Source organism: Corapipo altera, unplaced genomic scaffold (genome assembly GCF_003945725.1).
Source record: "Corapipo altera isolate COAL_440 unplaced genomic scaffold, ASM394572v1 55, whole genome shotgun sequence".
Taxonomy (NCBI): Eukaryota; Metazoa; Chordata; class Aves; order Passeriformes; family Pipridae; genus Corapipo; species Corapipo altera.
The window spans coordinates 3,152,114-3,210,169 of record NW_020884882.1 but is presented as its reverse complement, the minus strand read 5'-3'; the positions used below and the strand labels follow the sequence as shown (position 1 = coordinate 3,210,169).

At 56.8% G+C, this 58,056-nt stretch overlaps 2 protein-coding genes across 3 annotated transcripts; both read right to left on the bottom strand.

Annotated features, from left to right (window-relative positions):
* Nucleotides 1-1,819: 1,819 nt before the first annotated feature.
* SEMA3F (semaphorin 3F) lies at nucleotides 1,820-23,623 on the bottom strand. Of its 2 annotated transcripts, XM_027640127.1 has the most exons (19): nucleotides 23,583-23,623; nucleotides 20,468-20,631; nucleotides 11,914-12,074; nucleotides 11,671-11,733; nucleotides 11,090-11,209; nucleotides 9,676-9,756; nucleotides 7,518-7,611; nucleotides 7,008-7,127; nucleotides 5,900-6,039; nucleotides 5,692-5,806; nucleotides 5,430-5,499; nucleotides 5,157-5,301; nucleotides 4,840-5,062; nucleotides 3,935-4,023; nucleotides 3,599-3,640; nucleotides 3,278-3,435; nucleotides 3,131-3,198; nucleotides 2,379-2,512; nucleotides 1,820-2,302 (listed from the first exon to the last, which is right to left on the bottom strand). In XM_027640127.1, the coding sequence occupies exons 2-19, from the start codon at nucleotides 20,577-20,579 to the stop codon at nucleotides 1,892-1,894; spliced, it is 2,346 nt and encodes a 781-aa protein (XP_027495928.1). In that variant the 5' UTR covers nucleotides 20,580-20,631; nucleotides 23,583-23,623; the 3' UTR covers nucleotides 1,820-1,891. The 2 variants fall into 2 exon arrangements, with proteins under 2 accessions (XP_027495928.1, XP_027495929.1); XM_027640128.1 differs by lacking the exon at nucleotides 9,676-9,756.
* Nucleotides 23,624-42,547: 18,924 nt separating this feature from the next.
* RBM5 (RNA binding motif protein 5) lies at nucleotides 42,548-57,834 on the bottom strand. Its single transcript, XM_027640195.1, has 24 exons — nucleotides 57,687-57,834; nucleotides 57,125-57,569; nucleotides 56,755-56,910; nucleotides 54,813-54,882; nucleotides 54,243-54,316; nucleotides 51,842-51,925; nucleotides 51,075-51,135; nucleotides 50,852-50,917; nucleotides 50,534-50,694; nucleotides 49,499-49,596; nucleotides 48,924-49,011; nucleotides 48,653-48,730; nucleotides 48,495-48,564; nucleotides 47,894-47,979; nucleotides 47,485-47,563; nucleotides 47,131-47,222; nucleotides 46,423-46,587; nucleotides 45,803-45,949; nucleotides 45,651-45,722; nucleotides 44,727-44,906; nucleotides 44,458-44,532; nucleotides 43,922-44,019; nucleotides 43,715-43,844; nucleotides 42,548-43,206 (listed from the first exon to the last, which is right to left on the bottom strand). Exons 1-24 carry the CDS (start codon nucleotides 57,701-57,703, stop codon nucleotides 43,081-43,083), a joined length of 2,718 nt encoding a protein of 905 aa, XP_027495996.1. The 5' UTR covers nucleotides 57,704-57,834; the 3' UTR covers nucleotides 42,548-43,080.
* Nucleotides 57,835-58,056: the final 222 nt, after the last annotated feature.

Below are 58,056 nucleotides of genomic sequence, written 5' to 3'. Positions count from 1 at the left end.
CAGCGCCCCCGGTGCGGTCCTGCACGCCCCTAGTACAGCCCAGCGCCCCCGGTGCGGTCCTGCACGCCCCCAGTACGGCCCTGCACCACTCCTAGTACAGCCCTGCACCACCGCTAGTACAGCCCAGTGCCCCAGTACAGCCCTGCACCCAGTCACTGTGCCCAGTGCTGCCCCCAGCAGAGCCCCAGCCCACTCCAGCACTCACACCAAGGCTGCCCAGAGGAGCCCAGTACTGCCTCCATTACCCCAGTACTGAACAGTGCCCTACTATGGCCCAGTATCACCCACTCCAGCCCCCAGTGACCCCTATACAGCCGACTACCACTGCTCAAACAGTGGTTGCAGTACCACCAAGCACCAGCTCCCAGTGCCAAATCCTAATGCCCCAGTATTTCTCCTGGTGCTCCCATTACTGACTCTGAGTGTCCCTAGTGCTTCCAGTATCAACTTCCAGTGTCCACATTACTACCCCCAGTACAGCCCAGGACCCTCCAGCACTGACCCCAGTGGCTCCTGGCACAGCTCAGAGGAGCCTGGTACCACCCCAATTGCCTGTCCATACTGATCAAAGTGCTCCCACTACAGTCCAGTGTCACCAACTACCACCCACACAATCCTGCAAAGTCTCCATCCTGCCCCATGGCCCCATGACCACCAAATACCAGCTCCCATTACCAAATCCTCCAGTACTTTCCTCAGTGTCCCCAGTACTAACTGTGAGTGCTCCCAGTGCCTTCAGCAAGACCCAGTACTGGTGCCAGCCAACAGCCCAGCCCAGTGTACTCCAACACTCAGAAGTACCGCCCAGTACTGCCACCTCTCAGTGACCCCTGTGCTGCCCCCCCAGCACTCAGTGCCCCAGTGCTCCCCCAGGGAGCTGCAGCCCAGCCCTCTGCACCCCAGCAGGGCTCAGGGGATTACGTGGCAGGGGCCAGGCCTGTCCCCAACAGAGCACATGGAGGCACCCACATCTGTCCCAAAGCCACTGTTTATTTGGGGGTGCCCCCAGCTGCAGCACGGGGCACTTGCTCAGCCCTGGCTGCCCCTGTGCTTCCCATGTACAGCTATTTACAACTCCTCACACCCACTGGGATGCCCCAAGGGGGTGGCTAATGGGCCAGGTGTCCCAAAAACCACTGGGTGCCACTGTCACCGAGCGCCAGCAACTCAAGGTTTTACCCCAGCACGCCCCCTTCGCCTTCCCCTCTCTACCCAATGACCCTGGCAAGACCCCACCATGGCCTGAACTCCTCAGTCTTGTCTTGAGGGTCCCATCTCCTCCCTGCCAAGCCCCCAGGGAGGGGACAGGGTCTAGTACCCTTGTCCCACAGCCCCCTTCTCCTCAGTTTGCCTGGTGATCTGCAGCATCCCCATGGAAAGCACTTGTTCCTCAGTAATCACGTGAGGAAATTGAGGCACAAAGCTACGACAGCCATGTGCAGGTTGTGCCTGGGCAGACCTTGTCTGGGCTGCCTCTCCCTCTGCCTCACCTTCCCTGGTTGGGATTTGTCCCCCCTCCCACACCTGGACCTCCATCCCCCAGCACAATGCTGTGCCCCAGCTGCAGGGAGAAAGTGGTTGTGGTGACCAGTGGTCCCTGCACAATAACAGGGGTCCTGGGCAGGGGGAAGACAGCAATGCTGGCTGTGGGCACCGCAAGGGTCCCTGCTCCTCCCTGGGGCCAGGAGGCAGGGATCTCATTGCCCCAGTGATTATGTACAACCTACAAATAAATATCACCTCCCGTGGGAGGGGGGAGTGCATGTGTCTGTGCGTGTGTGTGTGCGTGAATGTATATATATATATATATATTTATTTATTTATAGATATTTTTAATATTAAAAGGGGGGAAAAATAGACCACTGTGCTAGCAAAGTCCCTGATGATGGTTTCATGTATGCCCATAGGCCTCTGGCTGGTGATTCCGGCGGTTTCGAGGCTTCTTCTGGTCCTGCTGCTCCTTGGCTTTGAGGCCAGCCAGCGGTTGCGGGGGGCTGGCAGCCGTGTGCCGCCAGTAGCCCTGGCAGTACTGGTCCAGGAGTCCCATTTCGGGCTGGGTGAGGAGCTGCAGCAGATCCTGGTAGCGGGGAGTGGGGGCACCCGGCAGGCCAGGAGGGGTCTCTGCCTGGACCAGCACGGCGTGGACGGCGCGGCTGCTGAGGACGCGGAGCTGCACCTTGGTCACCGTGTGCTTGAAGTTGTTCTCGGTGGCGGTGCAGGAGTAGAGGCCGCTGTCGCCGAGCTGGAGGGCGCGCAGCAGCAAGCCCTGCTCCGTCCGCAGCACCCGGCCCTCCACCCGCAGCTGGGGGACAGGGGGCATGGCTCAGCTGGTTGGCACATGGCACCCCCCGCGCCCCCGGAGCAGTGCCCTGCCCTACCTCTTTCCGCCGGTCGCTGTTGTCCTTCTGCAGCAGCCACTTGACGCTGGCCTGGGGCGAGCGGGGTTGGCACTCCAGGAAGGCAGTGCTGCCCTCCACCCCGTACTGCACGGCCTCCACTGCATTCTTGTTGGCTGCAGGGGGCAGCCAGGTTATGCGTCTCCAGACCCACACCACTCTACACTCCTGCCCTGCCCACTGATCCTCCAAGGGAGAGCTCCCATCCACCTCCAGCCACACACCTGCTGGGTGTCCATCCATCCATCCATCCATCCATCCATCCATCCCCCCTCATGTTCATCTTCCTCTGAAGTATCCATACACCCATGCATTCATTTATGCACCCATCATTTGCAGTCATCCTTCTCTCCACTGTATCCATTCATCCATCCATCCACCCATTCAAATCTGTTCAATCTCCTCCCCAACATATCCATCTATCCATGCATGTTCCACCCCCAATGTATTAATTTATCCATCTATGTTCATTCTACTCCCTAATGTATCCCATCCATCCATCCACCAACACCATCTGTGTTCATCCTCATCCCAACATATCCCATGTTTGCCTTCCTCCCCAATATATCTATCCACTCATCCACCCGCCCACCCAACCATCCCTGTATCTTCCCATATATCCACCCACAAAATCACCAACCCACCCCTGTGTCCCCCGCCTCCTGCCCTCTGCCCTCAGCCTCCCCTCCCAGCTGCCCCTCATGCTGTGGGGCCGTGCCCCACACCTCCCTCACCATTGGAGTTGTAGCCACGGCACTGCCGGATGGGGTTGCCGTGCCTGACATCCTGCCGCCGGCTCCGCCTGTGGGGAGGCAGGAAGTGAGAGGGGGAGCCTGTGGATGGGGGGGTCCCTCCTGCTGCTGTCCCCCGGTCCCCCGCACCTCTTGGAGGAGGCGGAGTAGCGGGTGCAGGCACTGCCGTCCCAGGCGCAGTAGGGGTCCCGTGCCAGGCAGCAGTCGGCACAGGCCTCCCCGTACACGTCGCAGCGGTGCAGGGCCAGGTGGGTCACGCCTACGGCCGAGGACACATACAGCTGTTGCTGTTGGGGACAGAGAGCACAGGGTGAGATGCTACCTCATCCCCACCCTGCAAGGACCCCTGTGAGTCTCCTGCTCCAGCACAGTGGTGATGCTGGGCAGTGCCGTGGCTGGGCCCGTGATGGGATCTGCCCACCCAGCCCCCTGCTATGTGCTGTGACTCACCCTCTTGGAGGAGATGGTCATCGTCTTGATGGGTGCTGGCACCTGGACAGGGCAGGAGTGAAGAAGATGGAGGGGTGACAGCTTGGACTGAAGCTGCAGCCCTGGGGTGGGTACCTCTGACCCACCACAGGCAGCTGGAGCAGGGGCAGGTAGGAGGAGATGTGAGGGGGCAGCAGGCAGGAGGGTCAATGCTTGGAGTCCCTCCAGAGCTGGCCAAGGGGTGGTTGGTGTCCCATGGGGCTTACTCATGTCCCAAAGGGCTGGCTGGTGTCCCAAGGGGCTGGTTGGCTGGGTCAAAAACACTCATCAGAGGGTGCCAGACAGGTAAACCCTTACCTTGAACACCTCAATCTCTTCCAGCATTAGCTCCTCTGTCTCCATGTCATCCCGGGGGAGCACGATGACCTTCTGCACGGTGCCCCGATCTGCAAGACACCATGGTGCCCAAGGGCTCAGTGCCACCTCTGGGCACCTGTGTCCCCCCTGCCTGGGAGGGGGGTCCCTGCTGAGACTGGGGGTGGGAAGGATCCCCCAAGCCCATCCCCATCTCTCTCCTGCTGTGGCAGGTGACTGTGCCTGGGGTGCAGTGTACCAGCTCAGGTCACCACCTGTGGCTAGGGACTGCCACCACCCAGGGCAGCATGGGGACAGCAGCCAGGGAAGGACTACGATGGATCATAGGGGCTCTGGGACATGCGTTAAGAGAGGGGGAAGCACTGGGCTAGATGATGATGTGCCCAGGATGGGCATTAGGGTCTGGGAAGGACAGGGCTGGATGCCAGTGCTTCTAGGATGGGCAAATAGGCAGGGGAGGCACAAGGCTAGATGATGGTGGGGTTAGCATGGACAACAGGAAGCATGTAGGATAGGTGCTGGCATCAGGAATAGGGTTAGGCTAGATGATGAGGCCCCTGGGATGGGCACCAGGGTAGGTAGAGGATCAAGTTGGATCCCTAGAATGGGAGGTATCATGCTGGATCATTGACTTCAAGGATGGGAACTGGGCTAAAGGAAGGACCAGACTGGGTGGTTCGGTCCATAGGATGGGCACCGGGGTAGGGGAAGGACCAGGCTGGAGCCTTGAGGAGGGGCAGGGATCTCGGGGGGGAGGGTGGTCTCAGCCCCTCACCCCACTCTATCGTGGTGGAGGGCACCGTGCTCTGGCCAGCCCTGGTGGTGCCCGTGCCCTCCGGGGCCGCGCCGGAGCATGCTGCGTTCCCCGCGGTGCGCGGCGTGGGTACCTGTGCCCAGGAAAAGCACCTCATAGCGCCCGTCTGCCGCGTCCACCTGGTCCACGGCCACGGTGGTGAAGCGGTAGTTGACGTTGGTGCGGACCACCAGCGGCTGGCGGTGCGTGGGGTACACGGCGTGGTACATCAGCGGGTGTGAGCGCATGAAGTTGATCACTTCATCAGGGTAGTCCTTGGTCGACTTCATGGATGGGGTGAAGGTCCCCCCAGGGCACTGTGGCACAACCATATTCAGGTACGGGTCCGAGGGTTCCAGCTGCCTGTCAGGCGCCAGCTCACCTCCCCATGGGTGCCCAGTGAGTACTTACAGTGCCCGGACGGGGATAGGGCATTTTGCCTGTGTAGGGCATCCACTGGTAGTTGGGTCCCTCCTTGTGTGCAAAGGGCCCGTTGAAGACCATGCGGATATCAGCCATGGAGTAGACACACACAGCAGAGCCCTTGAAGACTGACCTGGGAGGAAGGATCTGCTGCCACCCTTCGGCTTGGTGCTGCCTGCCAGTTTGGCATCGCTGGGACGCCTGCCCACCCAGCTGGGACCCCTTCCTCTGCTGCACTGTGCCAGGAGGGTCAGCACTCACCCCGAAGCAGAGAACACGGCGTAGATAACAGGGTTCTTGGTGTCCTGAGTCTGCTGGATGAAGACGTCCTCTTGGGACAGAAAGATGGAGGTGTCACCATGGGGAAGGTGGGCAGGGGCGCCAGGGCATAGGGACAGCAGCTACCCATGGGAAAATATGGTGAGGGGCATCAAGGGTGTCCCCAGTGTCCCCAGCCCTCCCCACGGTGATCCCAAGCCTGCAGGGTTAGAGATGACTCCTGTCTCCCTTCTTGCCCACTCACGGAGCTCGTCGAAGTGTGTTTCAATTCCATCAGGTCCCGGTACGGAGCAGACAAGCCGGGCCTTCAGGAAGGTGCTCCACTTGTTCACAAGGCAGCAGTGGCCCCCATCATCATTCTGCAACAGAGACACCCCTGCGGTCAGCCCTGTGCATTCCCCTTCCCCCTTCCCTGCCTGCTCCCCTGCCTGCCTGTTGTTTGCTCTACTTACCAGGCAGATGCGCCCGATGCGGGAATAGACCCCAGGGCTCAGCGGGGCATCGGCTGACTTCTCTCGGAAGAAGAAGTAGAGCTTGTCATCGTTCCTCTCGCTGCTGTCAGGGATGAGCTGGGCACGAACAAAGGCTGGGTCTGGAAAGGTACGACACACCATCAACCCAGCAGCACTCCTGCACCATACCAAGGTAGGATGTTGAGCCTCCCTCTTCTCCAGCATCATCCTGTTCCTGGCAAAGCACTGCTGTGGTTACAGGGTGAGAGCTGAAGAACTGGGTCTCTCTGGTGATCATCAGTGCACCAGGAGGGGCTCAGAGCATCCCTGAGGACCTGGGAGCATTCCCAAGGAACACAGGTTGAAGAGATCCATCAGCTCTACGAGCAGGGTGGTGGGAACCAGTCTTCCCCCCAGAAGGAAACACACAGCATGGAAGCTTCTCAGGAAGCTTCTCCCTGCCATCCATCAGCCAGTGCCCAGCCTGTGCTGACAGCTCCCCCTCTTCGGGTTACCGCCCCGCCGGCTCCCCGGCCTGGCAGGATCATCCCATCTGCTCTGCTCTGTTTACTCAGCTGCCGTCCTGGGGGCAGGGGTGCTCCGAGAGGGGCAGGATGAGCGTTTGGGGTCACCGACTGCAGGCGACATGGTTGACATCTCAGCCCTGCAGAAATCCCTGCATGGACACCGGCAGAGCCAGCCCCACCGGCTGCTACCCAGCAAAGCTCCAGGCATGTCTGTCATTGCCCCACACAGCTATCCCTCTGCTCTTTTGCATCCATCCATCCATCCATCCATCCATCCATCCATCCATCCACCATCTATTTATCCATCATCCACCCATCATCATCCACCCATCCATCATCCACCCATCCATCATCCACCCATACATCGTCTGTCCATCCATCCGTCCACCTATCCATCAGTCATCAACTGTCAACCATCCATCCACCCATCCATCCATCCATCCACCCACCCATCCACCAGCCCATGTTGGTTGCTGTCTCTGTCTTGGCAGAAGGATGCAGTATGACACGACAGGTGTCATCTCTAGGGCTGAAGCCATGGGGTCCCCAGGGCACCAAGGTCAGCTGACACCTGAACTCACCGTTGAGCCAGCGGGAATTGTACTGGTCTGTCCTCATGGCCGTTTGCTTGCCCATGGTGCGGAAGATGGCTGCGTCTGTGCCCATGAAGTCAATGTACACACCAGCATAGAGCTCTTCATCTGCAGAGGGCAGAGATCAGCCGGGAATGCCCCCCAGTCCCATCCACCCACCTTTTCCAACTGCCCCAGGCTTCATCCAGCCCCAGACCCAGCTGGTAGTCACCGGGCAACCAAGAGCCGCTGCCTGTGGCCATCCCAGAGAGCTCTGGAGGTTGGTACTGGCCTGTAACCAGGAATCCCACCTCTGCTGGGCCAGGTGCCCAAGGACTGGGCATCCTGGGTGCCCAGTCATCACTGCTGGGGCAGTAAGGGGTGGTAGGGGCAGGAATCTGACTACTGGAGGATATTTGGACAATGCAGAAAGATGGTGGAAGCAGCTGTTCCATCTTGCCTGCATGTTCCCTCTGCCCAGGGCTGGCAGCACTGGCCCCAGGGAGCCACAGGACTCACTTATTAACGCAGAGACGGTGTCTACTTTGGGGTCGTAGGAACACTTCCCCTTGCCTGACTCCAGCCTGTCTGGCTCCAGGTAGAAGATATAATCCTGGAGAGGTAAGCAAATAGAGGAGCTGATTAGACTTTCACCCCTCCATCCCCGTGGCACCTTCCAAAGCCCACGAGGAGAGGCAGCCTCCTTTGGGATGGTGCCCAGCAGTGAGGATGGATGTGGATGGACCACAGAAGGGGTCTGCAGGTCTCCTGGGAAGCTGAAGCCCCTGTGAGCGACTCCTCCAACAATGCTGGGTGCTTCTCCATGCCCTCCACCACTTGGAGACTTGGCTGAGCCACCAGGCTGAAACAGGACATCCATTCCCCAGATCTGGAAAAACATTCCCCTTTGGCTGCCTCTTCACTCCAGCTGGCTGTGCTGCACATCACTGCTTGGCCAGATCCAGGTCACACAGTTCCAACAGCTTCAGCAAGCAGGGTTTGGCCTGTGGCATAGCTCAGCTGCCAGACCCACCATGCTCCTCTTGCCAGGACCCATTTTCCAGCGGTTTTCTTCACAGGGTGAGATGTTGTGTCTGCTCCATGGGATGTCTCCCCACTGTCACCTTTGCCATGGCCAGCCCTGGCACCATCACACATCCACAGCCAGGGGCAAGACTGACGCTGTCCCCAGAGACACACACAGAATCCTCCATCAGTGCCAGCTGCGAGCAGGCAGGGCCAGGTTGGCCAGTCAGGTCACCCCTCACCCTGGCATAGGGACCACCTTAAGCTGAGATAAAGCAGCATCACAGGAGCATCCATGGGAAGCCTGGGCATGGGGGGGACCTTCAGCAACCAAATCGGGCTGGTGGAGCTGCCTGCTGGCCCTGTGCCCTGACTCTGGTGCAGGGGTGATGGACACAGTGACAGCTGCCCTCCATCGAGAGGCCAGCAGAGCCCTGGCAAAGCCCCAGCTCTGGGAAGGGCAGGAGGGGGTGAGGAGCCAGGATCTCACCATGAGCATCTCCCACTGGAGGGTGCGCTCACACCAGCTCCTCCTCCTGGGACACCCAGCACTGGAGATGGACACAGCCATGTTTCTGCCATCCCCATCACTGCACTGTGCAGGCTGTGCCACTGTCACCATCACAAATGCCTCTGTCCAGTGCTGGCCCCGCTCCTGAGCTGGGCAAACCCCTCACAGGGACAACCTGTCTCTCTCCAGTGCAGCCCTTGCCATGGTTGCACCATGTCACCCTCCCAGCTGGGCAACCCATGAGCCATCATAGTGCCAGCACTGCTGTTTGGCTTAACATGCCTTGAAATGCACTGGAGTTGCCGGGACGGAGGTGCTGGCAGTCCCCAGGGAGTTCCTGCTGGGGCACACACCCTGTCCCCAGCACGGAGGGAGGAACTGTGGTGACCTGAGGGGGCTGAAATGGCAACAGTGCTTCCCCGAGCTGGCAGCAGGAGCTGTTCACAGTCAGGCAGATGCTCACTGCCAACATCACCCTCTGCCCCCCTGATCACCCCAGGGGTAGGGGAGCCCCAGGCTGCCGTGGGGTGCCCATGCCCCATGTGCTCCCTGGCCCATGCACTGACCCGTGTTAGTCCGGAGGGGAGAGGCTTGGGGGTGACACTGTCAGGGTGGGCTGGACGCTGGGGTGTTCCCAAAAGCCAGGATGCTGTCACCTCCCTGAGCCCACTTGCCTGTGAGGATGACATGAGTCCCTCACAGGGCAAGACAAAGCAGCTGTGATGTTTCTGTAGACCCTACCCAAACACCTTCTCCACATCACACTGGCATCCTCCCCTGAATCATACTGAGCCCAGTGGCTCTGCCAACACATGGTCCCACTTCTAAAGGGACATAGTAAGCTGGAAGCTGGGCAAAGCTGGCGGTGGGCAGAGAGCCACCATCCCTGACAGTGTCCCCCATGGGGGGGATCCTATATGGACTGGGAGAAAGGAGTTAGTGAGAGAAGGAGAGCCGACGCCAGGCCGGTGGCCGGGAGATGCTGTGCTGAGAAGGAAGGGGATGGCAGGGCTGCCCATGGCACAGGGCACCTGGACCGGGGGTTGGAAGCATGCCAGTGGGACGAAGGAGCCCGCAGCTCTGGCGTGCCCGTGGGGACAGGTGGGCACAGCTGCGGCGGGCTCCCAGACCGGTTCCCACCTTGCTTTGTGCTGGTCTCGGGCTGAGGGGGCTGTCGGTGGATCTGCTTTCCCGGCCTCCCGGCTGGCTCGGCGGAAACCCCTGGGGAAAAGGAGCAGGGCAGACAGTTAGCGCTGGCAGGGGGAAGGACCCCCCAGGGCAGGGGCGAGCAAGGGACCCCAAGAGCTGGGGTGATGGATACCCATGGAGCAGCAGCACTGCAGTCCCCCCGGGTGATGCTTGTGGGGGTCCCTGAATGCTTCAGGCTGGAGTGGCCTCTGCTCTCTCCTGAAGAACTGGGGTGCCCTGGCATGGGGCAGGAGAGAGAAGAGAGGCAACTGCCCACAGGCAGCTAGGCTGGGCTCACACCTGGGGACGCAAAAATGGCACCTGCCACCCAGCTGGCAGCACCCTGTGCCAAGGAGCAATGCCCCAGTACCAAAGGTACTGGTACCACATGGTCACTGGAACCCCCAGTCCCTGCCGCTGGCTCTGCTGAAGGGACACATACACCAGCACCCTTGGTCCTCCTCAAATGCTGCCACTGCCCAGCCTGGTCCCAGTCCAGTCCCAGTCCAATACCAGTTTGGAGTGGCCTGAGTAGCATCCACCTCTCTCAGTGCCCATGCCAGGCTTGGGAGCACTGAGGCAGATATCCATCCTTCACATCCAGCGCCGTGATCCTCCCTCGGCTTGGGCTGGTGGCCCTCTCTCCAACCACAGGAAAGGACACAGCCTGAGACCTACCACCCCAGCACAGAGGTGACAGATACCTCACAGGGCTTGGGACTCCTGGGACACCTGTGTTGCTACTTGCAGAGACTGGCTCCTTCCTGGGGTTGAACTGAAAGTGCTCCTCTGTCTGCTGTGCATTCGGTCTGGTGGCACTTAGCTTCAATGCCACCCTCTCACTGCATGTTGTGGTCCTTGGGGCTGGATGACATTCATCAAGGACAACTCTGATATGGTCACATGTGCTGGCACAGCCCCTGCCATGATTCTTCCTGTACAGTGCCAGTGTCATGATGTCGGGCATCCTTGGAATCTGCGGTGAGGGGCTCAGCAGTCTGGTAGTGGGTGGCACAGTGGGTTGACATGTTCCTCGTCCCGGTGGAGATTCAGCAGCGGTTTCAGCCAGCAGGGTGGGAGGGCATGTCACAAGGAAGCTGCCATCAGGTTCCAGACAGGGGGGCACAGTTCCAGTGCGAACAGAAGTCCTTGGTCTTCAGAGGTGGCTCGGCCCCACTCAGCAGCACGACACTGTTAGCCACGGTCACTCCCAGCCTGCCACTGCCCACCCAAGCCTCTGCCCCCCTCACCCCAGCACAAGCCAGCAGAGCTGAGCCCTCATGCACCCTGCTGCAGGCCCATGGTGGTTGTGCCAGCACCACCCTGCCCAGCACCAGCTCAGCACCCCATCCCTCCCACCCCTCACCTGGGCTTTGCGCCCGCGATTGACGAAGGCGCAGATGGGGTTGTAGGCACCGGTGCCACACACGTAGAGGTGTGTCCGGTTCCAGGGCTGGATCAGGCGGATGAAGTTGCCACACTCCCCCTGAGAAGCAGAGTAGAGGGTATCAACCCCAGCAAGGGGCCACAGGTTGGGGTGCGGCCATGGTTGGTGTGGGCGTGTGATGGGGTGATGTGGGCCACGGGTTGGAATGTCATTGGATGGCATGTGACATGGGATAGCATGGATCAAGGGTTAGCATGGGCCACAAGGTGTCAAACCAGAGAGCCCAGCCCCGGCTGGAGGGAGGAAGCAGCATAGGGAGCTCAGCCTCCTACTCCCCCGAGAAGCTCTCCATGACTTGCATGGCTGGGACAGAGGGGGTGGCAGGACACTGTGACACTCTGGAATGCCAATCCATTCCAGCACAGCTGCAGATGCTGTCACACTACAGGGGACCCAGGGGATGGCTTTTCCAGGGTAGGACACAAGGACAAGAATCCCCCCCCAGTGCCCTCCACCAGCCCTCCTCAGCTACCAGAAGGGGGTTCATGGTGGTCACTCACGTTGCTGTTTTTGCCTGACAGGATGCACTCCTCAATCCTCTGCTGGGACGCGGGCCAGTGGATCTGCAGAGACACTAACTCAGGGGAGACCAGGGCTCCCACCCATCAGCACCCACCACTTCCCCATCAGCACCAGTCGAGCCCATCATGCCCATCAAGCTCTTGCCCTGGCATCGAAAACGCCCCTCAGGTGCCTGGTTGTCCCTCTTCCACCTGCCCCCCCGCCCTGCGACAGCAGCTTACGATGAGGGGCTCGCGGTTGATGTCGTGCAGGTCCAGCGACAGGACGTAGTCCTTGCTGCCCACGTACATGCGGTCGTGGTCCTCGTCCTTCAGCAGGATGCGGTAGTCGCTGGAGTTGAGGAGGAAGTTGAAGAAGTGTGCTGTGCCCGTCGCCTTCAGCTCTAGAAGGGGAAAGCACCTCAGGGTCACCACCCCAGGGACTCCCGTCTTCCCCAGTGCCATCTCTGCCCCTGAGTCCAAGCCTGGTCCCAGCTGCAGGAAGCTGAGTCCCGTGACGAGAAGTACCCACCTCCCAGGCCGTGGTGCCCACCTTCCAGTCTCATGGTGCCTTCTTTCCCCTCCGTGAGCACCATGATGCTGTCACCTCTGTGCAGGACATGAGACAACGACAGAGATGCTCATGGCCAGTTGGGACAACCAAGACTGGCCAGGAGAGAGGGCAGCAAGACCTGGGCTCAGGAGACCCAGCACACCACAGCAGGGAGTGGAGTTCACCATTAAGATGGGGCAAGAGATGGGGGCTCCCTGCCGTGTGGGCCCAGGGACTAAAACCTCTGGCATCATCCTTCTGCCCTGTGACCCTATGCCCAAGCCAAGCCTCTGGCTCCTAGGATGGGGGAGCTGGGACCCCAGGGAGCCAGCTCCTGGGGAGGGGATGAGCCTCTCCCCTACCCTGCACACCCCACCCCCCTTGGAAAGTTATTTTTAGCCTGAGTGTGGGAGCAAGGAGTGAAAGAAGATAATGAGGGTCATGAATATTCACAAGTGCAGTGAGGCAGCCAGATGGAAGGCAGAAGTGCTGCAGATGATGTGGGCCAGTGCCAAGAACCATGAGGCAGGGACCAGGACACGAGTGAGACAGAGAGCACCCTGACAGGACACTACCTGCCCTTGATGCCACTTTTTGGAGGTGCCACTCGCCTTGCAGGTGTCACTCCCTTTTGATGCTACACCCAGATATCAGATGCCACCTCCATGGGATGACATTTGCTCTGGATGCCACTCCCTTCGGAGGTGCCATCCTTTTGGATGCCATCAACAACCATCGGATGCCACTCCAAGCCATTGGATGCCATCCCCGTAGGACATCATCTTACCCATATGCTTCCCTTTGGAGGTGCCACTCTCTTCAGATTATACCAACAGCCATTGGATGCCACCTCCTTGTGTTGCCATCTCCCTCTGAAGGCAACCCCTTTGGAAATGCCAATTCTTTTGGAGGTATAACCCCCTTTGGATGCCACCTACAGCCATCAGATGACACTCCCATAGTACACTGGTCCAATGAATATCCTCACCCTGTGGAGTTTGTCCCTTTGTGCAGGCACTGGGAGCTGGGAGCAGCCCTGGGGACCCCCCTTCCTGGGGAGGAACAGAGAAGGTCCTGCAGGTCAGAGTCAGGAAGGAGCCTGCTGGCTTCCAGGCAGGGCTGGGCAGGGCTCCAGTGGCCAGCTGCCATTCCCAGTGGGAGGCCAAGTGCCTGCAGATCTCCCTGACCTCCCAGCCTCACAGAGGACTGGCAACATCCCACCAGTGTCCCTTCTCATCCTGGGCACCCACTCTGTCCCACGGCTGGCAGTGGTGCTCCCCAGTCCCATGGTGGAGCCCACTCGGTGCAGCTCAGCTGTGGTGGTGAGGCCAATCCACTCCAGGCACCACGGGGTGGGAATGTGCTGGAACAGGCTGTGGGAAACTGCATCATAGGACAGGAGATCAATCTCCCCCAGCCTGGGGGTCTGCCCTTTTGCCAGGGCTGGATGGACAGGACAAGCACAGTGGGTATCAGGAGGGGCTGGCAGTTTGGGCTGCAGGCGGGGGGTCCACGGCAGAGGTGGGATGGAACAGTGCCAAGGATGGAGGGCTGGGGAGCTGCTCAGCCACCCACGGCATGCTCCTCCTCCTGCCTGTCCCATCTGGGCTCCAGATGCTCCCTGTGGCGGGTGCTGGCTCGCCTGCCACCCATGGTGTACCCGGTCTGTCCTGTAGCCTTCCCTGCCTGTCCCATGGCACATTGGGTCTGGTGCCTGCCTGCCCCATGTCCTGCAGCCGCCCCACTGTGTGTGTACATGTGTGTGCCCCACAATGTGCGTGTGTGCGTGTGTGTGTGTGTGTGTGTGTGTGTGTGTGCTGGTGCTTCCCCCGGTGGGACACTGATGTTGGTGGGGACTGGAGTCTGGGAGCCAGGAAAGGGCAGGGCAGCTCCAGCAGCAGGTGAGGCAGAGCAGAACAGCTCGTCCCCAGCTGCTGATGATGTAACTGCATGCCCAGCTATCCCAGTCAGGACAGAGACACCTGGAGCAGGCAGACAGGAATGGCAGTTAAACTGGGAAGGAGCCCCCATGACAGGACAGACCCCCATCCTCACTGCCTGGCCTGGGGATGCCATGTTCAACCTCCCAGGGGACGTGCTCTCATCCTCGCCCTCCTGGCCGGGACCCTGGGGCTGAGCTGGGTAGCACCAGGACACTGGTGGCAGAGGGTCCCATGACAGTGACAACTGCAAATATCTGACAGCCACTAGGATGGGCGTCCCCAGGACTTGGCAGGTGACAAGGCCAGCAGCACAAAAGGCCCTGGCCCCCCGCCGGGGGCTCCATTCAGCCCCCCACGGCCCAGCGATCAGAGGGGGCACTCCCTAGGCAGGGTGGTGACAGATCCACTGCCCCGTAACGCCCTCTCCAAAGGCGATGGAGGGGCGGGAGAGCCCCTGCCCCAACCTCTGACCTTCCAAACCTCCATCTCCCTGCCCTCCCCGCCTAATCCCCTATGGCCACTGTGCTCCCAAACCTGCCCCCAGCAGCTGCAGGGTGTCCTGGGGCTGGAGAAGGGGCACCCCCGGGCTGGAGAAGCCGGCTCATTAGCCGATGCGCCCCAATGAGCATACACTCTCCTGCATCCCCACTGCCAGTCCCGGCACCAGCAGAGCTTCCCCGGCTGGCTGGGAGCCTAATCCTATTTTAATTGCCCAGCACCGGAGCCAGGAGCCGCTCAGGCATCACAGCCAGGGTGGCCTCCCTGGAGATCGTCCCCTCGCAGCATTCCGCGGAGCCCCCCGGGGACTCACCTCTCCCAGAATCATTCTGTGGCCTTGGGCGTTGAGATTTAATTACCCTGCACCCTCAAGCGATGCCAGCGGCCAGGAGCCCGAGGGCTGGCAACAACAGGAAATGCTTTTCTCTGCCCGCGGCACCACCGCCCCACTGCACGATCTGCGAAACCAAATTCCCCCCGCAGTGCCAAACTCTGGCTGCTTTCCCAGCCCTGGCAGCTGCCCATGCTGCCATCCTTGCTGGCTGCCACCACCGGCCTCCACGGGCAGGGGTGAGCAGTCCCTACCCAACGCCCATTGGCATGGAGACCCAAAGCAAAGGGGAAATTTGGGAGATTCCCAATAAACCAAACACCCCCAAGGGCTTCTCACCCACCCCTAGCCCTCCAAATCCCCCCTCGCCCCCCCCTTCCCCCCCAAACATCACAAGGGCACCAGCATGAAGAGTTAAATGCCATTAGGACCTGAGCGGGGCACCTCCCCAGGTGCACCATCACTGCATTCCCCAAAACCAATTACAGGCGCTCTCACCTAATTAGATTCTAATTATGGGCTTGTAGCGCATTCAACATAATTAGCATGTAAATTACACGGCGTGTTTATATTCAATAACTGCTCTCCCCCCGCGGCTGGCGGAGCCAGCGGCTTTCGGGAGCCCTTTCTTTGCATGAGGGAGAATGAATTCACTCTAAATGCCGATGGAGAAGCCCATCATTGATCCCAAGGGAGCCTGGCACAGCAGGGATAAATCCCATCTCCATCCTGCAGCGTTTTATCCCACAAATTTAGAAGCATGCCCCAAATTTTGATGATGTTCCCTGCTAATTTTTTCCCTACTTGAAATTTGGGATGTAGTAGATGATGCAGTCAGAGGGGCAGGATAGGGAGCAATGCCAGGAGAGGGATGGGGGGCTGAACATGTCCCCTCGTAGTGGTTAAAGCATTTGTTGTTATTGGGGCTGATCAAAGAGCTGGGTGGGTCGTCCGATGAAAGCAGAATTGCTTATTTGTTTGAGCGTCACTCCGCTACCCCTTGATGGGTTATTTATGATGTAATTAAGCTAATTACATGTAATAAGAGAGTTTCCGTGGCCCCCAGCCAAGCTCTTTTCCCATTTAACCGATTCACAGGTGGGAGGAAACCAAAGCTGCCTTGCAGGGGCTTGGGAGATGAAATGACTCTGGCTCCCGCTCGCTGCCTTCCACTCCCGATCATCTCCAGCCCCCCCGGAGCACCACCCCATGCCGGCACTCGTGGCAGGGGACAGGTGCTGCAGCCGCCCGGGTCAAATCCCTTGGGATGAAAGCGGTGCCGGCCGGGTGCTCCGTGCAGCCATCACCGCCCGGCCGGTTGGGTGCAAGCCAAAACAAAAAAAAAAAAAAAAACCGAAAAAAAAAAAAAAAAAAGGAAAACCAGATTTTTTCAGCCGAAACCGCTGATTCATCCCCCGGCCAGCCTGCCCCGAGCGCTGGTGGGTGGATGTGCCCCAGCGAGCAGCGCTGGCAGTGGGGAACCCCATCCCCACTGAGCATCACTCCGCAGTGGTGACCCCGAATCCCTGCTGGTAGCTGGGTCAGGGGATGCTCCAGCAGCAAGAAAACCCCTTCAGGAAGGAGCCTGGCTTCAGAAAAAAAGACTTTAATCCCCCCAAAAGCAAAGAGCTGAGCCGAGGTGTCCCCACCCGCCAGCTTTTAGGTTTTTTTTTTGTTTAACTTTTGGACATTATTTCCTTCCGCAGCCCCTGAGGGCAGGGCACAGTGCCGGGCGGAAAGTGCTGCTGCTCCGGGCCCTCTGCTCTGTGCCCAAGCAGCACCAGAGCAGGGGGAACACCCGTGCCAGGACCCCAAGAAGGGCCATGCTGCTCTATAAGCAGCATTGTTAATTTGAGGGATAACTAGCTTATTAGATACAGGCTTGGGGGGGATGAAATCACATCGGGGTTTTTTGGGGGGGGGGGGGAGGGTTTAAGGAGCTTATGGAGCTTCGCAGCCGGAGCCAGGGAGCTCAGCCCCAGCAGCAGCCGGTCCCAGCGGGTGGGGGAGCCCTGCCACAGCCCCCCACTGTCCCAGCCAAGGAAATCCTCTTAGGGGTCAAAGAGTTCAGCCCCATGTCCCCGCCCCCAGGGCACGGGAAAGGGGACTGCGGCATCCCCTGACCTTTGTGGGGTCTGAGGAGCAGTGTGGGGATCCAGCACACCCCCAAACTCACGCCAGGGTGGGGACTGACAGTGCCAGTACTGCCGGGCACGTTCCCAGGACTGGCTGTCCCCAAGCCCTTGGCCCTTCCTGCACCCCCGTGCCCCCCCATGTTTATTCCATCCTGCTGTCGCCAAGTGGTGCCCACAGCTGCAGCAGCTTAGGAGGGCGCCTGGGCGGCCCAGGGACACAGTCCCCTGTCCGGGCTCCTCTCCAGCCATCTGCCACCCCCTGGCCTGGATCAAGAATGCTGATATCCCCTGGCCACCGGCAGAGATGCCAGCAGGGTGAGGGGGGAAACTGAGGCACGAGGCAGGCAGGAGAGAGGGCACACAGGCAGCTGGCAGTAAAGCCAAGAGGGGACTCCATGCTTGATTTATTCTTTCTAAAGTGATTTTTTCCCCTTGCAGGAACTGCCCTGCCTCTCACCCAGCCCCTCCCTGCCAGGGCTGCCCCTGCTGGACTTGGGCCACAGATTTTCCGAGAGGTGCCAGCACGGCTGTTCCCCTCACCGCGGGGAGCGGCTCCTGTTTTGAAGCCCCACGGAGAGTCCTGACCTCGACGGCTTCCCACAGCAATGCGGGGTGAGAGCCCACCCTTCCTTCCCGCACGCTTTTCCCACGCCGGACAGGGAGCAGGACATGGAGGGATGAATCACCATCATCATCACCTCCTGCATCCTCGTGGGGAACGGGCCAGCCTCTCCGGTGCCTGAGCCCCCGGCCCGGAGGAAGGCCCAGAGGAGAAGGGGCCGCAGGATGTGTACGGGAATGGGGGGGGGAATTTCTAGCAAGGAGATGATTAAAAATATCCACCCTATTTCTGGCCAGCACTGGGCTGGGATCTGGGAAGAGCTGTTGGCAAAAGGGAGCTGTGCCGGAGCCGCTCCCAGCACTGTTCTTTCCATGTCGGTCACCTTCCTCCTGCCGACACACGGACAGGAAAGCCTTGAGAGGAGGACAGACGTAAGGACACCATGGGGGTGACGGGATGGGGGGAGGACCGGGGGATGACCCTGCCCAGCCCATCAGGGCACAGGAGCTTGGCTCCCACCCCTTCCCTATCGCTTTGGTATTTTATGTATGTATTTTTTTTTAACACACTCAGAGACGCTGGGGCTCCGTGGAGGATGACGCAGGCCCCGGGGAGCTGCGACAAACCTCTGGCGCGCGATAACAAGCAAAGGCAAACAAACCCAGAGACGCTCCCGGGGCTGGCAGGGCTCCAGGCAGTGTGGCTGCTGAGGCACGGCACTGGGGGACACACACGGGGACATGGCGGCCCCTTCCCCAGCACTCTGCCGTGCTTACGGCCACCGTGACCCCACAGCGCAGTGCCTCGGCACAGGGATGCTTTAGCCAGAGGGATGGTGGTGGTGGGGACACTGCACTCCAAACCCAGCAGCATCCCTCCAGCTGTGCCCACACCAATGGCCTCCAGGTTCCCCGTGGCACCACGGCCATGTCCCTGATGGCAAAGTCCAGCCCAGCTCATCACAGCAGTGTCCCCCAGCCCAGACCCATCACAGCCAGCCACACTGCCTGCATTTGTCCTGGGGAATTTGGGGCCAGGGATGTGGGTACCAGCCCTGGTTCCCCAGGCAAGAGGAGGGGCTGGACCCTCCAGGATGTGCCACTGGCATCCCACATCTCATGGTTCCATGACTTTGGGGAGGCTGCAGACAGATTATTAACTCGGGATGCTGCTCACTGACAGTTCGGTGTGTGGACTCCAGCTGGCCCTTGAGGAAGACCCCGGGAAAATTCTCTGCTGCCACCACCGCTGCAAGAATGCAGGCAGGGAAGAGGTGAGTGGCACCCCTTCCCAATCCTGATGTGCTTGGATCCAGCATGCCACTGGCACTTCTCTGTGTGCCAGTGCAAACCAGTCCTCCCACTCCAAATCCCCTCTCTGGGCAGCAAGGGCAAGGGGAGCTCTGCCAGACCTCCTCAGACAGGAAGAAGTGGAGAACCCGACACAGGCACCTGGGTGATCCTCCCAGGTCCCCTGAGTGTAGCCAGGGGCCCTTGCTCCAGCCAACCGGGGCAAAAAAATACCAAGTCCAAACCAGCCCCCAACATGCAGCATAGGAAGCCTAACCATGTCTATCTGGAATTAAGCTTCCTCCCAGGACACACCATGGCAGCGGGCACCAGGTCCAACTGGGGCTTCACTGGAGCCTCCCTCCCTGCAACACAGCTGTGAGGAAGAGATGCTCTGAGCCAGGGTGGGGAGGCATCCCTACAGCAGCCAAAGTGCCCCAGCAGCCCCCAAAATCCTCAGAAAACACCTTTCTGAGAGGAAAGGTGTGCCTGCCTCTGGGGAGGAACTGTTCACTGCTTTCCAGCCTGGACTTGTCCCCAGACTCTTCATACCAGCCATTTTTCCTGCTGAGACCAGCCCGTAACACCCTCGGCCAGCTCTGCCTTGCCGTGTTTGCCGCCAGCCCCCCGGCCCCTCCTGCCCTGTGCTCATCGTCGATTCTGCCACCACATCCTGGGCTCGCCGGTTCGGTTCATGACTGGAGGGCAAAGGCACAGTGGGACAGCACAGCAGGGGCACAGGCAGCACAAGCAGCACAGCCCCAGCTCTCCCAAGGACCCGAAGGGGAGGCAGACACGAGACTCCTCGTGTCTGTCACCTCCTGACACGCATCCAAGCAGACAAACCCCCAGCAGGGACAATTTCCATTCCGTTCCTCGAGGTTTGCAGCCCTTGGACTTCTCTCATCGGCCCCAGCCCAGCCCACTCAGCATCCACAAAGCAGGAGCTCAGGATAAACCCCTTCACCAATGTGCACACCAAAGCTGACCCAGGGGTCCCCCCACAGCTCCTGGAGTTGGTGGGTGGGCTGAGCAGCCCCAGCACCAAAGGGTTAAGCACCTTCCCCCCACCCGGCACCCTCCCCTCCTGCCTCTCCCGGCTCCCTGCCAGCTCCCAGGCATTAATACCAGCTGGGGGGGGTCGGGGCGGCGTCAAGTTGCTGTCTGGAATCGGGGTGCCGCCGGGGGGGGGGGCTTCCTGCACCTCAGCATCCAGTTTTGCCAGATGGGGGGAGCTACCCACCCACTAGGGGAAGCGTGTTGGGGGAACCAGGCAGGCTACCAGCCCTCCCAGACTGTGTGTGCTGGGGCAGACTGGGAGCTCAGCCACACCTGAATATGGATTTCCATGGAGATTTCTGGGGATGCAGCTTGCTGATGCCCCCCGAGTGAGGAGAGGAGGAGGAGCAGCCTGCACTGGACTGCCCCTGGTTTCCTTCATCGTGGTGTCCCACCCTACCCCCGACTCCCACCGCCAGGCTCTTACCTTTGAAGGAGAGCTGGACCCTGGGAGTGGCCAAGCTGTGGTCCTTAGGGTGGGCAGCCCGCCAGCCCAGAGTCAGCAGGGTGGCCCAGAGGAGGACGCCGACCACGGGCATGGTGGGCACGCGCCTGAGCGCTGAGATCGAGGGGAGTCCGGGGGGGCTGAGCCTGCCAAGGACGGTACATGGGGGAGGGATGTCAGTTCACTGCACCCACTATCCCCTGGGGGGTACAAGCCCTACATCTCCCCATCCCGCTCTCCATCATCTGCTGGCAGGCAGCATCCTCTGGGGAGGGCTGGCAGTCAGCCCGGGGGGGCTGAACTCCACTCTGCAGGCTGGGGGGTGGGGGGACAGGAATTGGGAAGGGGGGAGGCCCAGCCTCACCTCCTTGGGTGCCCAGCCAAGCACGCCGGGTGAGGCGAGCGCAGCCAGAACTGCTGCAGCACGCTCCTCCACCCAAGCCAGTGAGCCTTGCCCAGGTGAGGAGCATCCCTCCATCCCTCCCCACACCCCCCCTCGGCTGCAGCATCCCCCCCCCCAGAGGGGTCCCACTCCCAGCCCTCCCTACCTCTCCTCCCAGCCCCCAGCAAAGCTACAGCAAGCAGAGCTGGGATCAAATCTTTCCAACATGAAGGAAATCTGGACTTCATTATTCCAAGAACGTACAAAAAAAAAAAAAGGGGGATTTTTTTTTTCATAAATAAAAGAGGAAGAAAAAGAAGAGGAAAAAAAAGCCCTGCCTGTGTGCCAGGCAGCTGGACTCCCTGGGGCTCCAGCACTGAGTGGAGTCCGCCAAGCTGCCTCCAGCAAGCCACACATGCACCCCGGCACGGCACGGTGCGCAGTGCCCCCGCGTGCCCCACTGCCCCTCCTGGAGGGACCATCCCTTGGGCCAGCCCCCTCACCCGAGGCAGTACCTTCCTGGGGGTCCACAGGATGCCCAGGGCAGGATTTGAGAGGAGGCCCGCAGTGGGAAGCCCCCCGTGTCCCCAGGTAGCTGCACGCTTGGTGGGATGTGCTGTGCCACAGTACCGGGTGGGCTCGGGCATGCGAGGAATGCCCGGCCAAAGGGGCTCTGCGCTGTGGCGATGGGGGGGTCCCCACCACACCACTCCCACAGGGCCATGCCCTCCAGGGATCTGCCACTGCACAGCACCACGGGGGACAGGCACACCCAAAGCCAGGCAGATGCCTGGGAACCCTCCGGGGCACCCCGGAGAGGGATGCTGGACTGCAAGAGAGACAATCCCACACCCCACCCGGGTGGTCTGGCCGGTGTCTCCTGGAGTGCACAGCACCCGTGCTGCCAGCTCCGAGTGGGACAAGGGCAGAAGCACTGTCACCAGCGGCAGGGCAAGACCCCGAGCACGGCGGCACTGCCGTTTCCTGGGGCTTCATGTTTTTTTTTCTCCTTCTTGCTTTTGGGGTCAGTGAATGTTTCAATTTGCTCGTCTGCCCCTGAGCACACCCAGCTCTGCTCCATTGTACTGGCATTCGATTCTTTTTCAGGCTGCCTTCCCCCTTCTCCCACCCATTCCCGGGCTCTGCCCTTCCCATCAGCGCCGGGCCGGGACAGCCTGCACCCCCAGTTCCTCCACCAGCCAAAACTCCAGTTGGTTGCAGTTAAATAACCCCCCTCCATCCAAACCTCCCCCCTCTCCCCGGCAGCTTTAGGAAATAATTCTGGCAAATCCCACTATTGCATTTGGATGGAGCGGCGTACGCGTCAGAGACAGGGAGCGAGATGGCAAACAAAGGAAAAGAGGGAGAGGAGGGGAGCGCAGCAAGCGCAGGGCGAGGAGGGGGGAAAAGGCCGACGGCGAGTGGGGGGCACCCAGGCCCGGCCGGGAAAGGCAAATTCCAAGGAAGCAAAAAGGGAAACGGGCCATTGGAGTGCACCTTGGCCAGGAAATCTCCATTTCCAGGGTCATCTGCACTCCGGGGAAACTGAGAACTCCAGGGGAGAGCGGCCACATTCCTGCCCCCCAGCCCCCGGGCTGTCTGGGCTTGGAGGGGTTTTTTTGGCAATTAAAGTTTGGCCATTGCTGGTGCCGCCGCAGGAAGATCAAAATCCTTCTCGGCTTTATCCCCCCTCCCCAGGCTGGTCAATGCAGCGCCGCCGAGCCCAAGCAATTAGGGAAAGGTTTTCTCGGCTGGAATAGGGGCTCCTTTGGGGGATCGAACCCCCAAAGAGGGCTGAGGGGATGCCTCGGGAATGCCCTCGGGGTGCCCGGGGGGGGGGGCTGAGGGGTAGGGCTGCCTGCACGCCTGGTCCCCGTGGGCTCGGGGGAGAGCAGGAAACATTTTGGGAGGGAAAAGCAATAGAGGCAGGATAGGCAGCGGGAGGGGAGCCTGGCCCACCTCCGGCCGCGGCGCGCGATGCCACAAGCGGGAAGGGGGGAAAAATAGGTAATAAAACAACGGAATACAGTATAATAATGCTAAATGTCCAGCGCGGCCCCGCGTACCCGGGAAATAACTTTGCACAACTTCGCGCTCCGGCACGACTGGCCTGTCCTGTTCCCAGGGAGCACCGACTGTCCCCTGCGCCCCTCGCCCGGGCGCCCTCCGCGCACCCCCAGCCCGCCGGGGCGCGGAGTCCCGCCGGGGCTCGGCGTTCCACCTCGGCGGGCTCTGGCAGCCTGCTCGGCGGTGCCGGGCGTTCTCCGGGGGGTGTGTGTGTCCCGGTACCCCCTCCCGGGCACCCCGCGCCGCCGAGCCCTGCCGCAGCCCCCCTGCCCCGGGGGCTCCCCGCCAGCCCCCGTCCCCTTGGACAGTCCCCCCGCTCCGAGCGGGACAGGGGCGCGCTGCCCAGCCGCGGCTGCCGGGAGCGGGGGTACCGGCACGGATCCCCCACCCCGGCACTACCCCTCTGCGAGGCGGGCAGCGCGGGGGCTCCACAGCACCCGGTGCCGCCGCCGGCGCGGGGCTGGGGTCCCAGCACCACACCGCCGGCACCAGCCCGCGCCCCACCTGCCCACTTCACCGGCAAGTTGCGGCGTGGGGTGGTGGGGCGAGAGACCGACCCACACACGCGCGAGTTCCGAGCGGAGGAAAGTTTCTCCCGGGGCGCCCCCCGCGCCGGGCACCCGCCCCGCCGCCCGGCGAGGCTCTTACCTCCGCGGGGGTCCCGGCGGCGGCTGCGGGGGTGCGGAGGGCGGCGGGGCTCAGCGCCGCGCCGGGGTCCCGCGGCCCCCCGCCATCTCTCGGCCGCGACTGCCGCCGCGGCCCCGGCCCGTGAGCGGCGGGCGGGGCGGGGCGGGCACCGGGCGGGGCTCGGCCCCCACTGGGCCCCGTTGCGGGGCGCCGCGGGGGGCGTCCTTTGCATGGACACGCCCTCCAGTAACGCCCCTCCCTGCCCCGGGCCGCAGGTTCGAGCCCCGGCGCCGCCCCCGCCTCTCACCTCTGGCTCCGGCCCTTTGTTGCGGGGTGCAGGCGGTGCCCCCCGTGCCGTGCCAGCCCGCCGGCGGATCGCTGTTACCTCCGCGGCACACCGCCCTCCCGCCGGTCCCGGGAAGGAGGCGGATAAATAAGTGCCGTCCCTCCTTTGTCTGCCGCGGCGGGGGGCGGCCCGGGGCGGCGGGGGGCTGCGGGGAGCCGAGCCCCGGCGAGTCGGCGGCTTTGTGAGAGCTCCGGCGAGAAACCGTCTCTCACACGCGGTATCTCCAAAGGCTGTGAGTGGGGCGCCGTCCCCGGCCCCACCTTGCTCGTTCTGCCACCCCCCTCTCCGGGTACCCCCCCCCCCGGTGACACCCGTCCCACTCTGGTTCCTTGGGTCGCAGGCAGGTGACCCCTTCCCTGCTCTGGTCCTCCAGCATCCCACCACCTCGGGATCTGCTGGCACCTGGGTGATCCCAGCTGTACCCTGGCATCCCTCTACTCCAGGATCTGCTGGCCCCTGGGGTATTCTTCCATGGGACCATTCTCCCCCTGCACTGGCTGATCCCTGCCCAGCACCATTCTCCCTGCACACCACTGTATGCTCCCCTCCAAGGCATCAACTGGCAGATGTCGTGCAGCTAAGCTCCGTAGCTCTGCTCTGTTCTTTCCTGCCCGAGCTGGCCACCTTGGGAGCCCCTAAAATGCCAGGCATGTGACTCAGTTCCCCTACTCTGCTTCTGCCAGGCTGGGGGCCTCCCCCAGACAGCGGCACAATGCCTGCAAGCACCACAAAGCTTGGCCCAATACCCCCATCCCAGCAGGACCTTCCCCCTTGGCCTCAGAGTCCCACGCATAGGTTTGCTGCCTCTCCTTCTGCTCTCCTGCTCCTAGGTGGGGTAATGAGGTGTTAAGGATGCTGAAAAAGCACAAAAAGGGTGCTGGAGGGGAAAGTGCCCTGATCTTAGACCCATCATGTGCCTCTGAGCCAGGCTCCCTGGATAGGAGCAGGGCAGAGGGGAGCCAGAACATCCTGGAACAAGGACCAGGGGACGGAGAGCAGAAGTCACCCAGAAGGAGGAATTGATGCTGGAGCAATTCCTCCCCTGAGTGCAGCTTCCTGCCCTGTCCTGGTGTCCCTCCATCCCCCCCATTTACCCCACAGGAAGAGGGGACAGTCTGGGGGGTAGGATCTCCAGCCAGGCAGGGCCACCTTGTCACCCAAGCACTGTTGAGGACTGAGGAAGGGGCCGAGGGGGTGTCTGCTCCCCACTGCAATCTGACCCTGCCACCACCTCCTTTCCCAGGGTTGACTCCTCCAAAATAATCTGGCGCCGTCCTTCACCCTTACACATCTCCTCTGTCTTCCTCTGAAAAATGAGGAGTTTGTCGCCGGATTCTCACCACCAGCCACTCTGTGTGCGGGAGGGCAGCCGCAATGGCCCCAGTCAGCAGCACAAATAAATGGCCCGAAACACGATACGCGGGAGCTCCCTGGGATAAAAGAATTTCTAAGGAGAGGTTTTATTTTCCCCTCAGAGCCCCAGTCTCTCGTGATCTGGTCTGAACACAAAGACTGTCCTGAATTTCCAGTCTCACTTTCTCTCCTGGCAGCTGGTGAGCTGGGTGATGCTTTGAGGCACCCTCTCCCTTGTGCTTGTTCCTGTGGTGGTGGCAGGTCATCTGACCCGCCCACAACCCCAGGGCCATCGGGCTCTGGTGCAGCCTCCTGGTTGCAGTTCTGGGGGTGGTGACACACATTTGGCAGCAAATTAAACTGGGGCAGCCACAGCCGGAGGCTGCTCTCAGCCCCCCTCCTCCACTACCTCCCTGGTGCTTGAGGGGGGTGTGGGTGCTCCCTCAGGCTGTGGTATGGGGACACCAGGCAGGAGAAGGGGTGCCCAGCCCTGCCCCGGGCCACTTTCCTGGGACTTGGCCCCCAGAAGGGGTGTGGATGTCCCAGAGACCTGCAAAGGAGCAGCTGGCTCCCCACCATCCTTTCCCATCCCCAAGATCCCTGGCTTACTGGCACGGAAAGGGTCCTGGACCTCCCGGTGTATCATTAACCGAGAACTGAGCCATTAACTCTCCCAAGTCCCCATCGTTATAAATCAGCCTTCCTGTAACTTCCTTCTCCCCTGCTGCAGTTTAAGCCTGTGGCTTCCTGTCCTAATTAACCAGTGAGGTTAATTGGCCCCCAGCCTCTTTACACTTCCAAGCCTTTCTGAGGAGTGGGTCACTGCATCCCCTGTTCGTGCATTGACCCTCGGACCCTTTCCCTCACCATGAGCTCTTCCCCCAGCATCAGGGATGGGAAGTGCTGATGTGACCACATCCATGCCATGGCTGAGGGTGTCTGCCTGCCTGTTCCAGCTCCTGCTAGCTGCCTGCCCCAAGCCTGGGTGAATAGTCACCACCTATCTGGCACCCTACCCATCTTCATCTCTGTTCCTGTCCCAATTTCCATCCCTATTCCCATCCCCGTCTCTGTCTCCATCCCCACCCCCATTCACATCCCTATTCCTATCCCCATTGCTGTTTCTGTCCCTTTTCCTGTCCTCATCACCATTCCTTGTCCCCTTCCAATTTCTGTCCCTTTTCTTGTCTTCATCACCATTTCTACCCCCATTCCCATCTCTGTTCCTCCCCGTTCCCATTCCAGCTCCTGTTCCCATCCCCACTCCTGTCCCCATTCCCATCGACATCCTTGTCCTCATCCCTGTTTCTGTACCCATTCCTCCCATTCCCAATCTGTCCCCTCTCCTTCCTGGCCCTGCTGTGTGGCAGTGCCAGGGGCCCCTGGCAGCTCCCGGATGCCTTGGCTCAGCCGGTGCCAGCTCCATGCTCCGGCCATCTGTCCCCCACCTGCCTGTCGTCTCACGCCTCCTCCTTGGGGCCAGGGGTCCCCGTCTTGCCTGTCCCAGCCTGGGGATGCCAGAGTGACCACAGTGGGTGTCCCCAGGGAGGAGGAGGCAGCCAGTGGGTGTCCCCAGGGAGTACGATGATGCCAAGAGAGAGCTGGGCAATGCTGACAGCAGAGCAGCGCAGGTTTGGTGGCCCATCTGTGCCAGTCTGGGGACCAGCCCACTGCCACCCACCCCAGGGAGCCTGCAAGGACCCCAGGACCTGCTCAGCCCTTTGGGTCATGCCCGTGTCTCAAAGTGTCCCCCCAGGTGCCCTCAGTGCCAGCCCCTGGGCAGTGTTGCCATCCCCCCGCCGGGCTGGCAGGCATCGCCTGCCGTGTCCTGCTGCTGGGGAAGCATTCCTTCTTTTTGTAGCCCTGCTGAGGCTCCCCAGCTGTCAGCCCCCTGCCAGTCTGCCTGCCCTCCTGCCTGCCTGCACTGCCTTCCTGCCCTCCTGTCTGCTGCCTGCCTGCCCGGGCATGGCCGGGGAGGGGGCGGGGGGGGGGCCGGGGGCTGCAGGGCCCGTCCGACCTGCACAGCTGCATAGCTTGTCTCCAGCTATTAAACAAACTCCTCCATCTCCCCCCTCCTCCCGGTCCCCTTCCCGCCGCCAGACGCTGCTTAACCCTCTGCTGCCCCGCTCCTCGTCCCGCAGCAGCGGGAAGCGGCGTCTGCCCCTCGCTATCAGCCGCATATTTGACTCCCAGAAGAGACCCCACCGCACTGCCAGTGCCCCCCGACCTGCCTGGGCAGCGGGAGTGGCCATCCTGGTCTCCAGAGGTGCCCGAAGCCTGGAACCATCCTGGGTACTTATCCTGTGGGCAGGGCAGGAGAGCTGGCAGCTGAGGCTGGGAAGGGCAGGGGGATGGAGGGAAGGGGGATGCATGATCTAGGGATGCAGGATCAGGGGAATTTAGGCAGGGAGTGGTGGATGCAGGATGGGGAGAGAGAGGAGCTGCAGTGCAGGGCAGGGGGGGTGCACGAGCTGGAGGAGAGGCAGAGGGATGCGGCGTGAGGGACTGGACCTCTCCTGACCCATCCCAGCCCTCTGCCATTCCCACCCCACGGTAGGAAGCGATGCTGTGGGGTGCCCCAGCCCCTAGGAGAGCTCCAGCTGCAGATCTTCCCTGAAAGGCCAGTAAAGGAGGCAGGAGGGCACAGGAGCCCTGGGGTTCTCCCCAGGGTGGCTGCTGAGATCTGCACACCTCTGTTTGCAGTGCCACAGATTCCACTTCCAGCCCAGCTTGGCCTGGCAGTGCCAGGAGAACAACTTCCATTCCTTCAGTCCCCACCAGCTGCCTGCCCCCCCCCCCCCCCACCCCCCTGCAGCTCTCAGAGACACCAGCTTCACACAGAAACCTGAGCAGCTCCCAGCTCAGAAACCGCTGCAGGGGATGGGATGTAAGGAAGGAGCAGAATTTGCCCCTCCAGGCTGAGTTGAGCCCTCCGGAAGGGTTGACGTGGTGATGCCACGCTCTGCTGCCACCATCCCAGGACACTGTGGAGAGGACAGACGCTGCCTGGCCCCTCCAGGACCTCCCTGATTGCCCTCTGCCTCCCATGCTCCCTCCCACGCTCCCTCCCCCAGATGTTTGGGATATCTGGTCCTTTCCCGCTCCAGCCCAGTGACGAATGCTTGCCTGAGCAGGGTTTATTATTGTAAGAGCCTGGAGTTGCCTCTGGCCAACTTTCTGCCTGGGGCTAAGCCAGCAGCTGCAGGGCACCCTTCGGCACAGCCACCCCAGGGACCAGCTGTCCCCACCTCGGGCACCCTCTGCATGCCAAGGGGTTGGGGACCGACCCCCTGACATTGCCCAGCATCCCATCGGTGTGAGGGGCCCAGGGCAATCCCCCAGCCCCAGGCGGGGGATGAAGGTGAATGCTCCACCCTTCAGCCCGCAGCGATGGGAGAGGGGTGGGGAGGTTTGCTGAGATCCCATCCGAACTCCCTGCTGTTTCTCCCCTGTTCCTCTCCCCGGCTGGGCTGTCGTGGGCTGGAGCTCAGCGGGCTCGGTGATCGATGGCTGAGGCGTGGGCTTGCCAAGCCCTGCGTGTTTGGAAGGCTCCGTGTTTGTCTTGGCAGGAGCAAGGATGTCATCTCCTCTGCCTTGCACCATGACAAGCTGGGAAAGCCAACGGGGGGTTGTGCAGAGCGGGTGCCCAAGTGGGTGCCCTGGCAGCAGCAGAGGGGTCTGCCCCAGATGGGCAGAGTGAGGTGCCAGCGAGGCGAGAGGACAAGCAGAGGCACCCAGTGGGTGCAGCGAGAGTGACGTGGGGACAAACTGAGCCTGTTTCCCCCTGACAGAGCAGGTTGGGCCATCCAGGTGCACCCTGCCCCTGGTAGAGCTACCCCCAGCCCAGCCTCTGTGCCAGTGCTGCCACCGGCATCACCGAGCCTGCGCTCTGCTGGAGGGGAAACTGAGGCAGGAGGGCAGCACCAGCTGGCAGGGGGCTGAGGGGTCGGGAGCAGGACAGGCACCAGACAGAGCAGTCTCTTGGGCAGGGAACAGCCCAGCTGCAGCTCTTCCAGGAAGGGGGTGCAGTGGGGACATAGAAGGTGGTGAGGGATCGATGTTCAGCCCAGTGCCGACGGCAAAGGCATTTGAAGAGCAGCTCCTGCTATTGATGGTGAGGCGCTTGGCAGATCGATAGTCGCCTGCAAAGGCGGGGATAGATCCTTCTGGGGGTCCCCAGGCAGAGCAGGAGCTCATGAGGGAGGGGAGATGAGTGCCCTGGTAGTGTCTGCAGTGTGACGTACTGGCGGGCATGGGGCTGAGGAGAGGTTGAGTCTCCTGGAATGGGAATTGCTGGAGTCAGTGCTGCCCCTGGGACTGAGGCATTTCACTTTTCAGCTGCATTCCAGGAGGCTTGGTGTCACTGTGCCAGCACAAAAACCCTGCCCAGCATCATGGGCAAGGGATGGCTGGTGCTGCCTGCACCAAACCTGACTGTGGGACTCATCCTGCTCTGCCCCTGTGCTGGTTTCTGAGCCAGGGGGACAAGTAGGATGCCCACCCCTTGCTGCAGTTTGATTGGCAGTGCTGAGGTCCTCCATCCTTGCAGCTCTCTACACTCCAGAGAAAGGATCCGTCACCTACCCTTGCATGGGCACAGCCCCATCTTGTCCATCCTTCTCCCTGGCTCCCCAAGCTCATCCCCAGGCTCTGCAGCAGTGGGGGCATCCGAGTGTGTCTGACTGGGACTGAACATTCTTGGTGCCCTCTGGCTCACATGCATGTGAGACTGTGGCCTGGTGTGGGACCACATCTCTTTCACCCCACATGTTGCCACAGAAATGGGCAGAAGCTGTGCCAATGGAACACAGACCTGGGCTGGTGGCCTCAGCTCCCATTGAGCCAGTCCCAGCACCCCCCACTTTGCCATGGGGTGCTTTGGGCGCCCCGTGCAGCTCCCTGTGCCTGGGGAGCTGGTGTAGAGGGACACTAGGGCACAGGGATGTGCTCAGGATGGTAAGAATGTGTCACAGAATGCAGCTATGCCACAGGGTTGGGCTGTGTCCCCTCCAGTGTATCCCCATGCACACCAACTTTAGGAATACCAGTATTTTGGGGGGCTACAAGATCCTTTTTCTGTTCTAGGGGGAGGCTGGGGTCATGGCTGGGACTGTGGCTGCAGTGGCCATTCAGGAGGTGAAACCAGTAGCCAAGCCACCGGGCCAGGAGAATTACCAGGGCAGGGGCAGCAATGACCAATGTCCAGAACCTCTGGGCTGTCCTTCACTGCTGCCTGGAGCCATTTCCAGCCCCCACAAACGCAGGGAGATGCTTGATGTTGGCTGTGGGAGAAGGACAATTGAGTGACTCAAAAGTTTCAAGATAACTTCCCAATTTTCTGAGGTGCCTAAGGGCTTCCAAGACCTGGGAAGGCAATGTGGGCAGAGGGTGGGGGCCAGCAGCTCTGCGGCCCGGCCCTGCCGCGCCAGTGGGCCATGTAAGTGGGTCAGTGGTACAGCCATGGGCATTGGCGGGCACGGAGGAGCTGGAGAGGACAGAACGGTGGCAGCTGGAATGGCTCAAGGGCTGAAAGAAACTGGGACACCTCCATGCATGTGGGCCTTCCCAAAGAAGTTGGTCTGGGAGCTGGATCAGCACACAGGGATAAAAGAGCACCAGGCAATCGGAGAGGATGTTTGGCTATGGGACTCGGAGATCACTCAGCTCCAAGGTCCTTCAATGGGATGTGTCCAGGCGTGGCTGCCTCATCCTGGCAGGGACAGATGGATGCTGGTCACAGGCTGGCATGGCCCAGCCAACCCCAGCATCCTTCTGGAGAGGAAGAAGGATGGTTAACCCAGTACGTATCTGGAACCCAGACTGGGTTTGTGGTGGGAATACTAGTGGAAGGGTCCTCCATGGAGACTGGGGGAACTGAGAGAGCCCTGACCCCCCCTCCCCTCTCCCAGAAACACAACCTGCCTCTCTCTTTTCTGGCAAAATCCTGTGGAAATGATGCTCCTGCTCCTGGGTCGCCGTGGCAACAGCAAGCGCAAAAAGGAGGGGATGCAGGATCCAAATTCCATCTCTCCCTCCAACCCAGGACCACTGCCCGGCACTTCCACATCTCCATCGCCCCAGGGCTGGCTCCATGCTGAAGAGCTGCTCCCTCCCCAAGGCCAGGCTTCAGCCAAGGGGTGAGGGAGGCCCAGGCAGCCGATGCCGACTCGATGCCGGCACGTGCCTCGTGGAAAGCTGTCTCCCTGCCTTGCCCTTCACCACATCCCTCCCCAGCTGCTGCCTGAACTTCAAAGCCTCCAATGGCCTGGAGCATCTTCTCCGCATCACTTCCAGGGAGGAGAAGACGCTTTGAAACCTCCTGGACCTTTTCCCCTCCTCTGCAGGGTAATTTCCATTTTTTTCAAAACCCCACAAAAAAAGGAGCCTTTTTCCTCTTTGTTTCTCTTCTCTCTCTCTCTCTCTCTCTTTTTTTTTTTCCCCTTGTCTTTGTCAGCTAAAAATATGCAACCCACCAGGGAGGGCGGGTGAGGGGTAGCTGCCGCTGTGCTGAAGTTTAACACCAGGCTGGGCTTGAAAAGCCACTCGTGGGGAATGCAGGTGCCCCCCACACCGTTTGGGAGGGGTCCTGCCCCAGAAGACCCCCTATTGCTCAGGCTGGGGGTCAGGGCTTAGCCCCTGACGTCCTGAGGGCGTGCGTGGGAGGCAGCGAAGTTTGGAGGCAGAGCCTGCTGGAGACATGGTGTGACATGACACTCAGTGAAGGGGCCAGACACAGATCCATCTGTCCCGGTTGTTTCCCAGGGAGCTGGGAGATGCCCAGGGATGCCCATCAGCTGCAGTTGGGATGTCCAGGCACCCCGTGGGGGGATGACCCCGCAGGGCAGGGATCAAAGCAGCCGGGGGCAGACAGGCAGCTCCAGGCTGGAGCGTGGGAGGAAGGTGGGCGGCCGTGGCAGAGGAAGGATGTGATTTATCTAATATCCCGCTCCAACCACAGAACGGATGGAGGAGAAAAACAACCCGGGGGCTCGATGTCTTGGGGAGACGCTGTCAGGGGCTGAGAGGCACCAAGCGGTGCCAAAGCCAGCTGGGAAATTAAATTGGGATGAATCACCCAGAGCTGGGAACGTTCACCTGAGCCATAAACCCACCACGCATCTAGAGAAGACACATTTCCCAGCTCCCAGGTTTGCAATCTTAAGCCTCGTCCAACTTTGCAGGAAGGTGACAGACTTCAAAATTGGCTTATTTTTCCTTCCCCCCCTCCCCCTCGTTCCCCACCCCACAAGGATGGGAATGTTGCAGTAGGATGTCTCTGTGTGGAGGTAAATGACCAGCCACGGGCTCCCCTCTGGAGATGGTGACCCGGCAGCGGGATTCTGGAGCCAGGACTCCCAGGCAGGACCGAGCCTTGGGCGTCCTGCAGGGCTAAGGGCGGGCTCTGAGAGGGGGTGAGACAGGCAGGAGATGGGCTTGGATGCTGCAGCATGGCAGGATTAAACGCTGAGAACCAGGGGAATCCACTGTAGAGTCAAACTTGTTGGGAAGGCAGGAGACAGACAGTAAGGAAAAAATTCCCAGGGCAGCTGTGTGTCAGGGGATTTACTGGCGCCCTGGGATGGAGGTGTGAGGAGCAGGGAGGTGACAGAGCTGCTGCTGCTGCTGCTAAAGTGGGGAGACCGACACAGGGGGCACCAGATAGTGCTGCTTGAGCTGGGGGGGTTGGCTGCCTCCCCTTAGTGGCCTTCCTGGCTAAGAGGGATGTCTTGGCTGCTTGAAACAAGCTGGCAGCCCCCAGACCCGCAGTGCAGCTCGGTGGGAGGGGGGAGGGCGGGATTTATGGAGCAGGGAGGAGGAGGCGGCGGCAGCGGGGCACACATGGCAGGCGCTGACAGAGGGGAAAGGGCTGCCGAAGCAGGACGGGGGTGAGTCCCAGGTGGCCAGGCTAGAAATTCCTCAGCCTTCCCCAGAGCTTGGATTTAGCCTCCTGGCGATGGAGATGGCCCCACAGGGCAGTGGAGGGGCTTGGGACATGTCTGCTGTCAGGGAAGCATCCTGGTGCTCAGCTGCAGGGAGAGAGCAAGGTATGTCCCAGGTGGGGGACTGGCAGGACAGATCTCCACCTTCCTCCCATGGCCCAGGCATCCACCCCTCCTTCTCAGAGAAGACATCTGGGAGGAGAGGTATTTGGCAGAGGGTAAACTGAGGCACGGTGGGGGTTGACTCTCCCTGTGTCATGAGCCAGGACTTGGCAGCTGTGGGATTCCCAGCCACAGCTCAATCTGGGGCCCCAGGAGCTGGTGGACCAGCTCCTCTGCTGCCTGATGGGCACTGGGTGTTTGGAGAGCCCTCACCACCTCTGCCGGATGGTGATCTGCCCGTGGGAGCAAGGACATCCCGGATCCTGCCCACGCACCAGGGCAGGTGGCATCGGGTGTCCGCAGCTGCGAGCCGCCTTTCATCCGCTTCCAGCCCGGGGCTCGCTTTCCGTCACCTGCTGCCCTCCCGGCCCGAGGCCAAGAGCCCGCGGGCAGGGCCGATGTGCGAGACGTGGCTGCTCTGCCCGCACGTCCTCTGGCTGCAGGGGGGGCAGTGACACGCCTGGGACGGGCCACGGGTGCCAAGGCAGCATCCTGCCCCATGCACCCCACTGCCAGATCCTTGGCTCAGGGTGGGCTTGGCTGGGATGAGGCCTGGCAAAGCCCCAGTCCAAAGACAGCGGACATTCCCTGCAAAACTTTCCTCTGCCTTCAGCTTCTGCAACAGGCAGAAAGAGCAGGAGCTGGGGAGCAGGCGGGGATGTGCGTGTGGGTGTTGCTGGAACACATGTGGTCAGCAGTGTGTGCGTGTCTAGGCACACGTGTGTGTGTGTCAGCAATGTGTGTGCTCAGGAGTGAGTGCATCTATGGGGAGATACACAGACATACAGATCTCCCTGTGCATCTCTAGCGGGTGTTGCACGCCTGTGAGACTGCAGCATCCCTTTGCTGCGGTGTTTCTCAGCGTGTGCAACCTAATGAGCTGGCACAGCGGAGTTAATTGAGGGGACAGATGAGCAGAGTTTGTCATTAAGGAAAGCGCTGCAGCAGGTACCAGTGACAAGATGCTGCCTGTCCCCCCAGGCTGATGGCAGCCCCCGCAGGGGACAGTGACAGCCTGAGTCCCAAGGAAAGATGGCTGAAGATGAGCGTCCCACCTGCTGCAGCCCTCACCCAGGGCCGGCTCCATTAGCAAAAGCAGCCAGGGAGTGTGAATTGCTCCTGTCTGCATGGAGGAATGAATCTGCCAGACCTGGCAGGATGGGCCTGGCAGCAGGTACCAAGCCCTGGACCTGGTGGCTTGTCTACAGCCCTGGCTGCATCCTGCCTGGAGCCCCACTTGCACCTTCCACCGGGAATGTGTCCCTGCTGATGCAACTTCCACAGTGTGAGGATGCCCTGGCTGCCAAAGCTGCCCCCTCAGCTCCCACCATTAGGTTCTAGAGTGAAAACGCAGCAGAGGGGACAGAACAGCCGGCTCCCAGCAGCATGGTGAGCCTGTGCCAACAGCCCACAAGGACGGGGAGCCTTGCTCAGGGCTGTCAGATTCTCGCTAGAGAAGCTCAGAGAGCTGGAAAGGAGCCTTCACCGCCTCCGTAGCCAGGAGCTCCCACTCTCCGCCTCACTCTTCTGCTCTCTTGCTGGCCATGCCTCTCCCTGGGGGGCCATGTCCTCACAAGACGTGTCCACAGATCCCCCCTTGGAACCTGATTGATGCTATGGGCATCCCTATCCCAAGGGCTGGGAAAGTCTTGTTCTATCACTTCCAGTAAGTGTTCAGTCTGAAACCTAATGGCAGGGCAAGAGCCTGTCCTGAAGGGAGGAAGGCATCCTGCTGGAGCAGAACCCCCCCTTCTGCCTCCTCCTTGCCTTCCACCACTGCAGCCCTGCCCTCCCTGTCCCAGCCACCAGTGCTGCAGGTGGAATAAAACCTTCCAGAGTGAGAATCCCCCTGGCCAGATTCGCTCTGCTCCCTGACAAGAGGCTCAGTCAGGAGCTGCTGGGCTCTTGTCAGAGGGACCTGAGTGTTTATGAGTTGAGAACCTTATCACAGACACATCCCTAATTAAGCTTGTTAGCTCTTTATGATAAACAACATATGGGCTGGGGGGGCTCCGTGGGGCCATGCGCTCTTCAACAGCCCATGGGGCAGTGCAGACAGGATAACAAGCAGACCTGTGTTTGTGCCTGACTCTCCCTTCTCTTCCCAAAATGGACCTTCAACCCCATGGCTTCACTGACCCTCCAACCCTAATATCAGTCCTGGCTTTCTCCTCTGAACTGGGGTGGGCAGGAAGGGGTTTGGATTGGACAAGGCTGCCAAGGCTTTGTTGGTGTTACAGGACCCCTTCCTACTCCTGCAGGGTCTAGGGCAGTACGAGAGATCTGTAGTGTCTCAAGGGCCAGGAGATGAAGGAATGGTGGAGAACAGCAGTTCTGTACTCTTCATGGAGAGAAATGAAGGGACAGCAGCTCAACCTGCTCTTGAGTGTGTGACCCTCAGGAATTACAAAGGGCCTGCAACCCACCCCAGGACAATTTCTTCATCCATCAGCTGGTTAGTAGCTGGAGTTATCCATCTGTACACCCACGCATCCGACTCACCCAGGCATCCACCCCACCATCCATCCCTGTCTTCATTCCTTCTTCTCCCCCATCTATCCACCAGACATCATCCCTTGCCTTCACCCCTGCTTCTGCCCCATTAACCCACCTCATCATCCACCCTTGCCTTCATTCCTCTTCCTGCTCCTGTCTCTGCTCTCCCCAGGCTCAGGGTGCTGCTCATCACCTTTCCCCCCCACCATGCTCATTAATTACCAGCCCACGTCTCCGAGGCCAGACCTGCTGTTGGGTTGCAGGGAGGGCACCCGCTCACTCCCCCTTCTCACAGCTCCGCGCTTCTTATCTCCGAGATCCCACCTTGCTGGCGGAGGAGCAAGGCAGGATGACGCTTCCCCGGGGAATGGCAAGCCAAGCGATAACGAAATCGTAGCGTGAGGAGAAATTACCTTGCCTGAATTTTAAAAACTTCTCGTCAAGGTTGCCGTGGTAACTGAAAGGTGCATCACGTTGCTCTGACAACCCTGAAACAGCCAGGTTTTGCCTGGCGGGATCCGAAGCGGCAGGTTTTGGGGAGGGAGGAGCCCAGTAGAGTGGGGAGCTGGGATGTTCAGCCCCAGGCACTCCCCAAGACAGGGACATCTCTCTCTCCATAGCCACCAGCTGTATGACTCCTCCACCATTTCCAACTCTGCCCATCCAACTCTTCTGGGAAGCACTGGAGGAAGAGGACTGATAGGCTTCAAGCCCAACCATGAGAAAGTGTCAGAGAGGTGGGATGGGCTCCAGGAGTTGCTGAGAGCCCCAGCAGGGAGCCTGAGGACCCTCTTTGCACCCTGTTCAGGAGGTGGGCTGTGCACCCAGCATGGCTTTGGGCTCCAAGCCCCCAGGCAAGTGCCAACAGCATTGTCCCAGTCCGTGTAAATCACTGACACGGAAATAGCCCCAGTGGGGTTGAAAAATAGCAGGTGACTCACGCAGAGCAAAGGGTCCAAAATAGCCCCTCCGGAGCACTCCTAAAATTAGTCTCCCTCCTGGGAGGTCCCGACCACTGTGTCCTTGCCAGGGCACAGCCGTGGTGTTGAGCCTGCCTGGCTGCTGCCACCATGGCCGCTTCCCTGTGGGGTGGGGGTTGCGGGGCTCCCTTTGCTGCTCCTGTCCCTCCAGTATCTCCTGAAAACCCACCCCTGGGTGTGGCTGAACCGTGCATCTCAGAGTCTCCAGCAGATCTGTGTGACTCCTGTGGCTGCAGGCTGCTCTTTGGGGGTTCCCACACGCAACATCCCTGGCCCCCAGCAAGACCCGGGCATCAAAAAACACAGCCTTGAAAGCCATAAACTATCAGGATGCCAAGGGTTTGACCCTCATCCTGCTCCCTTTGCTTGGATTTCAGTGGAAGAGGTGGCAAGGCAGCAGATCAGGTGTTTTCCAGTGATAGCGAGTCCCCCGGAGATTCGGGTTTCCCTGCTCGCCCACCTCGCCATTCCACCCTGACAGGGCAGCACCAGCCTGCTGCTCCCACCCACTGCTGGTGCTGGAAGACAGACAGGGCTGGGGGGGGATACACGGAGGGGCCCCGGGAGCAGCATCCGCTCTGCTGGCATGGCCGGGAGCGCTCCCCGTGCCGGGCCATCGCTCCTGCGCGGGTGAGCAGTACCCAGTTAATTAGAGGAAGGGATGAATAATTCCTTTTTATAATGCAACGTCGCGCGGCAGATGCTGTCTGCCTCGTCTCGGCGCGCCGCGCGCGGGAGCCCGCGTTATTCTGCTCTCAGCAGAGTTATTTATACACTGGGACATTTTTCAAAGCGCCGCTTTGATGGTCTTCCACCAGCTCGGAAAAAAAAGTAGTCCATCCCAAAATAACCCGAGTGAAAGTCACAGCTCTTCATTACGAGCAGCTTCAACCGGGGGGCTCGGAGAACAAAAACCCGTCACATTCCTCCCATCAAATCCGCCCTTTTCAAGTGCATTTCAAATGGGTTCAAGCCGCCGCGGCGGTGACTAGACGAGCGCTAATGATGCTGCGGGCACATCCCGCCGAGGAGAGGGATGGACCTGGGGGGGAGGTGGGTTTTAAGCAGCTTCCAGAGCCCACAGATGTTTTGGGGTGCCCAGGACAGGGTCAACACTTCAGCAACCACAGTGGGATAAGCTGAGAGAAACACAGCCCTTTTCTTGCCCGGTTTTTCCTGTTGCAGGAAGCAGTTTCTCTCCCCAAACCAGGCTTTGGAGGAGGGGAACAAGCACCAAATAAATTTTTCTTAGGAACTGTAGCAAAAAGGCCCCAGTCCCCGTTTCCCCATCACACCTGCATGCACGCACCCCTCAGGTCTGGTTGCTGCTAAAGAGGAAAAGAAAAGGGTGGAGGTAAAGTGATTTTTGTAGGTGGTGACAAATTCCTGTGAAAGCGTTTTTGACATGGAATCGTCTCCCATCCAAGTTCCCTCCCGGCAGAGACGGTGAGCGGGCCCCCTGCTCCCACACCTGGCAAAGGACCCGAGCTGCTTACTCCCCTCTCTGCCTTGACATGACCTTGCCCACCTGCCCGCGGCCCCTCGGTCCCGCTGGCCAGCCCCCCTCACCTTCTCCCCCCGGGGCTCGCCTCCACTGCCTGCGGCTCTGTGCAGCATCCACCCAGCACTCCGCGGCTCCAGGGCTGCCTGGCTGGTGATCGACGGCTCACTGCCGGAGGCAGGGAAGAGTCTCTGCTGGGAAAACCATTTCTTTACCCTCCAAATCAGCCTGTTTCAGCATTTCTGCAAGGCTGGAGCACCTCCCCTGTGAGAGCCAGGTGTTGGAAGGTGTCCAAGTGCCCAGGACAGCGCGAGCTGCCTGGACAAGGGATAAAACCATGCTGGATGCAGCCGCAGGTCCCAGGCCCCGGAATCCCAGCCCCCATCTGGTTTTGGTTTCTTCCAACAGCAACAGAGCCCCCCCATTCCAACCCCCAAGGCTGGAAACTGTGTCCATGTTGCTGCAGATGGTGAGTCAATTAAAACTATCTTTTTTCACTCCCCAGCAGGGAAACCTGGACAGCGTAGTCCCCAAGCCAGAACTGGGCTCTTGGTCAAAATAGCCGAGGGACGAGGGACACATCTTTTTTTCCTCACCCACCCTGGTACTGTGGGACTGTGCAGAGAGGTTGGCCAGGGTGACATGGCCACTTGTCCAGGGCCACAGGGACTCTGTGCCATGGGGCAGGAGGGGGTGCTGGCACTGTTTGGAGCAGGGTGCCAGGACTCCCCCGGGGAAGGAGCTGCCTTCTTACCTTCTCACCCTCCCCCTCAGCTACTCTCTTCCTGTCCTTGGAGCATCCCCCCAGCAAACAGGTGGGCTGCAGGGGGACCACAGCAGTACCCATGATGTGCTGGCAGGATGCCACACTGTGGGCCTGCCCATCCTCCTATGGTCATGGGACATTTGGGTAAAATAGGGAAAGCTATTCCAGGGCAATTTCAAAGTAGTTCAGACACATCTAGTAGCTCAGGAGAGGATGGACCACCATGAAGGGGAAGGGGAAGCAGCCATGTTAAATCCCCCATGGCAGGTGGGGAAAGGCACTGGAGGGGAGCATGAGCACATGTGTGCACAGGTGCATAAACACACACACGTGTGTGCCTGTGCCCCCCACCTCAGGCTCTTCCACGGCAGCAAACACCACCTCCTGTTCCAGATCACCTTTTGGCATCAGGATACAAACCCCATGGAGCTGTGGGTGCCTGGATTTGGCTGGCACTGGGCACACGGACAGCCAAGGTGGTCGTGGGTCACAGCTCTCTCCATACTTGTACTGCTGGGCACCGGAGGCTTTTTGGCAGAGGGGAAACACAGGAGGGCCAACCCAAACTGCACCAAGCCCTGAGGCACAGCCAAGCCCCTGTGAGCACCCCAAGCATGTGTTGCTGCGGTGAGGGCTCCAGACTGGTCCCCTGCACCCCGGGTCTCTGGCAGCCCCAACCAGCAGTGCAGGGATGTTTTCCTGTCTGCCAGCAGCATTTCAGTGATTGTGCAAGTGAGCAAGGCAAGCCTGGGGCTGGCCATGCAGAGTGCTGAGCTCTGCCATGGGTTGGTAACTCCAGCGATTAAGGAGTGCTCAGGAGAGAAGCTGTTCACACTAATGATTTGGCCAGTTTCCTTGCCTCAATTAGCATGCAGGAGCTCGCAATGCTCCCAAGGCCTCCTGGAAAGCCGGGGCATATCAGGCTCAGGAGTTCTATTATTAATAATGCTGAAATCTAGCCAGAAAAATCCCAAACTTTAAAACCACACCAACAGGGACCTTGGATTCTGCATGTTGTATTTGCAGTGCTGCTGGAGCCGAGGCCCTGGAAGTCACTCTGCAGCTGCCCCGTGCTTGGAAGGAGCCCCAGGCTGCAATTCTGCTCTCATGTGCCTATTGCCCCCTGCAAAGGGCACAGGGTTCCTTTGGGTGTCCCCAGCTAGAGTCTGGGGTCTCAGCCTGCTCTGGGGCTTGGTGCCTTTACTCTCCCACTGTCAGCCACAGAGGAGAGACTTCGTGGCTGCTCAGCAATAGGGAAACTGAGGTACAGGAGTGAAGTGCAGCTCTGCCCTGCCAGGGACTGCTCTGTATCTCCTCCTGCCACTGCCCAGCTGCAAAAGCCTTTCTCCAGCACGCTATGTCCCTCTGCATTCCTAGTGGGACCAGCTTCAGACCCCTGGCATTTTGGCCATGGCACCCTCTTGGGGCACCCTGCATCGGGATCAGGCTTGGCTACTCAGTCTTGGTGGGAGGCTGCACCTGAGGGAGCTCCCCTCTGCTCTGGAGGGGATCCTACCTCCTCACTGCACACTTCTGGGGCTGGCTTCTCCTCCCACCCCCAGAGGCCGGTCCCCAGGGAGGCAGGGACACCACCTCCCTCTGAAGGCAGTGGGCCATGGCACATTCAGTCACGAACAGCCGCGCTGCGCTGCCTAAATTGGAGGTGCGGGTGCTGGCAGGCGGCAGTGTCTCCATGCCCTGCTCCAGTGCCTGGCATGGGGCTCCGGAGCATGTCTGGGAGTAGAAGAGTAGCATATCCCCACAGCTTCTCCTGTTCCCTGGGTGCCCAGCAGCAACACCTTCCCCCAGGAAGGGGGTGTTAAACCATCCACCAAGTGGGGTTGGCTGCGAGCCCAGGACCCCATTAAAGCCTTGCCCCAGGCAGGGGCCCTGCTTTTGGCACCCTGTTCTAGCAGTTATTGCCAGAGCAGGAAGTGGGGTCCCTGTGCCCCTGTGGCACGCTCCTGGCTCCCCACTGCAACTGTTCTGCTGGAGATACTGGTTGGAGCTGGCTCAGCTTCTGGCCCTAGGGCAGCACGTTGCTGCAGCAAAGAGGGAGAGCCTGGCAGGAGCCAGACAGAGCCAGGACAAAGCTGCGCTATATCCACTGCAGGCCCTCTCCTCCCTGTGCCCAGGGTATCACCCCTCATCAGGATGATGTGCTGGGAAGGGGATCGATGGGCTGGCAAGAAGCTGAGCTACATAAATGCACTTTATCGACCCATGGAGCCCACCTGCTGGGAAACAGACTGCCCCATTTACAGCCCAGAGCAGCAAAGCACTTCATCGCTTTGCCAGCCGGGACAGAGAGATGGGAGAGCTGCCACAGCCATCCCCACTGCAGTGCACCAGGCCTGCCTTCCCTCCTGTGATCCTGGGGGGAAGCTGAGGCAGGGAGCTGGCACTTTGGTTTAAAGCCACCCCGCTTCCTCTGCAGAGCAGAAGGGGGGATGTCGAACGCTGGGATGCAGTGCAGCTGCAATCCCCTGCCCTGGAGCCTCGGTGATGCTTGGCTGCCCTGCACGGAGGGAACGTGCCACGACAGGGTTGTCACAGCCTGGCTGTCACAGCCGGGCCACGCCTGCCACCTGGTGGCACGGCCCGGGCACTGGGGTAGGGACCATAACCCCTCGGGTCCCGGTCCTGAGACAAGGGTGGAGGGATTCCCACCTCGGATCACCCCAAGACACCCGTCAAAGATCAGGCAGCAGCCTGACTGTGCCACATGGTGCAGAGGCAGCTGCAGCAGCCTGCAAACTGGGATTCCCCCCATCCCAAACAGCAGCCCTGGAGAGCTGGGCTCAACCCACAGAAAGGCCTTGCACAAAGAGCGAGTTGTGAAGCTGCTCCTGTTTCATCCTAACCTGTTCCTGTGCCCATATGGACAGTAGGAAAGACCACTCCCAGTTTTTGTGTGGAGGCTGAGCAAGACCCACAGCCAACAGCATCGGTAAAGGCAGAGCTCAGGGCTGAGCCTTGCCCTGCTTATCTTGGTTCTTGGGAAGAGGACAGGAGGATGGACAAGGCAGGCACAACACAGGCAGAGGAACAGGAAGGCGGTAACTGAACAGCTGCAGGACAGCTCAGGAAGGACGATGTTCACTGTCACCCAGCCTGCAGCAGCTCCCCACGCTGTGTCCAGAGGAAACTGAGGTGGAGCACAGGAACCTCCCCACAGGTGCCACACATTCTGGCCCCCCATCGGGCCAGCAGAGGCTCCTGCTGCTGGTTCTCTCCTGCTCCTACAGCTCTGACAGGAAGGGCTACACAGAGATCTTACACTCTGCCAGCCACCATCCATGCTGGAGCTGTGAGAACGACACTGGTAACAAGGCACAGTGCAGGGATAAAAGGAGGGAGGCGAGCAGAGTGCCGCATGGAGCAGACTCCAGGATGAAGTCTCGTCAAGGAAGAAGTAGAATGACAGAAAGGACAAGCAGCATTGGCAACTTAATTCTTCATTCACCCACCAACAAACAGAAGTAGGATAATTTCTGGATGTATTTCTTTTGGAAATGAGCCAAACTGGCAACTAGAATCAAAGTCTTCAAAAAAGTCTATACAAAGATGTATCATACAAAATGTACAGGAAAATTTTCCAAAAAAAACAAAGACAGACAATACAACAAAAGGAGAGTAGAGACTGTTTGAAACCACAGCTAACAGGTCCTGCTGCTGCTCCAGAGGGCAGGAGCAGCAGCTGGAAAACACACTAAAACACAGAATACATTACACTATATACACGACCATACAAAGATCAGTGTCCCCCTTGGTCTAACGAGGAGCTCTCCAGCATGAAGTTGGGTCAGTTCAAACAATCTGCTCATGGAAGTGTTACATGCCGAGCAGGGAACAACGTCCAAGGGAATGAAATGGTCAGCTCTAAACCAAAACCAGAATATAGCCAGGTCACCAAGGCTACAGAGATTAACAGTCAGTTCTTGCTAACAAGAAGTGCTTCGCAGGCCAGAGGCGTTACTCCATCTCCGTGAAGCGGGCGAACATGGCTTTCCGCACGGCATCTTTGTACGAATCCGCAGTGGAGACGCCGTAGGAACTGCCCTTGGCTCCCAAGCCAGCTCCTCTCATTCGTACTTGGGCCTGCAGGGGAAGAGAGACACGCTTCAGCTCTGCAGTGAGTGGCCACACCACCACGAGGGCACTGCCAAAAAACTCATCAGTCCAGCCAACCTTCCCAAGTTCCCGTGTGGATCCCCACAGCCATAAACACAGACACAGGAGACCAGAGTACACACACCACCTCATGTTCATTGCCTTCACGCTACTCTGACCCCACCCCAACAGGAGCAGGAATGAAACTGCACAGAACAGTTCCTAACAGCGTACGCAAGGCCAGGAAAGGCAGCAGGACGAAGCCCATTCTGGGGTACCACTGCCACAGACCCTCAGGAGTGGAGTGCCAAAGGAAGGAAGCACAGCCCTGCCCCTGCTTTAGCACCTGGGACAAACAGGCACAAGAGCCAACGTGAACAGCAGCAGCTTTACTGTGAATGGCAGAGCATATTCCTCCAGAGATCTTGAGCAGCAACTGCTTCTGGTTAAAAAGAAAGAAAAGCACCAAACCTCCTCAAGGAGACATCCCTCTTACCTCAATGGGTGCTGTGATGCCCTGACATTTCCTTCCCAAGCCTGAACCTTCCCTCCAGCCCATGGCCTGCAGCATCTTGTTGCCAATATTACTGTTGTCGAGGCCATCTTTGGTGGGCTGCTCGTAATTCCTGCAGTAAGAAGAGATGAGTAAACCCAACTGCTCATCGTGCACTGAAGCCATGGCTGAGCAGCTCTGGATACATACACTGTGCCAGCGTCATAGACCTTCTTGCGCTTGGGCTCCGGGGGCTCTGGGATGCCGTACTTCTCCCGCCTCTCAGCTGCTCTGTCTCTGTATTTCATCTGCATAAAGCAAACGCAGTTACCATGGATTCCAAGACACTCCTGTTCATCTTTGAGCTATGGGAGTCAGCTAAATGCCTGCTGCTGCAGAAAACTATATATTGTAGTCCGCTAAAATTAAAACCACAGGCAGCAGGACCCCAGATCCAAGTCCCTGGAGAACATCTGAAGCTGCACTGAGGTACGAAGAGGCTCGAAAGTTTCTGGTCCCAGTCTGGCAGCCCTGAGCTGGAGGTGGAGTAACCCTTCCCTGCTAAGCAGTAGTTGTGGTTTATGGGACACTTTTTTCCATGTAACAGGGCAGCTCTGAACCTTGACCGGAAAACGGGTTGGCTTACAAGGATTATTTCAAGTGACGTGGGTCAGGATAAGGAGAGCTCAACAGATCACCTATGCAGGTTTTCCATTAGCTACTCATCTGCTCATCTCAACACTGACCTCTCTCTCACGCAGCTCCAAGGCTTCAAGTTCCTGCTCAGAAAGCTTTGATCTTCTATAGATATCCATGTTTTGCTGAAACAAGAAGAGATTCACTTTAACAACACGAAGTGCACAACAGTTTTTTTAAAGTAGCTGAATTCTGGGAGAGCAACAATCCACTTGCACCTATTTTTAATAGCTTTCCAAACAGCAATATGCATCGTGGCTTCGGTTTACACACTGAATTATCGCATCCGAGTACCTTCCTGACCACATAGTGCAAATACCTTGTGCAAGTCAGATAGCTGCTGATGCCTAATTAGAGCATCTTTGTTTGGGAACTGCCTTCTACACAAGAGACAAGCCATCTTCTTCCAGTCAGTCAGCTTCTCTTCCTCATTCTCCATTCTTTCCAGTAAGTCCTCATCGTTATCGCTGTCACCGCTGTAGGCAGCCACGAGGCCACGCTGGAAAGGAAGGACAGCATTAAGGGCAGTGCCAACAGTTGGCAGCAGATGTGTGTTTATCACAGGAGGAGCACTGCTCTCCCATTGCTAAGGATGAAATCACAGAACAGGTAAGTTTGGAAGAGACCACTGGAGGCCATCTAGAACGACCTCCCTGCTCAAGCAGGGTCCCCCAGCACATACTGCTCAGGACTGTGTTCTGACAACCTTTAAGTATCTCCAGGGAAGGAGACTCCACAACCTCTCTACAAAACCTGTTCCAGTGCTCAGTCACCCTCACAGTGATAGTTCTTGTGTTCTCCTGGGGCAGATTCCAAAGGGCTGGCCTTGGCAGTGAAGACTGAAGCAAAGGTAGTGTTCAGTATTTCAGACTTCCCTGCCACCTCTGTTGCAAGAGTCCGTGTTCTATTCAGTAATGGCCCACATTTTTAGAGTACTGCAGCTCAAAAGAACCATGTGTTACATGGCTGTTAGACTTATTTCCCACTAGCCAAACAATACTTTTAAGTATGCCATATTTAGAAACCTCAAAACCTCAGCTGAGCTCTTGAGGCTAGAAGGAATCACAGCCTTTCTCAGCGTATCTCAGTCACCCTATTGCACTCGCACCGTTATCACTGCAACCACCACTTTTTACAGGTGATATCATGGACATGCAGGCTGGAAAGCAAGTATCTGCTAGAGCTCCTCTCCAGTGCTTCACCAGTAACCTCTGGTAATACCTCTGCCAGGTATCACACTCACCTTCAGCGGATTTTCATCATCCCCGTTTTTCAACACCTCTGGTAAGATCTGCTGTCGCTCAGACAGAGCTCCCTGGATGAGACAAGACCATCATGAGAAATGAGCTCTCTGCCACACCCCCCCCTGCCACACACCACTGCCAGCACCTTCACCTTTTTCTCAAAGAGTGCAAAGCCTGCATCTGCAGCTGCTGACTCCTTCCGCTCCTCCTCCCTGGTGCTCAGTGGCTGGAAGCTGTTCTTGAAGTTCTCTTTCTGCTTGTTCAAACTCTTTGCCCAGCGCTCCATGTCTTTAGCAATCTGAAATGCCGAGTGGTTTGCTCACACAGCTTCCCTCACAGCTATCAATCTCTTACGACACGCATTCAATCTCACATGCAGTTTCAGAAGAAGTCAACCCACTACCTTTTATTTTTAAACCCCGGCACACTGGATGTAGTGCAGCTGTTTCCCTGTATACAGTGTTCAAAGATACCGCAGCTTGCTGCTTTTACTGTACAAACCCTTCTTATCAAGCTAATCCTCTAAGTGACGGCTCAGTTATACTCCCACTGGTCCTGGCAGGATTCCATAAGCACTCCTCCTATGCAGAGCTTATTTCTGCACTGAAGCCTTGCCAACTCCACCTCTCCTCAGCCCCCTACAATGCCTGCAAATTGCAGGCATGCACCCCCATTTAATAACCTAGGATTTCCTTTGCCATGAAAAAGGAGAACTATTATCACATTCCACAGAACACTTCATCCCCGTTGTGATCCCATTCTGTCGTTTACCTGTTGAGCTGTTTTACTTTTAGGCTTCTCTTTCTTCTCCTTCACTTCTTTGGTGGTGGTTGTGGTAGCTGTCTGTTGGTACGTGACACCTTCTGCAGCAGGCATGTACGTCTCCTTCTCGCCATCCCAGTACAGGTACTGCTGGGTTAAGGCATTGTAGTAATACTGCCAGAGGGAAGGAGAGGCAGACAGTTAAAACAACTCACATGAGCTCGGTGTCCACGGGAGAACCCAAGCAAGCTGATTCAGACTACTGCATCACACGGGAAGGCGTTTTGTAGAGTCCAAACAAGTTCTGCAGACTCCACAGAGGAGTCAAAAGACAGGAAGTGGCTGAAGCCTCTGTCCCCAAACACAGGCGGTGCTGCCCAACAGCACTACGGAGAACCTTTTGCTTCTCCCAAGAGACGACCCACCAGAGCCCAGAGCTGGGTGCACTTTGCTGGGCACTCCGCAACGACATAGCTCAGTTACAGTGGCTGTGACAAGTGCTAATCCTATATGGGCCAAATTTGGAGGAAAATTAAGGAAAAGAAAGAAAAATGAAGGGCTATACCAGGGGGAAGTCAAGTCCCAGCTCTACACACACTGCTGAGAGTTATCTGCAACATTTGGTATGTTGTGCACTTCAAATGTCACTCATATGATGAGAGATAGGAAACTAATGGACCTTAACAGTTAAGACATGTGGGAAGAACTTGTGTTTACCTGGGAATTAGGATCATAGTAGAGCCCTGTTATAGGATCATAATAATATCCTGAAGATTCATCATATTGGTAGGTGGAAGTGTCAGGGACAGCTGTAAAAAAATTAAAGTGTGGGACATGGTCGTTCCAGACGAATTCAGACAGGTATCTTTCTACATTTCAGGTAAAATTCGGAGATTATTTAGCAGCCACGACGGCAGACACGTCTGTAAAGGGCTCTTAAACAACCGTGCAGCGAACGCGTTCCAGGGGCAGCTTCACCACGACACACGGTGACACTCGGCCAGAGCCGAGTCCCTCTCTTGCTACACAGTGACAGAAACCTGTCCCCACGAGCAGCTCCCGAGCACTTACCGTACTTGGTTCCAGGCACGACGCCAGTCGGGGGAGCCGCCTGTGCCTGCGCGCTAGTGGTAGGTGGTGCTGATTGTGTCTGAAAAAAAACCCCAAGCCGGCAACCTCCATTAGAAAATCTGTCACCAAGGCGCAAGAAAACAGGGACAGCGAGCCAAGGCATGAGCAGCCCACCCCACGCTACAACAGCCAACTCCTCCTCACCAGGACACCTGGCACTCACCTTCAGCAAGGAGCAAAACGATCACAGAAAACAAATGGCAGGTGACTTGTGAACACAGGCACTGTGACTAACCCATGGACACTCAGCCACTTTCAGTACCCACTTTAAAAAGCAAAGGCTACAGCTGAGCCTATATCCCACATAACCCTGGCTTTGACAGCAAGGACTCATCAGTGCTGTAATTACCGGAGAGTCAGGTGAGTTTGTCTGCTGATTATACAGCTGAGGACTCTGGGACACAACTGCAGCTGTGGTGGTAGTGACCGGAGCTCCTGCCAACAGAGAGCAGTAATGCGTAAGCCCGCTAATTTGTAAAACAAGACTGCATCCTAGGGCTAAAATTACTTTGTTTATAGTTTCAGCTCCTAATTCCAGCTCGAGCAGCCAAACAAGGCAATAAGCATGCAAAAGGAGACAGATACACAGTGAGTATTTTCTACACAGACAAGGAGTAAGTTTCCTTTTCAGGAGGAAATATTCTGTTCCCAAAGTCAGCAATTCCTGGCCTCTGACAACGCTAGTGCTGAACACTTGCTAGAGCTGCTCACATTGTTCTCATGAGTTCAAGGCCTTTGCCAACAGTTTGAAACAGAGGTTTCTCTCTCATCTTGCACAAGCGGTTGCACTTCAACAAATCCGTTACAGCTCTCTATCAACACAACCTCAGACCCCTCGAAAGCAAAATAAGCCAAGTCTCCTTTTACACAGCAAAATAACATAAAGGCTGAGGCAAAATACTATCACTATTTCAAAATTAGCATTACAAACAATTACATATCAGCACTACCTGATATGGTAGCTGTGTCTGTGTCCAACACTCCTTGATTTTGGTAGTACTGCTGATAATCCTGGGAATACTAAAAAGGGAAATGAATGACAACACAAGGTGAGTGGATACTCAACTTACAACAACCTACTGGTTACAGCACGACCTCCACTACTAACCTGAGCATACTGTGAGTAGCCATCCTGTCCTGACTGGAGGTAGCTGTAGTCAAGGGTGCTGCCCTCTCCAGTCTGTGGCTGAAATTCAAGCAAGGTGATTTTTGTCAGGAACAGGTAAGTTACTGCATTTAAGAATTTCAAAACTGCTTAGGCTCCAAACTGACTGTCAGAGCAGATGTGTCATAGCCAGATCTGCCACTGGTCAATTCAATCAGGCAAGTGGCCAGCAGGGAAATTATGTGGTCTATGAGCAACAGCCTCCAAGTCATACCTGAGTGGATGACCACTGAGCTGCAGCGATGGCTGTACTTGCCACAGAGAAGGCGCTGACTCTGTTACCGTCTGGGAGAAGCAGGTCTCTGCAATCACAAAAATCAGCCATCTCAGTAAATGTTGTTTTTGTTCTGAAGTGTCTCCCTTTGCAAGGAGGTCAAGTCTGCCCCTACACGTGGATTTCTTGGCAGTTATAAAACATTTTGAATGTAATTAATGAGCCAAAGCACTGCTTGGCAAGCAAAGGAACTTCAGGTTCATTGTTGTACAGTCAGTAATAAGTCAGTAGGTCTCCAAGGAAACAAGTGTGCTATGCACACAAGCAGCTATGCTGTTATCTTCAGAGGACTGGAAAAAGGGGAGGTGGGAAACACTGCTTTCACTCTACTTGTGCACAGTGAAAAGCAGGATGCATGCAACACAAGACACATAAGGGAAACAAAACTCTGGAGTTAGAATAATTTAGAATAACCTTAAAAAAAGCCTGGGTGACAACAATAAACCTCCAATATAAATGGGGGGGAAGTGTGAATAAAAAACCAAAAACCATAATCGACTGCTATTGCAACTCACTTTCTGGCACTCTTTGCAAAGTCAACACCAATTGTTTTGCCGTCAATTTTTAACGGTGGCTGAAGACTTTGTAAAATCTGCAGCAGTTGAGAAGCATCCTACAATGAGAAATACTCATTATTATGAAAGGCAGGTTACTGAGGGGGATTCAGAAGTTCCAAAAGCTCCACCTTTTCATATGCAGCTGCTGAAAAGAGCTAAAGTCATAAGAACACCTCCATCTCTTCATGCTATACACATGCACAGTGCAACTGATCATATACTGAGCTTTTCCATGGGTTGTTCAGTATGAAAAACATTCCTAAATCTTAGCTTTATAAAGCCCCAAATTACTCCAAACGGGAGGCCAGCAAGATTGAGATCAGGCACACATTTAAGCCCAACAACCTGCTCCACTTTGACTGAAGAAGATCCAAACAGATCATACTGCTGATCAAGTTTGGTACATAGACTCATTATTTAGGTTGGAAAGGACCTTGAAGATCACCGAGTCCAACTGTTAATCCAGCACTGCCAAGTCCACCACTAAACCACATCCCTCAGTGCCACATGTACCTCTAGGAACACGGACTCCAGCACTCTTCAGGGACCCCATGCCAGTACCTAACCTCCCTGAAACTTAAGAGGTTTTCCTTGTACCTCACTGCAATTTCCCATGTTTCAATTTATGACTGTTCCCCATTGTCCTATCTGTGTATACTCAACAATATATGTCTGCTGTCCTCACACCCTCCCACTGGATGCTGCAGAGAAGAGCAACATCTGCCTCCTCCTCCTTTCTCAAAATGGAAGAAGCCTAATTCCATGCACCTTCTCCCACATGATATGCCCTAGATCTTAATTTCTGTGAACAAAAAATCCCAGACCACCTTCTTTCCAACTGCAGCTACTGATGAACAGCTCTGACATGCTGAATGTCCATTAACCCTCAGAGATCTGGGGCAGTCCTTCAGACAGCTCGAGACCTCTAAATGCTGCAGCCAGAAAAGCAGGTTAACCTGCTGTTTCTCTTGAGTGCATGAGTAAGGCCCTCACCATGGCAGACGACAGCTGCACAAACGCAAAGCCTCTGTTCTGCTGGGTCTGCTTGTCTTTGATAAGACGGATATTGTTGACGGCCAGAGATGCGTATGGAGACAAAGCAGTCATGATGGATTCCACTACCGTGTGAGGAGCAATGTTTCGGAGAATGATGGCTGGGGAGAAGAGGTACAACATCAGTGCACACACTAAGGCTCTGCAGAGTATTTCACGTCCTTCAGCGGGCAGGCTGAGGTATGGGAAGGACTTTTAGTACATTTTACATTCACGTGTATACATTTCATATTCTACAATAAGTCAAAGATAACTTACTATCACAATAATAATCCACAGACTGAACGGCTTCTGCTGCTCCGGGTGGTACCTCCTGTTCTGAATCTTCGTAAGAAGAGAAAACGTTTTAGTCAGGACATGGCTCATTCAGTCAAGCTTGGAATTTCACAAGCCAGTCTAGGACCTACAATAAACTTTGCTTCCTACACAGGTCAGAATTTCCCACAAAATCAAACACAATAAAGAGATCGAGGTAACGTACCAAATTTGTCCGCTCCACAGCGGAAGCATTTTAGTCTCCTTCGGAAGTTGTAGAGGCAGCACTATGATGAACAAGAGAAGACCAGTAAGAACTTGGATAATTTGTAATAATGCTGCAGTTGCTGTAAAATAACAAAACTCAGACATTCACACAAAGTAACACAACAAAGCTAAACCCACCACATTAATCCAGAACATCAAAAGCCACCCTTATCTGTACCACAGTTGCTTTTCAGAACATCCCAGCTACTTTTTCCCTAGTCATCCCAAATCAGTTAGTTATTTTAACCATGTGGTCTTTAACTTACAATCCCAGGCACAGTAACTACTTTCAAAAGCACAATGGAACACAGGCTGGGGAGTAAGTTTACTTTATGGGCAAAAGGTGTAGTTAAAGGCTGACAGAACAGCCCAGTCTTCATCTTACTAAATCATCTCACCTTTGAGAGGTTAAACGAGCAGTGCACAGCAGGTTGTAGCACAACAGCAGCTTTTTGACACTAGATTAGTCATCATCTAATGACTTCATACTCAGTATCAAGGACAGTTCATGCCCATCTGTGTGTCTCTGGGGGCAACACTGCTGTCGCTCTGTCTCCACGGCCATCACAGCTATGAATCTTTTTCATTCCCTCATCTCACTATGCCTACCACGTCCTATGGACAGCAGGAGGGCATCTGAATCACGTGTCACTTAGTTCAAACCACTGAGCCAGTAGAGAGCACCGAGTCAAGACAAACTTCCTCCAACAAAAACACACGTTGTACCTTGTTGCAAAGCCAGTCCTCAAATTTAGGTCTGGGGTTGCTGTAGTGCATTGCGATCTGCTTCCCTTGAATCACCAGCTTTTTCTGCAAAAGAAGTGGTTTCAATTATTCCTGTATCGAGACACACATGTTCATTTTCCCATGGCAGAGCACCCTTCGGAGGAATCAGTGCTCCTGAATTAAATGGACAACATATGGGGAGGATGTGGAGGACAACCACGGCCACCTACACCCTGCCCATCCAATCCTGCAGAGAGGAGGACGAGGGCAGTAAGAGAATGGGATGTGGAGCAAAGATAAACGGAATCAGGGAGTGTTGAAAAAGCTGCCAAACACTAAACGCTGACATGGAACCAGGAAGTGTCTCGAAGGAGACAAAGTCCTAATCTGTTGCGTTCAGGATTAACACGTTTTTAGGAGTCTCTTTGCCCCCACATTTCTATTCACTGCTGGTACAGCACTGAGCAACTTTTTAAACATGTCCTTAGGTGACTGCTTCACTTCATCCCCTACTCCAAATACCCCAGACCTTTTAACCACCATATTTGTATTACTTTTCCAAGCACACTTCAGAAGTGTCCCTTTGAAAATACAGTAATTCCTCCCAAAGGGACCCTGCTTAGACTTCTTGAAGGTTGGATTACAAGTGGCATCAACTGAAACATAACTCAAGTGGTTTCATTTGACTAATGCCTCGGTTCAATTGGAAGCCTGCACGAGAGGTTTGTGTTCTTCATTCAGGCAGGAGCTCTCCAAAATCAGTAACTAGACTGCATGCGAAGCTTCTCCAGGGGTAGGAAAAGTTCATAATGCTTTCAGCATGTCCTCTCACTCTGACTTCAGAGGAGTTAGGAATTTACAGCTATTTAAGAAGCCTTGACTCTCAGCCTCACGCTTTGCCAAGCATGGGTATGCAGAATGCCCTCTCAAAATATGGCCATCAACATATTTTGGTCAAACAGGTGGAAGCATGTCTGAGGAAGTGCATGTTAGAGGCCAAACCCCAGACATTGCAACAGAAAAACCATTTTTTTTGCAGGTTGATTTACTGCAGAGGTACCACAGAGTGTCAGGATCAGTGGCTTTTCTGACAACAGGGTCTGACAGATCTAGCACGTAGCATGAACAAGGCTCTCACATTCTGCACAACTAAATAGGGCAAAGCCATTGCTCCTACCGGCAGGAGGGAGGGTTGGAGGGCCCAGCACTCACTGGATGTGCACACATAGAAACAAGGCTGCTGGCATAGTTGCAATACATCATTCTGTCATGTAAGTCAGCAACCCGGCTGCTGGGGACAGGCTACGTTTTCCCTACTACTGGGGTGGCTGGTTACCGGAGTGAATTTGAATATATTTCAATAAGTTACAGATAAGTACAGCTTTGTATACATTAAAATAATCTCATTTCTGAAAATGCGCTCAGCATTAATTTCTTGATATTAAGTCTTTCCACTGCATCCACCGGACCTACTGAGCAGCATGTCAGGAAAACAGAATCCGAAGGCTGCTCTCTGGCTGGAACATCACCCATGGTGTGGGACTTGTGAAACATTATTCCAGCACAAGGCACAAAAGTTCCATCTTCTGGAACTGCCATGAATCCCATTACAGTGCCATTGCTTTATTATAACATAAACAGAGCAGAAAACTATTCATCATGCTGCCCCAGGACCTTTGCATCAAATACTCAGGTGCAAGAGAAAACAGTGACTTGGTAGTTTTCTCATTTTGAGAGTATTTTTAAGGTCTGTTGTTAAAACAGGTTATGAATACTCAAAAGCAGTAAAAGCAAGTGAAACTGCAGTACCACAGGAAAACCTCATGGGAAAACAAACCAGAGGACTTTTACTGTGTTTTGGCTCCTGATGAAGTCACACTAACTAAAAAGCCAAAATACAGAGAATAACAGGTGTGAGAACTCACTCTACCTAATTTAGTTGGATAAACGTGCTTTTTCCTCTAGAAGTGCCAGTTCTCCCTCTTTAAGTGGGGGAACAGCCACTTGTCTTTCAGGGTTAATAACTACATAACATGGAGATCTGGTGCTTTCTCTGATAGCAGAGAAGGAAACACCAAGTAGAAATGAGCTTGGATTTTCTAAGGGCTACTAGCCAAATCTTCACGAGCCAATTAAATCACAACCAAGCCATTTAAAAGAACGACACATTTTACCAGAGAGTGCTCAAAATGGTCAATTTTCTCTCCTAATATTTCTCTCCTTATATTTTATCCTACTGTTACAAATTTTAATATATACAAAGCTTTTAGTCTTTTAAATCACTGTCATGGAACAAACCACTCCTTCCACCTCTATTTTTTTTTCCTTTTTTTTTTTTTTTTTTTAACTGTACAGACTTGTTCCATTTTCAGGAATATCTAGACTTGGTGAGTGAAGCAACCTGATTGGCTTCCATCCAGCTGGTAGCATCTTGAAAGTGATAAAACTCCACGAAGGCGAAACCACGGCTTACACCTAGAGACAGCATTCAGATATAGACGGGATACTTGTGTTAGTCAGTTCCTTTAAAACAGGCGAATCTCTCTCCAACTGCTTCATTACTTCATGACAAAGCAGCTTTACAAATGCGACGTCAACTGCTGGGATCTGCTCGTTATTTTGCCATGGCAAGGAACCAAGCTGCCTTAACTGGCTACATTTCACTCGATTCGAATCCACGTTTAAAGGTAACCATGCAACAGACTACATATTATTAAATGGGTTTACACTATTATTACTTACCAATACCTGTCAACAAAACCCCCTGCAGACAGACTTCTTTTAACATGTTGACCAGCTATCTATAAGTCTTCCAAAAAGCCACATTCCTTAGCCATGGCAAACCCTTTTTTTTTTTTGGTTTTTTTTTTTTTTGGTAATGCATGTGCTTGCAGTTTGGGGACAATTCTGGATACTCTTTTGGGCTGGGGAAGAGGAAGGTGATGTCAAAAACTGGATTAAGAGCTCTCACCTGTCTTTCTCTTCATCAGCCTCACGTCTGCAGGCTGAGGACCTTCAAAGGACTCAATAAGCTCGCGAATCTGCGTAAGATTTTGATCAAACAGTTAAATTTTTCACATCTTGCAGACAGCTAGAAGTCACAAAAGCAACCTACAGTACATACAAGTGGTACACAAAACATCAACAGTCTTAGCGCTGCCTCAGAGACAAAGAAAACCTTTATGGAGAACCCAACAGGGTTCTGACAAGCACCAGAGCCCACACAGCCCTTTGCTACACTAAACTGTCATCCTCACTCAGGCCACAGAATCATCCAGAATCTGAATCCCTATGATGTTGTGTTCCAAGGTAATTTGTGCTAGATTTGGCTAACACTGTGCTTGACTCCAAGTTTTTAAAAGGAACATCCCTCTCTCCCTGCATATCTAAATATCCCTTGCTCCTGGCAATGAAATACAAGCAGCCTACACTGCAGGGTTCCACGGTGAATGTATTGCTAAGTCTCATGCTGAAGTTCTCATCCTCTAACAGATCCCCTCCAGTTTTTCAGGAGATAAAGTAGATTTGTGAAGAACGTGTCCTCAAAGAAAACGCTACAGAGACGTCAGTTCTTCAGCTGTAATAAAGCTGCTTAGGCTGCGGCACAGGCAACGTAAATTGCTGGGGGAGGCATGGAGGAAAAACAAACACCAAGTTTTTAATGCCACAGCAGAAGACAAAAGGTCTTTCAGCAGCTTTCACAGAATTCAAACTACATTACGTACAACAAGGTTGCTCAGCAGAATCAAAACTGATCTTAAGCTACTCGTTTTTATGCTGACTGTAATTAGTATCTTCAATGCAAGTAGCTTTTTCTCATGAAAAATGTGGAAAAAGCTGAAAATTGCATACACAACTAGAAGTGTTGAAGTAATGTTAACTTAAGAAAACAACTAGCAGTTCTGAGATGCATTGCCTACACTCCCAAGATGAGTCCACAATTAAACATTCATATAAACTATGCTACAGTTACTGCACGACTGTAGAGCTACAATATCAATACCTCAGAAACAAAGTGTTCTGAAACACTTGTGAAAATATTAGAGTAGTAAGTGGTGATTAAGACATTCAATATTAGGAGGGTATCAAGGAATCAGTTAAAAAAAAAAAAAAGGAAAACAAAACGCCGCAGAAAGGCTGCAAAAGCATTCTCCCTGTTAGCAATCAACACACAAACACCTCAGAGGCAGAGGAGTCGCCTGCCTGAAAACAAACTGGAATAGCTCAGCTTTTACAGGGCTAACCCTCAAATAACAGTTGTGGGCGTACAGCTTGGTAACCAAAATAATCCAGCAAGGAAGGAAAAAAAAAACAACCTAAAAAAAAACTACAATCAAAAAACCTAAAGCTTTAACATCTTTCTATTAAAAGTATTAAGATAAGCAAGTACCAAGCTCACATATACTTGCTCTGTCAGCTCAGCAGCAGCCATTTTATGACTCCCACAGCTGTGCCTGCACAAAGCAGCTTTGTGCGGGGCTGTGCTTGGCTGAGGAGCTCGGTGTCTGTGTGAGACCCCATCAGGCACAACTTCTGACCTCAATAAAGACCAGAAAAACTGAAGGAAGTGCCGCCTCTGTATCTCAGTCCCCCTCCTCTATCGCTGCGGTGGGAAGAAGCAAACGCCTGCCTCTTCCCTCCAATAAAGAAAAGCAGCGAAGAGCACGTAGCTTAAAATCCACTCTTGCAGAAAGCATTCCAACATGCATGAAAAAACAACTATTCGCGGATTGTTTCATTTGAAAGAAACTGGTTAACGCTGAACTGACCTCTGTCACTCTAACAGTGACAGTTCAAGAGCTTTCAGGACTCAAAATGGCAGCTCGGCAGCGCTGGAGAGGGGCCACCATGATGCAGCGTTCAACAAAATGGCAGCAGCCGCCGCTCCCGCACAGCCCTGCCCGGCTACTCACATCGTTCTCCGTAACCGTGATGGGGAGCCCACGCAACATGATGGTCTTGCTTTCTTTCTCATCGTTAATATCGTTCCTGTAGTCGTGCTCTCCGTAATCGCCATCGGAATGGTATCCATCCTCTGACTTGTCGCTGTTCCTGCGCTCCCGCTCCCTCTGGAAGCCAGTGCCCAGGATTAGCCCCCGCGACTGCCCGCAGCGTGTGCCCGCAGTGCCACCGGCCCAGGACAGACATGGACACCGAGCCCCGGCCCGGGGCTGGTCCCCACGGCCTCGGGCATCGCCCCGGGTCGCACCCGGCCCCGGCTCCCCCAGCCCCGCACACCCCTCCGTGCCGGCCCCACTCCAGGCTCCCCCCGGCCCCGCTCACCTCGGGGCTATCGTAATCGCGGCTGTCGTAGTCTCTATCGTAGTCTCGGCTATCGCGACTGTCGTAGTCTCGGCAATCCCGGCTGTCGTAGTCCCGGCAATCGTAGTCTCGGCTGTCCCTGCTGTCGTAGTCGCGGCAATCGCGGCTATCGTAGTCGCGGCAATCGCGGCTGTCGCGACTGTCGTAGTCCCGGCAGACCCGGCTGTCTCGGCTGTCGTAGTCCCGGCTGTCGTAGTCGCGGCAGTCTCGGCTATCGCGGCTATCATAGTCTCGGCTGTCGTAGTCCCGGCTGTCGTAGTCGCGATAGTCATCGTAGCGGTCACCGCGGCGCTCCTCACTAGACCGCTTGTAATCATCCCTGCGCCGGCTGCGGGACTCCCGCTCGTCGCGGTCCTCCCTCTCCACGATGGAGCCGTAGCGGCCGCTCCGCTCCGTCCTGCTCACCCTACGGCACAACAGCGGGCCGAGCTCAGAGCGCGAAGCGCCCGCCGCGATTCCGCCACTGCCTGCCCGCCCGCCCCACTCCCTCCCGTCTCCCCCTCGCCCTCCCGTCGCCGCTAACCTCTTGTCCGAGCCCATGCCGCCGCCCAGGATCCGCAGGCAGCCTGCACAACGCTGTCCGGCACCTCACGCCGAGCACACCCGCACAGCGCCTCTCGCTGCCTCGCCACAAAATGGCGCCGAGAGGACCGCCCGTCTTCTACCCAGCGGCCACCGCGCACAACGACTGGAAGTTTCCAGGCGGGCACATGCGCAACGGGCGCGCCGCTGGGCACGCCGGGAGATGTAGTTCCGGGGGCGCGCAGGCGCCGTTAAAGAGTTCCCCGGCCCGGCCTCCCCACGCAGGACTGGGATACTGAGACCCCAGTCCAGCCTGGCCTTGGGCACTGGCAGGGATCGCAGCTGCTCTGGGAAACGCGTGCCAGTGCTTC

Bases quoted from the DNA above. Each gene is read 5' to 3' on its own strand.
- SEMA3F (XM_027640127.1), bottom strand. From the start codon at position 20,579: ATGCCCGTGGTCGGCGTCCTCCTCTGGGCCACCCTGCTGACTCTGGGC. The intron at 12,075-20,467 runs GTAAGAGCCTGG...TTCCCCTTCTAG, and splicing joins GGTCCAGCTCTCCTTCAAAG to AGCTGAAGGCGACGGGCACA. The intron at 9,757-11,089 runs GTGAGGGGTGGG...CCTTTTCCCCAG, and splicing joins ATCGCGGGCGCAAAGCCCAG to GGGTTTCCGCCGAGCCAGCC.
- RBM5 (XM_027640195.1), bottom strand. The intron at 47,564-47,893 runs GTAATTACAGCA...GTTTTTTTTCAG, and splicing joins CAAACTCACCTGACTCTCCG to ACACAATCAGCACCACCTAC. The intron at 45,950-46,422 runs GTAAACGACAGA...TCGGCATTTCAG, and splicing joins AAAGTAAAACAGCTCAACAG to ATTGCTAAAGACATGGAGCG.